Source organism: Anolis carolinensis, chromosome 3 (assembly GCF_035594765.1).
Source record: "Anolis carolinensis isolate JA03-04 chromosome 3, rAnoCar3.1.pri, whole genome shotgun sequence".
NCBI lineage: Eukaryota > Metazoa > Chordata > Lepidosauria > Squamata > Dactyloidae > Anolis > Anolis carolinensis.
This window is the reverse complement of record NC_085843.1, coordinates 224,738,565-224,810,653: the sequence shown is the minus strand read 5'-3', so window position 1 is coordinate 224,810,653 and position 72,089 is coordinate 224,738,565. Positions and strand designations below refer to the sequence as shown.

At 39.5% G+C, this 72,089-nt stretch overlaps 1 long non-coding RNA gene across 1 annotated transcript; it reads right to left on the bottom strand.

The window, feature by feature from the left end:
- Positions 1–36,886: 36,886 nt before the first annotated feature.
- On the bottom strand, positions 36,887–63,403 carry LOC103278243 (uncharacterized). The gene is made up of 3 exons (XR_505905.3): positions 63,191–63,403; positions 56,022–56,073; positions 36,887–37,665 (listed from the first exon to the last, which is right to left on the bottom strand). It is a non-coding gene; the product is annotated as an uncharacterized LOC103278243 (long non-coding RNA).
- Positions 63,404–72,089: the final 8,686 nt, after the last annotated feature.

Sequence of the window (72,089 nt, the reverse complement as noted above, 5' to 3'; positions counted from 1 at the left end):
CAAAGTCCCCCACGACCTTCTGGCAAATAAACTAGTAAAATGTGGGCTAGACAAAACTACGGTTAGGTGGATCTGCAATTGGCTAAGCGAATGAACCCAAAGGGTGCTCACCAATGCGTCATCTTCATCATGGAAAGAAGTGACAAGTGGAGTGCCGCAGGGCTCCGTCCTGGGCCCGGTTCTGTTCAACATCTTTATTAACGACTTAGACGAAGGGTTAGAAGGCACGATCATCAAGTTTGCAGACGACACAAAACTGGGAGGGATAGCCAACACTCCAGAAGACAGGAGCAGAATTCAAAACGATCTTGACAGACTAGAGAGATGGGCCGAAACTAACAAAATGAAGTTCAACAGGGACAAATGCAAGATACTTCATTTCGGCAGAAAAAATGGAAATCAAAGATACAGAATGGGGGAGCCTGGCTTGACAGCAGTGTGTGCGAAAAAGACCTTGGAGTCCTCGTGGACAACAAGTTAAACATGAGCCAACAATGTGATGCAGCAGCTAAAAAAGTCAACGGGATTCTGGCCTGCATCAATAGGGGAATAGCTTCTAGATCCAGGGAAGTCATGCTCCCCCTCTATTCTGCCTTGGTCAGACCACACCTGGAATACTGTGTCCAATTTTGGGCACCGCAGTTGAAGGGAGATGTTGATAAGCTGGAAAGCGTCCAGAGGAGGGCGACTAAAATGATTAAGGGTCTGGAGAACAAGCCCTATGAGGAGCGGCTTAAAGAGCTTGGCATGTTTAGCCTGCAGAAGAGAAGGCTGAGAGGAGACATGATAGCCATGTACAAATACGTGAAGGGAAGTCATAGGGAGGAGGGAGCAAGCTTGTTTTCTGCTGCCCTGCAGACTAGGACACGGAACAATGGCTTCAAACTACAGGAAAGGAGATTCCACCTGAACATCAGGAAGAACTTCCTCACTGTGAGGGCTGTTCGACAGTGGAACTCTCTTCCCCGGACTGTGGTGGAGGCTCCTTCCTTGGAGGCTTTTAAGCAGAGGCTGGATGGCCATCTGTCGGGGGTGCTTTGAATGCGATTTCCTGCTTCTTGGCAGGGGGTTGGACTGGATGGCCCATGAGGTCTCTTCCAACTCTACTATTCTATGATTCTATGATTCTATTCTATGATTCTATGATTCTATGTCCTTAATCAATTACTTTATTGCCTGAAGAGGGAGAAAGCACTTGACTGGTTTTGGCTTGACCTGGGCAACTGTTTTGCATTTACATATCTATGTATGTCAGTGGTTCCCAACATTTTTTTGACCAGGGCCCAATTGACCAGAGCCTAGTTTGACTAGGGCCCACTTTGACCATGGCCCACTTTGACCAGGCTCTACTTGAGGGCCCACTTTGACCAGCACCTGCTTTCACCAGGGACAACTCTCCAATATTATTGCCAAAGGAGTTACAAATCAGTTTTTGGTCAACTTTAGATTCGGTTTGGTTATCTGGGGTGTTGATTCAGAAAATTGCATTGGATAGGCCATATTAGCTCTAGTTTCTGATACAGAACATATTCTATTCAGTAGTCCTCATCTGCTTGCCCACAGAAAACCATATTTAATAATCTAGAGCTGATGTTATCTATCCAATGCAATGGTCAATCCTGCTGAAAGGAGCAGAAATGAAATTAATAAAATAAATAAATAAAGAGGAAGGAGGTTCGCGGACCAGATTTTCATTCTCGCGGCCCACAACTTGGGAACCAAGTAGAGTCTCACTTATCCAACACTCACTTATCCAACGTTCTGGATTAACCAACACATTTTGTAGTCAATGTTTTCAATACATCGTGATATTCTGGTGCTAAATTCGTAAATACAGTAACTAAAACATAACATTACTGCGTATTGAACTACTTTTTCTGTCAAATGTGTTGTATAACATGATGTTTTGGTGCTTAATTTGTAAAATCATAACCTAATTTGATGTTTAATAGGCTTTTCCTTAATCCCTCCTTATTATCTAACATATTTGCTTATCCAACGTTCTGTCGGCCCGTTTATGTTGGATAAGTGAGACTCTACTGTATATCTGTTTTGTATGCCACTGTCTTCAGACCATAAAAGTGATAAATGGTAAGATAATAGTAGAAATTAGAAGTCAGGCCCAGCAAAGAGGGCTTTTCTGAATTACACTGATTTTAGTAACATAAGTGTCCTTTCCTTTGAAAAGCTGACCCAAAGTGCCCTTTTGAAATGATTCTATTTCTAAGAAATTCATGTTGAGAATGACATTGTTTCCTTTTAAGTTATTTTTTGTGAACTTAGTTCACAGTTCCAGTCTGTCCCATCTCATTCCAGGAACTGTGATTTAACATGATGGGAAAAACACTCTTGTGTTTCAGAGCATTCGGTTATCCAAAGATTTTCTTTTACTTTGTCTTTCCACTATTTAGGTAAACTAGATCCTACTGTTCTTTCATATTTCTCCAGCTTGCTGTTTTGTTCCAAGTGTTCCTTTTCCTCACAGTTGGTGTTATTCCTTCAAAATAAAAGTGCAAAAAAAATCATTTTTTTTTAAAAAAAGGCTGTAAATTATGTTACCTGGGGTTTCTGAATCAAGCTAAATGAAGGTGAATGCAACATGATTCTGGGACATGGTCCATGGTTTTTGGAAATGTTGACCCTACATGTTCCCCTATTTAGGTTATTCTACATATGCTCAAAAAAGGAGGTGTTAGCATGGGAAGAGAACAGCATGCCATGACTTATTCTTTTTTTCTCTGTGATTAGCCCATGATTAATTCTCACACGCTAATCAGCTGTCTGACTCCATAGTGTTATTAACGAGAGAGCTAGTACAAAAAGAGCTTTACTCAGCCTTTATTAAGCTTTAGAAAAAATATAGAAACAGATGCCAAATTAGTAAAACTGAGGTTTGGAATTAGGCGATTTTTAGAAATGGATTGATTCCCTGGAGGGTAATAGTTTCTCTCCCTCACTCCCTGTAAAAAAAAAAAATCTCTTCAGAATTTCATCTAGTTGCCTAAATTAATGTGGCATATTTTGAGCTGCTTTTCTTTTCTTAACTTTCTCTATGATTTATTTTTATGTATTTATTTGCCTTATTATTATCCTACTTTTTCCAATATAAGGACTCAATTTACTTTCTCTATTTTCACGTCGCACTTCCCTCTTCTTTGGGGAAAAAAGTTAGGTGCAACTATTATAAGGTGGTGACTGTTTGCCCACTCGCTAGCCTTTCCCTCCTGAACTACAGAGGCTCCTCTTTAGCTTGTAAGCAATGGGCAGACAAGTTCATGCAAGGCAAGGCAATGTCCTGTAGCTGCAGAGGGGACAGGTAAGAGAACTCAGTCTTCTGCCCGGTTGCCCTCTTTCCTTGGTGCTGCAGGGCTTGACTCCACTCCAAGCAGAGCCAAGCCGTATAGCACTAAAAGAACAGTCACATCCTTAATTCAGCCACCCTGGTGAGTGAACTAAGGATGCAACTATGACGTGGGGAAATGTAAACTACCAATTTTGCCTTCCCTCAAAGGGGGTGTGACTATTATGTGATGACAACTATTATGTGATGAAATAATTTAACTTCCAAGAAGGGACTATAATGTATAAGGAAAAAGTATTCTTTATATACACATGATCCAATCTTCAATGCCCCACATTGCCTTACTCATCTGAGTCCCCATCCCATGGGGGGAAGCATTGGCCACCCGACTTTATTCAACATGAGAAGCCAACTGGGTTGCTGCTGTGGCAGCATGAGCCAGTTCACCAATCCTTTGAGGATGGAACCCTGACAGAAGTTGTTCTACATTTTGGGATGTGAGCTGACAGGCTCTGTCATAAAAGGATAGATGAACTGACACATGCCGCCAAAATGTGGTGTGATGAGGTCAATAGGATAGGATAGGATGAGGATTTTTATAGGCAGATTCTCTTTGTGAATAACCATAGAAATGCAAAACTTGTGCTTCAAATGACACATTTTTGGAGGACAAAGGCAAGTGGAAAGATGTTGCATAAAGCCAAGATAAGTATAACTATATGGATGGAGGAGGGAATTTTGGAATATAATGTGATGCAGGCTGGAATACAGAAAAGGGCAGTGATAAACTGGCTGAGTTCTTTTATAGTTGGGTTGCTGTGAGTTTTCTGGGCTGTATGGCCATGTTCCTGGGGCATTCCCTCCTAACGTTTCACCCACATCAATGAAGGGTATCCTCAGAGGTTGTGAGGTCTGTTGGAAAACTAATAGTTGTTTAGAATAGGGGATTTCAATAGCTGTTGGTTGATGGTTATTACATGGAGGCATGACTTGCAATGCCTGCTCAAATTCTGTTTTCTACATAAATTTTAAAGGTACAGGAGCCCTCTCCAGTTTTCACTAAACATTGGATTCTGTTGTGCTTTCAATGACAGCCCCCACCCCACCCCAGCTATATTAATGCTATTTATAACTGGTTTTGAAGAAAGTGGTTTCACTGTGCAGATTATTACAAAGGAATCAGTTTGAGGCTTGGAAAGTGATTACGTAAACCATAGAGCACTGATGCACATTGGGTATTTTCTTTCACATGGTTTTGTGGGAATTTCTTGCCTGGCCGCTGCAGTTTGAAGTTAGTTTTGAACTGTATTAAATTGTTAATGTAAACGGGGCAAGGGATGTTCTAACAGATTTCTAACACCTCCAAACAGTTCCCAAACAGTAGGATGGATATGTACAAGCTATCCTTAGACTTTGTGTCCTTCTGTTGTAGATGAAGGGAGAGATAACGCAAAGAGAGATCCTTTTGAGAGGCCAAAAAGTCCGGTTTACTATTTCAGCTGAGTCCCTGGATGTGGAATCTCTTCCAAAAAGCAAAACCAGAGAGACGATCAAGGAGTTGACTTGCCTTTTATACATTTTCATACAAAGAACATGCTTCTATATACATCTCGTCATTAGTACGTCACTTCACATGCTTACATACATGGACATAAATATGCAAAATCAGCATTTTCCTATCTTAAGTACTCTTAAAAGTGTGTAGCAAGTCACAGACACCACGGCTGGGCTTTAGTACATTAATCATGGCCCCTTGTCAAAAGGGAGGGGGAGAAGTCAGCTCTCCTTCCATTAAGCTGTACTAGGAACCAATTCACACTGGAATGTGTAGATAACTGGCCCCCCTTCTCCCCCCTGTCCTGTCAGCTTGTGCATCCCTAAAATCTAACACAGAGAGTCTGATTTTTCTACATTTCACTGCTTCTAATGTGCATACAATATATGTCTAAAAATCCATATTTTCCAGGTCCTCATCACTTCCAGACATCCTATATCCTTGGATCTGATTTCTGGCTTATCCCAGATTATCTGGCAGTATGGACTCACATAATCCATCTTAAAGCAGAAAACCTGGAATCAGATTATGTCTGGAAGGGCCTGTCTGGAAGGGCCCTTTGTAAATGAGAAGGGTAGCAAAGTGGATATACTTGGCTTTGTGTTGCTTTAACTTAAATTTTTTTTAAAAAAGTTTGTGCTTTGAATTGTTTTAATATGGTTGATACTGAAATGTAATTCTATTTTAATGTTTTGTGTGTTTTTAATTATACTTTAATCACTTCAGTCTGTATATTGCCTTAAATCCCATCATTAGTTAAAAAAGCAGGATATAAATAAAGTTGATGATTTATGAAGATTTGCCTCTGGTGATTTTGCCCTGTGTCCCACCATTGCTTGTTGACATCTTGGGGAAAGTTTGCAAGAGAGCCTGATTTGGCTCAGGATAAACCAAAGAATGTTCTGAGTTCTGGAAAAGCAGCTATTTTTTTGGAGTGCAATAATAAGAAATTGTCCCATCGCTACGTCAGAAATGAAAACTAGCACTTTGAATGATCAATCGGGTGCATCTAAACCAGTGATTCCCAACCTTTGGGCCTTTAGGTGTTTTGGACTTCAATTCCCAGAAATCCCAGCCAGCTTACCAGCTGTTAGGAACTGTGGGAGCTGAAGTCCAGAACATCGGGAGGCCCAAAGGTTGGGAACCACTGATTTAAATTGTAGAATTACTGCAGTTCATTCTTTAACTTCTTTGGCTTAATGCTATTGAATCATGAAAGTTGTAGTTTGGCGAGGCACCAGGTCTATTTGCTAGAGAAGGCTAAACACCTTGAAGGCTAAAAACTCATTCTTATGATTCAATAGCATTGAGCCATAGCAGTTAGGGGTGCATCAAACTATTAATGTGTTGAAGGCTTTCATGGCCAGAATCACTGGGTTGTTGTGAGTTTTCCAGGCTGTATGGCCATATTCCAGAAGCATTCACACCTGACGTTTTGACCACATCTACGGCAGGAATCCTATATAATCGTATATTGGAAACTAAGCAAGGAAGGTTTATATGTCTGTGGAAGGTCCAGTGTGGGAGAAAGAACTCTTGTCTTTTGGAGGCCAGTGTGAATTAATCACCTTGATTAGCATTAATGGCCTTGCAAGCTTCATCCCTGCCTGGGGGAATCCTTTGTTTGGAGTGAAATCAATGCAGTTGTTTTTATAATGGTGAGATATGTTTCTTGTAGCTGTTACAGAGGTTACATGGCTTTAGTTTATTTGACTGCCAGTGCTCAAAACATCTAGGGCTGCTCCAAAATATTCAGAAAAGCATAGAGTAATAGGGTGGTTGGGAATGGGATAGTAGGAGTTCTTGAATGATTGGAAGTTCGGAGACATCACCCATCGCCAATTGGAAGAGGCCCTTGTCACATTCTCCTTTTATTCTGAGTTAGCACTTTACTTTAATGAATCTTAATAGTGTTCTAGCTGTAGTTGATGTTGTCAGTTTGCATGATTTGCCCTACATTTTAAAAATCTCTAAACTTCTTCTGCTTTCTTAAACCTTGACAGCCACTGCTTTTGGACAGATGTTGAAAACTGCAAAATATAAAAGAAGGTTATGTATTCTGTCATCTATGTCACAGCTACTGAAAAGTTTTAGAGCTCTTGCTCCCCGACCCCTTGGTCATCTATGTGTAAACAGAAAACATTGGTCTCATAGTTTGATGACCAGCAATTTCTTGGACCAAACATTGGAAACTTTTGAGATACCTACATTTTTTTTAAAAGCCCCACTGTTTATTTAAAATCAGATCATAATTTACACAACTAAACATGGGTTTAGTTTCTATTTCTGATGCTTATGCAATCACCGCATGTCTCCTATGCATGAAAATTTCATTCACCGGCTGGATGTTCCTGGCAGGTGAGGGACCTTCTCCATGGACAGATATATAGAGAGGAATTTGTTGAAAACCCTTGTAACTGTAATGAATATAATTGGAAGTGTCCTTTCATTGCAGACAAGATATACACAGAGGATGACATGGTTCAGGTCTGATATAGCATGACAAAATTATTTAGCTTACTATGCTTTTTTTACAATCTGTGGATTCAGTTTGTTGAAAGGCTGTGCGGAGGGGAGAGGGAATAGGGCATTGCTCCTTGATCCCATGCTGTCTCCCAGGCATCACTCATGCAACAAAGGGAATGGCAGAGAAGTACCAAATTTCAATTTTAATAGGGAAAACAATAAAGTTCCTGGAAACCAAAGAGAGTTTGGAGGCAGTCAATTTAGGTAATTGCTAGGTGTTTTTGAAACATCCTGTGTGGTATTGTTGTTTCTCTCTGGAACTGGATTGAGTAAGTGCAAACAGATGGCGAGAGGCCCATTTAATTAGAGAAAACAATACAATTATTTCAAATTCATAATGAAACAAGTATCTTTTACCTGGAAAATGAATATTTATTAGGCAAGGATGCAAATTAAAATTAGTAATGGAGGAGAAGCTTGCATTGTTGTTACCATGTCCTTTCATTTGTTTGGGAAGAAAATGTGCCTGGTTTGCAAACTGAAGTGTTGTGAGTCTGTATCATCATTGTATGCACTATGATCCATTAATCAAAACCTGCCTGATTTGCGTTTTGTGGTGACTCCTTTATTATAAGTGTTCCTGGAAAATAGATAGAAAAGGATCTTTATACTGTAAGACCTTATCTCAGGAATTGCGCAAGTCAGCAGTACAACGATTTTGATAGAACCAGCTTAGTGCTAATCATTCCTCACAAAATACTTTCTTTGCTATACCATTCCAGCAGTCAAACTGCTCCATGTGCTATTTGTTAAAATCAATTAAACTGTCAGTAATAAAATGCAATTTACTGTAACATTCAGTTATGGCTTTGTATGTTTAGACCGTTACTTATGTGTTAGAATCCCCAGGAGTCAATACAAAGCTTTCCATCTTTAGATGTAATTTCAGTCATCTGAGTTTTGAGTGGTAGCTTTAGTGCTCCTGACAGCCTGCCTGGACTGAAAGGAGGGTTCTACATATACATATATATTTGTAGTAATGACTGGCCATCAGAAACCAATCAGCACAACTCTAATTTGGTGGTGGTGGTGGTAATCATGTGGCCCTCTAAATCTTGCTAAACTGCACATTCCAACAATCCTAGCCAGCAGTGGTGATGAATGCTGGGAGCTGAAGAGAGAAAATATATAGAAATGAAAGTCTGTTGCACATGTTGCATTTCCAGACATCAACACAGTTAGAACGTTTGTGAATACTATTTGTTTGGTAAGCACATGGCCTACAGAACTATAAAGTAGGGGATGATCCATAAGAATATCTGTGGGTTGTATGTCATTCTGTCCTACTACGTTCTAAAAGTCATGGAACAATCCCAGTAGGAGATTCTGACTATTTGGAGGCTTCCTTGGAGTTCCTGCATAAAAAAAAGATTTTCTAGTGAAGCATCCATCACTGATTTTCCAAATATATTTAGTATTTTTAAATTTTCTTGCACAGATGAAGTAAATTTTGGCTCTGACCATCACATTTAAGGCTTCCTGGCAAAGTCTCAGGCACTTGAAATCTGTCCTACACTGAGAAAGAAAGACAATTACTTGAATGAATTGATGGATGGATAAAGTAACAAATAAACCAACCACCAAGTTGCTTTTCATGAAATGTGAACTTATCCTAGCCGTGATGCAACAGTTTTGTAGGAAAACTTCATTCTGTTTTTCACAATTTTTAACAATTACAAGAACTGGTCAAGTAGAAGCAATGTAACCCTCCAAAGATTTTCATTTAATTTATATTGTTTGCAATATTGTACAGTGTTCCCTCACTTATCACTGGGGTTAGATTCCAGGACCACCCGCAATAAGTGAAAATCCGTGAAGTAGGGACACTATATTTATTTTAATATTTCTACATTATTTTAGTAGTTATACACTATTTTAAGTCTTTATCAACCAATCGTGTGTCGATAAACTGCCCCCTTCTCCTCCCGTTGCTGCTTGGGATCCTTTTCTCTCCCTTTGGCTTCTCCTTCCTCCCTTCCTTAGGCTGTAAATTGTAATTTTTTATGATTTATAATATTCTTTTGGAGTTTATTGAAAAACCGCGAAAGAGTGAATCCGTGAATAGTGAACTGCAAAGTAGTGGGGGAACACAGTACATAGTACTGAAAGCACCACAAGGAGTGTTCAAAGAAGGGATATATACTAAGAAGACACCAAACCCCCTCTTTTCTTGGAAGCCATGAAGGATTAGCCAGAGTAGTACTTGAATGGAAAACTGCTCATAAATACAAACTACCTTTGAGCATTCCTTGAACTAAGAAAACCTTATGGAATTCATAGTCACTATAAGTTAACAGGCAACCTTGAAAGCAGCCTTTGTTTGAGCTGTTTGCAGCTCCCTTTGAACTTAATCCAGACAAGACAGAGGTACTCTTGGTCAGTCAGAAGGCAGATCAAGGAATAGGAATCCAGCCTGTGCTATATGGGGTCACACTCCCCCTGAAGACACAAGTTCATAGTTTGGGAGTCCTCCAGGACCTTGAACCTTGAGGCCTAGTTATCTGCAGTGGTCAGGAGAACCTTTGCACAATTAAAACTTGTGGGCCAAATGAGACTGTTCCTTGAGAAGCCAGATCTGGCTATAGTGGTCTATGCCTTAGTTACATCCCATCTGGATTACTGTAACCCACTCTACGTGGGGCTGCCTCTGAAGAGTGCTCGGAAACTTCAGCTGGTCCAAAGACCTGCAGCCAGATTGCTAATTGGGGCTGGCTACAGGGAGTGGACAACCCCTGTTACAACAGCTCCACTGGCTGCCAGTCTATTTCCGGGCACAATTCAAAGTGCTGATCATGACCTTGAAAGACCTAGATCATTCAGGTTATTTGGCCGACCGCATCCCCTTGTACGAACCTGTCTGGGTCTTGAGATTTTCAGGAGAGGCTGTTGTACCCCAAGGCAGCATGAACACTGGAAACTAGACAGAGACCAATAATCATATAATATTTTTATTAAAGCAAATATAAATTCAGGAATGCATAAGTGGAAAGGATGAGTGGGAAATAGTCCTTTGTGAAAAGGTAGGAATAAGTCCAAAAAGATGAAGAGAAATGTCCAATATAAATGTCCAAAGTCCAAAAACCGAAACACGCTCAAACTGTTGGAATGTTTGAGTGGGGAACAACAAGGAAACAAGACTGAATAACAAGGTCCAAAGTCACTAGGAGGTCGTGGATATCAAGGCAGGAACGAGACGAAGCGAAGATCAAACTTGATTCAGGAACAAGGCAAGGAAGAGGATTTACTCCGGTTCTACTTGGGAGTCACGGCTTGGCTTGGCTGCCAGGAAACAGGAAACGTGGTTGGGTTAAGACCAGGAGCTAGAGTCGGTGAACTGTTCTTAGGTATTTGCTGTGTTGACACGGCAAAGTGTTTGTGGTGCAAGATACTTTTATGGAATGAAGATCAGATCCCAACGAAGGGAAGCCAAACTCCCCAAAGATTCCCAAGGGAATCATCTTATCCACAATCCCCTCGAGATGCCAAGCGGTTACTCCTTCGAAGTCCTTGTTTTTCTGATCTCTGGCGATGCAGAAACTCCCTTAGGTTGAAGGGTACATTCTCTGGGGAACTCTGGACATCAGGTTCAGCCACGGGAGTAACATTCCCAGTATCTCTCCCAATTAAGGAAGCATCTGAACTATCAACAGCCAGCAGCTGTAACTGAAAGGAGCTCTGCAGACTAGGCAAAAGGTCAGAATAAGCTTCATCCTGGTCAAAGTTCATTTCTGAATCAGGTTCAGAACCCAAAGGTGGCTGGGGTATGACAGAGGCCCTTCTCTCGGTCCCACCTCCATTCCAAACTTGATGTTTCACCCACATCTATGGCAGGCATCTTCAGAGGTTGTGTCTGAGGATGCCTGCCATAGATGTGTGCGAAACATCAGGAAAGACTACTTCTGGAACATGGCCATACAGCCCGAAAGACACACAGCAACCCTGTGATTCTGGCCATGAAAGCCTTCGGCAATATATTTAATTCTGTTTTAATATTTTTATATCTTAAATGCTAACGCTTTGAGTCCCCTTCGGGGCATTGTTGTTGTTGTTGTTGTTGTTGTTGTTGTTAACAACAGAATTAACAGAATGAACATCCAACAAATCTAGGTGTTTCATAATGCGTACGAACCAGGTCTCTCCTGTCTTCTGAAGACTTCTTTTTAATAGTATTTCCTCTGAGAAGTCTTTAGGTACCATACTGCTCAAAAAATTAAGAACCACTAACAGTGTGGAAATTTGTCACTTTCTGAGACACATTTTGTCTAGCTACGTTCCCATATTGAAACCTTGTATGAATGAAGGCTCATCAAATGATAGTTCAGGCTGCTGACCTTTCCCACTTGTCGTGGGAAGAGCTTGGAAAGTATGTTTTTAAAAGTAATTTTCTTTCAATGCTCATTATAGTCCTTATAAGCTAATTGTTATTCACTGTGATGTTCTAAAAAGGGAACTTCTCAAATTGCTTGTTGTGTGTCCTGTTACTTCCTCCCTCCCCAAAAGTAAAGGGACTGAAAAAAATAGTGTAAAAATTGAAAAAATAATCCCACTGGAAATTACTAAAATATACTTTAAAAGTAAGAAGAGACTGTTATTTGTTACACAAATAAAGTAATTTCATTCCCTCCGATTGTAATACTCTAGAAATGTGACATAATCGTGCCTTTGTTGCTAAAAAAGGACCTCACTATAGGTGACCACATTATCTGCAACTTGTTATTGCTGAACTCTGGTCATGAGAAACTGAGAACAAAGAAAAAAAATGAGGTCAGCTGGGAAAGAACCCTGAGAAAGTGGCTGTAAAGGGAATCTTGGAAATGTTTCTTTTAATTAGAAAAATAAAATAAATAACACACTTTGCAGAGAAAAAAATCTGTTTGAAACTAGAGGAAGTTTCTATAAAGGTCACATGTCTAAAAAGGCAAAAGGTTAGTGGCTTTTCCAAAGTAAAAGTTGGTTTTAGCCTCTAAGCTGGAGGGAAGTGGGAACAGAAAAAAAAATATCTCTTAACTGTTACATACAGATACTGAAGAGAAAACGCTTGCCACATTCAATTTAGTAGCTGTAAAGGAAATGAAATCGGGGTGATGGTTGTCTGGTCAGACCGGAGGCAAGTTTCTGCAAAAACGATGATCAAGGCTTTGGGCTGGATATAGGTGTCTGTGGAGAGGAAAATTGTAAAAGAATTGGGTAACAGTGGGATTACAGAATCTCACATTTATACCATTAAAGAGATGCCAAGTTAACGAATAAGACAACAGCAATAACTTACATTAATACATATTTTTCTGCAATCCTGGTCAAAGCAAACATCATGTACAAGGATATTCCCTTAGAGTAAAAAATTAAATTTAATGGAGAAGTAGTGATAGGAGAATCTGAATAGGGCAATAGCCTTGTGAATCTGAGAATCAATCTTTTTCTCTTGAGCATTGTCCTGGATCAAATTTATCTCAAGCTGATATTTGTTCCAGAGGGGAAAATGTACATTGATTGTATGAATACTAGAGATCTATTTTCTATGAGCAAATAAAACCTTTGGGGTGGACGTGAGGAGTAGGCACTAAGCAGATATTCAATGTTTGTTATATTTAGCTGTCAGGTCAACTTTGATTTATGGTGATCAGCCGGTGTAACATAACGGTTTGAGTGTTGGACTACAGTTCTGGATACCAGGGTTTGAAAGCTCGTTCAGCCATGAAAATCCACTGGGTGACCCTACGAAAGCTCTAGAAAACCTTGTGATAAGTCCGCCTTCAGGTCACCATGTTTTGGAAATAATTTGAAAATACATAACAATAACAATAAATGGACAAGAGACCTCCAAGAACCTCAGTCTTCAATAGCTCAGTTCAGATCTTGAAATTTTCATGTTTCCTTCTCATGAATATAATTCTGTTTTCTGTATGATATGTAGGCTTGGGCCTGAGTTTGAACTAGAATGATTTGTAGTTTTCGGTGGGCCATTTTATATAATATCCGAAAACAAAATGGGGAGGAAGGAGACAAAAATCCCGGCAAAACGGATTAAGGGAGCCAGATTTTATTGGTTTTGGAGAGGAAGGAGTTAAGTCTGCAATATACCCAAGGCAGGGATCTGCCACGTATTTTCTCTCTCCCCAGAAGAAGCAGCCTCCCATATCTCCTCCTCCTCCTCCTCCTGAGAGGACCCTGGGGACTCGCTTTCCCAGCAGCACTTGCATGAAAAGTTCCTCTCGGAGTATGATGGGAGTTGAAGTTTCTCTCTCTCTGTTTCTCAGCCAATAAAAAGCCTGGTGGTGCTCATGCTCTGATTGGCTGAGAATGGACACAACAAATGACTACAATTCCCAGAACCCTCCCTTGTGGTTTGTTTTATTTTAAAAAATGTTATGATTAAAACTTAAAATAATTCTGAAAAATTAGTAGATTGGTGAATTGTTTTGAAACTTGGCAGGCCTGCAGTTGTAAATGGGGTCTAAAACTGAGGCAGGTTTCATGGCTGAGGATTGAGCCTTTAAAGTTTCCCATTGTGGCCAATAGGCCATATCTTTGCCGAATGAAAACAGCAAAACTTCTTCCCATTTGAGTAACTTCCCGGTAAACAGAATGAGGTGTCAGCTGACAATGGGCCCCAAAACAGCATGCCTTTTGGTTTAATTGCACACCTCTATATGTTCTACGTATAAATTAAACCAAAATAATGATAAAATGTAGCTTTGCCTATATGAAACCATTCTGTTTCTCTATGTTGTGTGCTATAAATGAGATCTTTTTATTGAAAACTCCATGTATGGCAGTCATGGGCAAACACATCTCTCAGATGTATTTAAAAAAATTGGAATACATTGTTTTTGTTTCCCTTTAGGCATGTAAAAACTAATTAAAAGTTGTTGTTTTTTTACTTCTTGATAATATACTAAGAGATCTGCAAGGGTTGATTGCGACAGGCTATGTCATTTAAAGGAAGTTTGAATGTGATTGAGTTAAAATGGACCTTCAGTATTTCCGGAGCTTTCAAAATGTTGTCAGTTGATTAATTAGCAAAGCGCATAGTCTAAGACAACTTGCAGTGCTTGAGGAAACAATGACAGCTAGATCTCATGAGGGACTGTCAATCATGTATAATGTGTAGCAAGGAAATGTTTTGCCAATTCGAGTTAGGTAAAGAAATGCTGGCCAATTTCAGCAGATGCCTGGAAGTTCTTTTTGATGATTGTCTATCCAATCTCTATGTGTGCTAATATTACTGCAAAATGCTTCACGGTTATTAGAAAGTGGTTCTTCAATCCTCAGAGGATTTCATCCTGAAATCCGTAATTACTGTAAAAACAATAATGACAGAGCAGGTTTTTCTTTGCTTTTCCCCTTGTACATTAGGTGCTGTTGCTTCAAAATAATGAAGTTTTAGGAAAAGGATATTAAACTTATGGAAGTGATTTCAGGGGTGTCAATACCACATATCCCTTGGTAGTCTTATTATGTTATTACATTGAAAGAAAAAGACCCTTGAGTTAATTTTCAGTCACTTAGCAAGTGCAATATTGCCACACTGCACTGGCAAATGAGAAAACAGCCCCTTCAATTGATCATTGGCTGAACAAGGTTTGGGCTGAAGTGGTTTCATTGGATTTAAACAGTATTTCAGACATGTCTGAGATTAGAAGGTTCAATTGTATGAAATTTCTTTTGGAAAACTGACAAAATGATAAGTAAAGGTAATGGTTTCCCCCTGACATTAAGTCTAGTCGTGTCCGACTCTGGGGGTTGGTGCTAATCTCCATTTCTAAGCCGAAGAGCCGGTGTTGTCCATAGACACCTCCAATGTCATGTGGCTGGCATGACTGCATGAAGCGCCATTACTTTCCCACTGTAGCGGTACCTATCGATCTACTCATATTTGCATGTTTTTGAACTGCTAGGTTGGCAGAAGCTGGGGCTAAGAGTGGGAGCTCACCCTGCTCTTCAGATTCGAACTTGCGACTTTTCGTTCAGCAAGTTCAGTAGCTCAGTGGTTTAATCTGCTGTGCCACCAGGGGCTCCAAAATGGTAATAAAGTAAATAAATATTAGGTTGGATACAGAGCAGTGTTTAGAAAGATTTTCCAAGAGAAGATAGCTGTCTAGAAACTCCATACTGGAACCAGAAGTAAGGTAATACTTCAGTCATATCTGCGGTTTCACATAGCTGTAGTCTGGCTAGAAGTGGATACTCCATGGATATGGATTGTGTGTGTCATATTGTGTAAGCATTCCATTTACCTTTTATTATGTGTTTAATTTGTTGTTTCCTGCTTGATCCATAGTGAGAACTGGGAAATACTACTACTACTATTACTACGTTACTAATTTTTTTGATTGCAAACATTATTTAAAAGAGTCTGTCTCCCGTCAATATTTGTTGCAGAAATTTCAATTCAAATATCTTATGGAAGCACATATTTTCATTGAATATCCTTACTATTTCTCTACATTCAAAAATATTTGGGCATGTTTAAACTTTGTGGTTTGGGTATTTCAATGCATTTAATATTTTCCCTTGAACAGGAAAAAAGTAGAATTTTTCTAATTCAGCTCCATTATAAGCATATAATCGGCTGTGTTTCTGATATTTTGGTATGATTGCTATTAATTCATAGCCAAAGTTATTGGGGAGGGGGCTGGAAAGGAAGGAACAATGGAGATGGCCATGATCATGTGACCAGTTCATCTTTGTTTCTTTTAGATTTGAATCTTTTAAACTAAGTCATAGGGAGAGGGAGCAAACATGTTTTCTTCTGCCTTGGAGACTAGGATGGGGAACCATGGCTTCAAACTACAGGAAAGGAGTCTCCACATGAACATTAGGAAGAAATTCCTAACTCTGAGAGCTGTTCAGCAATGGAACTCTCTGCTACAGACTGCGGTGGAGGCTCCTTCTTTGGAGGCTTTTAAGCCAAGGCTGGATGGCCATCTGCTGGGGGTGCTTTGAATGTGATTTTCCAGCTTCTCGGCGGGGGTTGGACTGGATGGCCCATGAGGTCTCTTTCAACTCTATGATTCTATGATTCTATGAATACTTCACCTGCTATTTCAAATTTTCTCCTTGATTTTACATGCTGTGTTTACAAGTGATTCTGAGACAGATGTTGTAGATAATGTCTTTTGTCCACCATTAATGTCCCAATACAATTTATCAGAAATTATAGCTTGCTGTCCTTTGAAGCACAGCCCTAACATCACGAATATTGCATTAGAAGAGCAATTGTGCTATTGTATTTCCTCTTTGCCTAATAATTGCATCGAACAATGTAGAATTTTAATTATTCTAATTATCATACATAAAAGGCAAAAACTATAACCCTGACTGGAGCAACATACAAAGAAGGTGAATATATTAATGACATCCTACATCTAAATGGTTATGATTCATATTCACATTCCTAAAAATTATGGACGCTTTATGATAAAGTTTTTGGACGTCAGAAGCCAAAATAAACCTAACTAGATAGATCCATAACTGGAGCACCTCACTTTTACTTAGCATTTTAAACTTTGTTTTTGCATGGAGTACTTAACCAAGGTGGTATATGCTATCCATAAAATATATTCAGTGGCTTGGATGCCTGCTTTAAAGTTTGGACTACATGTTGGATTGGATTCACCATCTTACTAACACTGGATCCACCAACGATTGTTGGTACTTAATCAAAATTAAATCCATCTCTATTTAATTTATCCTGTTCTTTTGTCAGCTGCAGTTTGATTTAGCATGATCCTGACAAACTAATTCTGTGGTTCAATCCCAATTTAAAGTTTGCAAGGCAATATTTTTAATAGAAGAAATGAGCTAATTGCAGAACATATATTTTGGATTGAGAAGAAGAATGCCCGCCATTCTCAGTATTGCAGTTTACTTATAATTTGCTTATGTGAGCATTGTGGCAATCCTCCTTCGTGTCTATATATGGACATCAACTCTGGCTACCTGCGCTTTTGTACTGGCAGCATTTATTACATCGTCAGAGAAATTGAAAGTAACATGTCTAGTTTATAAATGTTTATTGGAAAACATGAAGTTTGATGTGAATGAAGTTAGTATTGAATGGAACAAGAAATTAGATTGTCCTCTACAAATCAACCAACAGAAAAATGCCCTAGCTTCAATATCTAAAATTTGTTTAGACGTAAAATGACATTTGGTTCAACATGAATGGATTTTTAGGTATACAAGACATACCTTTTTAGAAAGAAATTGTATATTTTAACTAAATGTTGGCAAAAATAATGCTGATAAAGCTTCCTTATGGTCTATGACATGGGCATACTTGGTGGTAACTTTGTTCTAATTGTGGGGCTATTGCAACATATTTCATTAGTATTGAATAAATCTTTGTCATTTCCTGATGCACATATAAAATATATTTCTGTGACTTGGACTTTATTGGATAGCCAAGTTGGTTGAATTCTGTGTGCTTTGGCTTATGAGAGTCAATGTAATGTACTAGTTTAAGTGTTGGACTAAGACTCTGGGAAATAAGGATTAAAACACCTGCTTAACCATTGGATAACCTTCAGCAAATCACATATTCAGCTTCAGAGGAAGGCAATGGCTGCCAGTCTCGTGTCCTTGTGATAGGTTTGCCTGAGAGGTACCATACTTTGGAAATGACTTGAAAGCATACAATAACAACAAAAAGCTTAAATCCTAAGGATGAAAAAGTCCTTGCCACAGTGATTATGTATTAATATGTACTTTATAGAAATCATCTTTAAGAAAATGTATTTTTGGATGTACAGTCAGAAAATACTGGTTTGTATGATTCGTTCATATCACTTTTACTGCTTTGCTTTTATATATGTTTTCCACAAAAAACTGCTGTATACTTAGTTGGTGTGCTGTTACAGTCAAAGGGATTTTTGCCTTGGACTGTGACAATAAGATATATATGAAACATAAATGAATTTTATATTTAGATTTGGGTCCCATCTTCAAGATGTCTCATTATGTATTTAGATGCTGGGGTTCCGTAATCTAATATCCCAAAGGTTTCTGATGCCAAGGATTTGAACACAGACATTCAACCTGTACAACGTAAACGCTTCTAAATGGTTTCAGTTGTTCTAAATTGTTGTGCTGCAATATTTAATTATTTAAAAAGTTTCTAGTGTTTTATTGCCTGTACCCCATCTTGAGAGTTTAGGGGAGGAAGTATATAAACATTTTAACAACACACACACACACACACACACAAATCACCAGCTGCAGTAAATCTTACCAATTGAAAGGTTAGCAGTTCTAAGTTGGGGTCGGGGTGAGCATCCAACCTTCAGCCCAGCTAACTGCCCACTTAAAGTGCTGTGAGTAGATAAATTAGGTACCGCTTAAGAGTGGAGGTATTTCATGGCACCATAAAAAGGAAATACCAGAAAATGTCAGCGATCAAAGAAAGGAGGAAGTCTGGGATCAGGCTCTTTGACATGGAGGAAGGAGTGACAGCACCCCTCTGTGGCAGGAATTGAGTACAACCTCCAGGACACCGAAGATGGGAAAATGCCTATATATATACCTCTATCTGTTGTCTGTCCTGTCTGGCATTGAATGTTTGCTGTATATGTGTTCTGTGATCTGCCCTGAGTCCCCTTTAGGGTGAGAAGGGTGGAATATAAATGCTGTAAATAAATAAATAACATAAATAAATATATAGTGCAACTCCATTATCTGTGGACTCGTTCATGCTCTAAAAAGTATTCTCTCCTAGAAGTGTTGATAGGTAGGTATCCTAAGTCTCCAGTGGTATTCTATGGTATGCTTCCAGCCCAAGTATAATCAAAATCTAGTGTTTACTATTATCTGTGGTTTCAGGCATCCATGGCATGTATGCGTATTTTGGAACATATTCCCAATGGATACAAGGGCTGTAATATATTCAGCCTGCCTGCATAGCAAAAGCTCAAGAAGAAAGAAGTGTGCTTTCTTACAAAAGTTTGCTTCTTCAAATTACTGTATATACTTATGTATAAGTTGTTGTCATTATGGATTTTGATATGACCTGTGTACAAGTTGAGAGTTGTTCAGCTGAGATAAGAAAGCAGTAATGCTAACTCAGAGAGCCAGTCACCACTGCTGGCATTTAAAAAAGCCAGAAGCAGTGCCATGGTGCAGAGGGGATCAGTACTTTTAGGTTCTCCTAGCTCTTGCCTTTTGTCACCTTACTCAGATAAGGGGCTGGATCCTTTTTGGGATAAGAAATAAGTAATAAGTTACTGTACTTGTATTGGCCCATGGATAAATCAACCTAGGTTGTCTGGTTTTATTTTTGACTAAAATGGTTTGATTTATTCATGAGTATATAAGGTATTTTTGTACAAATTCATTCTGACTGCATGTATCAAGTCCTATCTTACACCAAGAAACCATGGACTTCATCACACTAGAGCAGGCATGGGCAAACTTCGGCCCTCCAGGTGTTTTGGACTTCAACTACCACAATTACTAACAGCCAATATTGTGAGAGTCCAAAACACCTGGAGGCTGGATGGCCATCTGTTGGAGTTGCATTGATTGTGTTTTTAAAGTATGGCAGAAGGGGGTGGACTAGATGGCCTCTGGGGTTTTTGTTATTTTAGGTTTATGTTAGTTACTATTGTTCTTCATTTTAAATATTGTATTGTTTTTTCTTTCCTTTTTTTGCACTCTGTGAATTAGATCACACAAACACCCTCCATTCATCTGCCAATTGCCCAGCCCATGCCTGATATATCTACATTATATCTAATATATAATATAATATATAATATAAGCATTTCTTGGGGCTCCATGAGAAACTTTTGCTTCAGAAAGGGCTCTGCAGCTGAAAAAAAATGAGAACCCCTATTCTAAAATATAGGCTACAGTTTCACTCTTTTCATAACTGATGCATATCTTGAATTTTTAGATGCAGGGCACTTCATACAATTATCATTTGCTTTCTCTATCTCATCATAAGCCACTGGAGTTTATCAATGTTATGCTATTGCCCAAGTGGGTAGACAGTGAGAAAATGGTACATCTGTATCAACTGCTGCCATTGTATGTAGAAAAAAAGGCAGCTGAAAACATTTTGATTTCAAAACCCTAAAGGTTTGGTTTCCTGCAATTTCTTTCCTGTGATTTGGTTTACTTACAACTCAAACGAAAAGGGACCAGGTTCATTATTGCCTTCTAGAAAACATGGAGAAAAATATTAAAAGGGCTTTACAGTGTAATTATATCTGCTCGTATGCAATTGATTTCTTCTGCCTTGTATATTTTCCTGGCACATCTCTGCTTTCGAGTCTTCAAATTTGCTTGATAACAAAGCAACTCCCTTGGACATAATGGAAATGACTTCTGATTTACTCTGGGATCAGCAACAGGAGTCTAAGGCTCAAATTTTGAAATGACATCTTATGAAAATGAGATCTCAACAGAGGTTTCCTACTGTGCACAGCTGGCGGAAAGGAAAGCCAATATTCTCAGACGTTTGCGTAATGAGCACACAAAAGCCTTTGTGGATTTTTTTGGGTTATAATATGCAAGCTATTTTATAGCACTGATATAAAATGATTCTGAACTGTATCGTATATGTGGGATGAGTAAGCTAATGCCTTCCAGACTTGTTGGGCTACTGTTCCTATCAGTATTGGATGACATGGCCAAAGGTCAAGAATGGTTATAGTATAAAACATGCAGAGAACAGCAGATTGTATGTGTCTAGGTTAAAGTTTCTCAATGGTTTATTTTGATCAAATCACTGGCAGCTCATGGTCTGAACAAGTTGTGTTTTGATCACAGGCTGGGATATGCTCAGCCTCACCTATGTCATTTGTCTTTCTATAGCATTAGCACAGGGAGCTCTGGCATGGACTGGTCCATGAGGTCACGAAGAGTTGGAAATGATTGTGTGAATGAAGAAGAAGAGCATTAGAACCTGATGACTATTTCATTTTTCCATATGGTGACAAATTTACACATTTGTCAGATATGAACAGTGGCATAACTGTGTTTCCACTGTGTGCATACAGAACCATGTACTTTGCAAGGAAACATCAAAGTAGCTCCAATAAGAAAGTATACTTTAAAAATATAATTTACTTATAAATATATAGCTTTAAGTCATCTGGCCGTAGTCTCTGGAGGTTAGCTGGGAAATCCAAGATCTTGGAGGGTCCACCTTGCTTTTTAAAGTTGATTTTCCTGAAAAGGCCCCCACAGTTATTCTGGAGAAGCTACAAGGGATTCATAGCATGGCTAGCTTTGACCTCAATCAAAGCAAAGTTAATAGGAAGATTTGGGTTGAAATTGGAATGGGTACCAAAAAGAAAAACATAACACTCAAAAATTTTATGCTTGCACAAAGTTTGACTCGGAAGAGACACTAGCTGGTAAAAACATGACTGTGCCAGTTAGTGCATCTTTTGCATGTCTGGTTTTTGCAAAACGCATCTACGGATGCGTTGACTACTTGAGTAGAAGGATTTGTATGGCCCGGTTCTGAAACTTCTTCAAATGGCAAGATTGTTGCTTAGACCTGTTGCATGCATACTTTGTTCCAAGATGGAAAATGTGTGGCAATCCAGTTATTGTTGGGCTGCAATTCTTAACCATAGGCAACATAGCTAATGGTGAGGGCTCTTAGTAGTTCACCATCTTTGCCATCTACTAAGTTAACTATCTTAGTAGTTCACCATTGGCCCTGGAGGCACGATGGGTTAAACCCTTGTGCTGGCAGGACTGTTGACTGAAAGGTTGGCAGTTTGAATCTGGGGAGTGGGGTGAGCTCCCGCCTGTCGGCTCCAGTTTCTCATGCGGGGACATGAGAGAAGCCTCCCACAAGATGGTAAAACATCTAGGCATCCCCTAGGCAATGTCCTTGCAGATGGCCAATTCACTAACACCAAAAGCAACTTGATGTTTATCACATCTCTCCTGACATGTAAAAAATCCCATCTTATTTAAAATATAGGCTGAGATCCTTTATAGGGAAACATGTCTCTGGCACATTGCTATGACACATTTCCTGCTGCAACCCTCAAACCATCTATTCGTGTGTCAGCCCTACCAGAATAGCCATTTCTATGTTGGCAGAGAGTGATGAGAGCAGCAGACACATGTCGTCTAGCTATTTTCCTTGGTGCACTACAACATGCATCATCAGGAACCTTCTATGTGTTTTGGAAGGTTCCTGAGAATGACATTATCACATTATGTTCGACTAAAGGAAATACTTGGGTGTATCTCTGCTGTTCCTTCTGTTCTCTCCCAATACAGAGATGGCTATATTAGAAGTGGGGCTTGCATGCGGGAAATATTATCTCTTGGGGTGGATTTTGGTCATGGTGTGATTAAAACAGACCTTCTGAACAATTACAGGGTCAACTATGCCATCACAACTCACTGACAGAATGCCAGCTATAATCTTTATTTTACAGTGGATTGATATTAGAAACCCCTCTCTTTTTGTCTATATGAGCATGCATGTAAGTATAGCCCATGTAGCGAGCAAAGAACTACACAAACAGCTTTATATAGAAAGACTTCCAAATATAGCCACGGTCCTTTTTTAATGGAACCATAGTTTTTTTTTCACCCCCACCCTTAATATCATCAAACACAGTGAGTCTGTCCTAGGGGCAAAATCCTATTACGGACAGACTGTTTATAGCTAGGGAACATATCTAGTTAATCAAAACCATTTTTCAAGAGACAGTACTGAAACCCTTAGAGCTGTCTATTCATGTAGTAAAAGAGTATATCATTTAACTTTAAGATTTATACATCTTATGCTAAGTGGTTTCTCCAATATTTGTGCATATTTTAAAAATACAAAATAATATTATGTAGCTAACCTGCTAATCACTGACTTATGTAGTACACTTTTTGTACTACATATTTATTGAACATTTGTTGTGTTGTCCTGTTAAGTCATTTCTTACCTATAGCAACCCTAAGGTGAACTAGAACATCAGAAAACAGAAGAAATGATGAGATTTAGGGCCTTATGATACCATTCCTTTATGCTTTGTGATTCTGTTTGAAATCTGCTCCAGCAAGTTTTGTGAAGATAGCTGATTGCTGATGGTCTGTGTTGTGCTCTTGCAGCATTTGTACTTTAAGATGTTTTTTTCCCTTTAATAGAATCATAGAATCATAGAGTTGGAAGAGACCTCATGGGCCATCCAGTCCAACCCCCTGCCAAGAAGCAGGAAAATCACTTTTAAAGCACCCCCAACAGATGTCCATCCAGCCTCTGCTTAAAAGCTTCCAAAGAAGGAGCCTCCACCACACTCTGGGGCAGAGAGTTCCACTGCTGAACAGTTCTCACAGTGAGGAAGTTCTTCCTAAAGTTCAGGTAGAATCTCCTTTCCTGTAGTTTGAAGCCATTGTCCCGCATCCTAGTCTCCAGGGCAGCAGAAAACAAGTTTGCTCCCTCCTCCCTATGACTTCTCCCCACATATTTATACATGGCTATCATGTCTCCTCTCAGCCTTCTCTTCTGCAGGCTAAACATGCCCAGCTCTTTAAGACGCTCCTCATAGGGCTTGTTCTCCAGACTCTTGATCATTTTAGTCACCCTCCTCTGGACACCTTCCAGCTTGTCAACATCTCCTTTCAATTGTGGTGCTCAGAGTTGGACACAGTGTGATTCCAGGTGTGGTCTGACCGAGGCAGAATAGAGGGGTAGCATGACTTCCCTGGATCTATACTCCTATTGATGCAGGCCAAAATCCCATTAGTTTCTTTAGCTGCCACATCACATTGTTGGCTCACGTTTAACTTGTTGTCCACTATTGCCATCAATGGTGTCATTGCCCACTCCTTTATCCTGTTTCTCACTTTGTGTTTGGTTCATCCTTTGTTTTTAAAAAAATAAATGTAGCTGTAATAGTGCTACAATGGCACGAGGCTATGACAGTAGGGTGTGCAACAACATAATGATGACACAACAACAACAACAACAACAACAACAACAACAACAAAAACAGAAGTCATAAGGGGGCTTAGAGGGATTTAAACATAACATCTTCCTCATCAGAGCACCAGAATTGATCTGGGGCTTCTCTGCCAGTGATTTCCTTCAAAATCCTCGAGGGAGGGATAACCTGGCCACATTCACACTGTGCACACTAATGGATCATTAATGAAATAAAGCACTATGAGAAATCTGAACCAAGAATGTTTACAGATTTGTTGTGGGAAAATAGGTCATTAACAGATTACTTCCACAGTCAAAAATCCAACTTTTCAATGACTCCCAATGCAACAACGTGAGAGTGTTAATGTTGAGTGATAAGGCTGAAAAGAATAATGCATCACTTTAATAACATGGTGTGATAACATCCTTAGTTGATAAGCCTTTTGTTTGATGGCCTACAATTTATATATCTAATACCAGTGCTGTCTCCTGCTACAGTAGCATTCCCTACTACTGTATTAGCTAAGTCTGTTTATATAGTTCAGGAGATGTTGTACTACCCATGTCAATGTGTACTAGAGATAGGCAGAACCTCAACTATTCAGGACAAAATCTCTCTTACCTTCTGTGCTATTTTGTGCTATATTGTAGGAAAAGAAGATGATTGGCATTATTATTGCTTTGCACAGATGACAACTAGGACTGCCTTTTCTATCCTCATTCCCTATTTCCTAGGCAATTTCAAATATTATATATTTTTTTCTTTGTTGTTGGTTGAACACTGAAAAGAAAATCAAATATCTTCGTTTGTGTTTAATCAGCAGTATCCAACTGGCAAGCATTATATAGGAACATTTTTATATCTCTAGGGTTTCCAACTTTTAAGATCTTAATTTAACTTTTAAGATTATGCAAGCTCCAACTGAGTCATGGAAATAAAGTTTATACAATTTCAGTAAAGGTAAAGGTTTCCCCTGACATTAAGTCTAGTCATGTCCGACTCTGGGGGTTGATGCTCATCTCCATTTCTAAGCCAAGGAGCCGGCGTTGTCATGTGGCCGGCATGACTGCATGGAGCGCCATTATCTTCCCGCCAGAGCAGTTCTTATTCATCTACTCATATTTACATGTTTTGGAACTGCTAGGTTGGCAGAAGCTGGGTCTAACAGTGGGAGCTCACCCCGCTCCCCGGATTTGAACCACCAACCTTTCGGTCAGGATGTTCAGCAGCTCAGTGGTTTAACCCCCGGCATCACCCTTTTATACTCACCGGCAAAAAGCAGAATTGCACTATTTTCTATCTATTGTCATATCTATCTATTTGTCCCCCCTTTCCCTCTTCCCCCTCACTGTCATCTATTTCTGTGAAATAGACTAGATAGAAAATGGATTTTGAGGTTGGTGGAAAAGATGCACACTTCGGATGTTGTAGGGTAAGAACCCTCCAATTGCTGCTGGACTCCCATTTCCAACACACTAGCATGGCCAATTGTCAAGGAAAATGGGAGTATTCATTCAGCACTTTTTGGAGGACCAATAATCCATCAGCTGAGCAAGATGTGGCTCATGCAACAGTTGGCTATCAATGGCCCACACACACTCCAACTTTGATAAGGAGCCCCCGATGGCGCAGTGAGTTAAACTCTTGTGCTGACAGGACTGATGAACTACAGGTTGGGTTGCTGACCTGAAGGTTGCCAGTTTGAATCCAACCCAGGGAGAGTGGGGATGAGCTCCCTCTATCAGCTCCAGCTCCATGAGAGAACATGAGAGAAACCTCCCACAAGAATGGTAAAAACATAAAAAAACAAACAAACATCTGGGCGTCCTCTGGGCAACTTCCTTGCAGATGGCCAATTCTCTCACACCAGAAGTGATTTACAGTTTCTCACATTGCTCCTGACACACAAAAAAATCCCTCCAACTCTGATGTAGAGGAAACTGTTTGGATGGCTTCCAAATCTTGGACCCTTTTTGATAATAAACATCCCACGGTGCTGTGTTTATTTGCCTGTATGTTTTTAAATAAAAATATATTTAAGAAACACCATGAATCTGCAGGACTCAGTGCTCATTTGGCTGTTGAATCTCTTAAGTTGTCCTGGAACACATTGCTGCTTGGGAAAATGTGGCTTGCAAAACAGTGTCATGTTACAGCATCACTTTTAGCTCCGCAGCTGGGAATACTGTGCATAAATAACAGCAATGTTTGTAGTGAACTTATTTCATTTAAAAAAAATTATGAAAATATGCATTGCTTGGCCTATATTCTAGCATATCAACATGGCGTACAATATAGATTAAAATGATTTAATAGGTGATACTTGTTACAGTTCGAAAAGTATCAAACTATCATGTAACAATGTAAAAACCATCTACATATGCAAATTAGACAGAATCATTTGGCACCAAAGGCTCTCAACAGCCATGTTTTAAATTTATGCCACACACCAACATCTCTGCCCCTCAGGTTTCTAAGAGGAGATAATTCCATAAATGTGGTGCTACAGTAGTGAAGACAATTTCTCATGCCCTCACACCATTTATTTCCCCAACTCTTGGAACATAAAGGAGGTTTTCTTCAGATAGTCAAATACCTAGAAAGCTGCTCCTTCAAATCTTGAAGCCTCAAATTATTATAATCTTTAAAAGTAATCACTCTCACTTTGAATTCAGATCAGGAGTGCATTGGCCAGCAGTGCAATTCCTTTAATTCCTGCATTATATGGTTTTTATGTGGCATTCCGTTTGGAAGCCTAGCTGCTACATTTTTTTTACCAGATACAACTTCCAAATTGTCTTCAGATGTAGTCCCATGTCAAGTGTGTTGCAGTAGTCTAATTGAGAGATTACCTGTCCAAGGATCACAATGGCAATATTATCTCTGTCCAGGAAATGACATTGTTAAAAGACAAGTCAAACTTAAGCTACAATGCAACAATATACTTCTGATAAACTTTACTGCATTCTCCAGTGGAATCAGGATCTCTTCCCTCCCCAAACCCTACTGTCTATTAGGTAAAGGTAAAGGTTTTCTCCTGACATTAAGTCTAGTCATGTCATGATCTTCTCACGTTTGCATGTTTTTGAATTTCTAGTTTGGCAGAAGCTGGGGCTGACAGCAGGAGCTCACCCTGCTCCCTGGATTCAAACCGTCGATGTTTTGGTCAGCAAGTTCAGCAGCTAAGCAGTTTAATCTGCTGCACTATTGGGGGCTCCTCTACCATCTATTATAGTTCTGAAAATCGGCTCTGGAGGATTTCTTAACAACGTGGAGTAGGATTTTAAGGCAGCAAGAGGGAAAAGGAATTCTTTGAACAGACATAGACTATTACCATGACTATAGAACACTGAATGGTTCATCCCATCCAGTGTTCAATTCAATAAGTGATTGTGGTACTCTAGAGCAGGCATGGGCAAACTTTGGCCCTTCAGGTGTTTTGGATTTTAACTTCCAGCCAGCAGGCTGTTAGGAATTGTGGGAGTAGAAGTCCAAAACATCTGGAAGGCTGAAGTTTGCCCATGCCTGTTCTTTAGTTTCCAACTGGAAAATTTCCCCACTCTGTTTGTAGACATGGGACATGAACCTGCACAGCCTCATGCTTCTGAAGTATATGTTCTTATGAGTAGCTTGTAGCCAATGATTCGTATAGATTTTACACATGCAGAATGAATAAATTCCTATCAATTATAATCAATGTAAAACAAACTTATCTTAACACTTAATTCCATATCCTACAACATGTCACAAATGAAAACGAAATGTACTTAAGATCATGTTAATATGGAAGAACACACAAGCCAGGAGAGCCTGTAGCAGTTTGCTTTTGGTGGAGCCTACTGGAAAGGACAGATTCATCTCTTCTCCCCACTGATGAGTTATTTGTGTGAGAACTAATTTGCATTACTCAGTTGAAGTAAGTTGAGATTGGAGGGAGAAAGTAAGTTGAGGGTGGAGGGAGAAAGAAGAGAGAAACTGGGATATTTTAAAAGTAGCTGAGAAAATTGGATGACAGAGGATTAATTGAGACTGTATCAGCCAAATGAGGATAGCTGGGATGTGTGTAACTCAGCCATGAAATATATTCTTTTAATGCTATGGTTTGCCAAAAGCCTGTTCGTACATAATAATTTATTTGAAAATGAGCTGTTGTTCCCAAAAGCCATGTTAATGAAAATACTACTCATTGCTCTTTGCAGTCCCTTAGGTTTTCAAGTATTTTGGCTACAGTCACTTTAAAATCTTCGGCCTTTGCCAATTTGACTGCAAGAGGATTAATCTTGCATCTGTCTAATATTATAACAGCCTGGAATTTCTCAGCACCTGGCATTCTTGGGCAGCTGTTAGCACATCAGTAGTACTGAACATTGTCTTATCTTCTCTCCCCAAGATAAATTATATATACCATACATATAGTTCGACAAGCCCAGGACTGTTGGAAAGCTGCCATTTTAATATCTCACAATGTGCTAGAAGAACACAAACGAGGAGTATTGTGAGACGTTATGGCAGAAAGGAAGAGCAATTTTTGGTTACTCTTTGGAATATGATTTTTCCTACAGCAATTTTTCCTACAGCAATTAACCCCTTGTAAGTCTACCAAGAGGCCTTGTTCCCCCTCTCACATTTGGAAGCAGCTTGAGAATTTTATCATTTTTTTTAAAAAACTGGTCTCAAGAGGAGACTTGGATGACAAGAGCTGTTCAACAGTGTAATAAAGTGCCTTGGAATGCGAGTCTTCTTCCTGGAAGGTTTATACACAGAGGTTGGGTGGTCAACTATCAAAAGTGCTTTGGATTGGATTGGATGACTCTTTTGGTCTCTTTCACCTCAAGAATTCTATGAGAGTCTCCAGTGAGTCAGAGCATCAGGATTTTTGTACTGAGTCCTGGAACATATGCAGATACAACAGCTTTCAGATGTGTGACATTCGTGTCTGAAGAAAAAAGACAATAGACCTGGTGGGAAAGTCTAGCATGCTTTCATATGTGGAGTACAGTGTTCCCTCACTTATCACTGGGGTTAGGTTCCAGGACCACCCACAATAAGTAAAAATCCTCAAAGTAGGGGCCCTATATTTATTTTAATATTTATACATTATTTTAGTAGTTATATACTATTTTAAGTCTTTATCAACCAATCATGTGTTGATAAATTGCCTCCTTCTCCTCCTGTTGCCGCTTGGGCTCCTTTTCTCTCTCTTCGGCTTCTCCTTCCTCCCTTCCTTAGGCTGTAAATTGTATTTTTTTATGATTTATAATAGTCTTTTAGAGTTTATTGAAAAACCACGAAACAGCGAATCCGTGAAGTAGTGAGGGAACACTGTATACGTGCACACCAAATAGGCTTCATGTTAGCTTCTAATTAGATCCTCCAGATTGAGGTTTTTCCAGCATGCCAGTGAACTGCTTGTAATGATTAAGACTAAACTGAGGGGGTAAAAGAAACACAGGAAAGTAGAAATGAAGCATGTATAGTTTACTCAGCTAAAAGCAATGAAATTCATAATAAACTTTGATTTTTATTTGTTTGTGATTTAAATGTTTATGGAAATTGGCTAGAGAGCCCGCATATTACTTTATCTTGGTATGCGAAAATGAAGGTTTATGTCCCAGTTGACAGTCGACTGATTTTGTGTTTCTTTGTTTTGTGGTGCTTAAATTGCCTAACTGTATTCTAACTTTCTGCCTAATGGATTTTTTTTGCAGCTTTGTTTGTTTATTCCTCCCATAAGAACAAAAATCGAGTTTTTCTTTCATTTCAGTGGAACAAAATGGGAAATGAAAAGTAATCTCTTACATGCATTGCATTGCAAAATATTCTATGGTACCGTGTTTCCCCGAAAATAAGACAGTGTCTTATATTAATTTTTGTTCCCAAAGATGCTCTAGGTCTTATTTTCAGGAGATGTCTTATTTTTCCATGAAGAAGAATTCACATTTATTGTTGAGCAAAAAAAAAAAAAAGAACATTATATTGTCATCACAAACCAGCATAACCAGACAAGCTGTAAATCCTATCAATAATTTCTTGTTACTACCATTATTTCCATGTACAACACCCTATGGTACATACATTTACCAATCCTGCATGGTCTGGTGTTCTGTTTGGCGGGCAAGCTTCCAAACAAAACCTTTGCTAGGTCTTACTTTTGGGGGAGGCCTTATATTTAGCAATTCAGCAAAACTTCTACTAGGTGTTATTTTCTGGGGATGTCTTATTTTAGGGGAAACAGGGTAATTAAATGGGGACCCTGGAATTGGGAGGAGGGCAGTTCAAGATCCCACCTAAGATTAGGCTACATGGGCAGACTTACCCCAACAAAGTGATCTGGCAAAGCTGTACAACCAATACTCCCATTTATTTATTTATTTACAGTATTTATATTCCGTCCTTCTCATCCTGAAGGGGACTCAGGGTGGATTACAATGCACATATACATGGCAAACATTCAATGCCATTATCAGATATACGACATAAACAGACAGACAAATAAAGACTATTTAACATTTTTCCAGCTTCCGGCTTCATGAGGGTATGCTCGATTCTGGCCACAGGGGGAGCTGCTGCTTCATCATCCACTGTGACACTGGGTCCTTTTGAAGGTAGTACTTCCTCATGTTCTTCACATGCTGTTGGCAGTTTTTTATGATGTCATAAATTAAGTTAAATTAACCTTCCTGCATTAAGAGGTACCTAGAATTTTCTACTTTCAGACACGTCTGCTTTCGAACTGCTTAGGTCAATAGCAAGCTAGGCTATTAATGGTTGGGAACTTTAACCCCGACCCGGGCTTCGAACCAATGACCTCACGGTCAGTGGTGATTTATTGCTGCTGACTACTAACCAGCTGTGCCACGGCCCGGCCCTGTAATTGGGCCTCCTTTGGAATGGCCAACCAGGAATGTACTATCACGTGAGAAGAAATATTAAGACAATGAGGGTTGATGAGTCTGTGCATACTCACTTGGGAGTAAGATGCACTGGAAGGTACTTCTAAATATTCAGTATACTAACAACCTCATCACATGGGGGAGAAGCATGTGCTTGTTTGCCTTCTCCTTTAAGACGGAGCCCACTGGCTTCCATTACACGATTCACTGCAACTTCCAGTGGGGCTCTGGTGGGGCATCTCAAAGGAGAAGGCAAACCAGTGCATGCTGTGGTGGCAGCAACATGGGAGGCTTCCCGCGTTGCCTTAGATCAATGGGGCAAAGCCAGGTGGCATGGGATGGGAACATGTGAGTCAGGTGATATAGCGCAGGGCATAGGGTGATGGGTTCTCAATGCCTCCAGATGTGTATTGCTGGAATCGCCACGATCCGTGGTGATTCCAGTGGCACATGTGAAGAGGTCATAATATTTAAATCTGAAGGTTGGGAAAGCTCATAACTCCACCCATCCCAGTCCTGCCCGCCCATTTGTGGCCCCGCCCACCTCCCCCTCCCAGCCCTGCATCTTGGACTAGGGGAGAGGCTCATCCCCGCCCTCTTGAGCAGGAGCCACGCCCACCCCTCTAAGCCACGCCCCCTTTCCAGGGGACGCTGAGTAATATTTTTTCTGAAACGGGGGCGGCAGGCCAAATAAGTTTGGGAACCACTGGCCTAAACTGATATTTCAAGATGAAAATGGTAGATATATAATTGTTCAGTTCAAATTGAGTGTCAAAATGTGTTTATCGAAAACTTATTAAAATACATCGAAACTGGACAAAATCTGATTTTTACGGGGAACTGGAATGGAGTTTCTTATTCCAGCTAACAACGATTAATATTCAGCAAAATAATTAAGAAAGATCATGAAATCCCACCATGATAACTCTGAAATCAGAGATAATTTAATTCATATGAAGGTTTATTAATATGTGTTTCTGAAGAATGAAATATTATAGCACTGTAAAAAAAAGATTTGAGTAACTTATTGAACTGAATTTACATAAAAACAGACCCAACAGTAGTTTGGGAGACAGGCATAAAATGTGGCTCTAAGCTTTAAAAAAAGAACAAATTTCTTTCTGGAATTATAAAATCTAGAATGGAAACTCAAGAAATGGTTTAACAAAGAGATTCCATACAATATTAAGTTATTGCAAGAGTGGTTTTTACCATTTGTAGTGCAAAAACTGAGTGCCAAACAAGTATAACTTGGGAATAAACCTGGACAGTGGATTTACAACAAACTGAAGCAGGATAGGATTAAGAAATCTATCACAAAGCTTAGGAAGGGAAATCAGTATGCAATGAATAATAAGAACATATTAAAATCTTTTGTGGAATACTTTAGAGGTTTATATGTGAGGGATTATGAGTGAACCTATGACAGCAATAGAGATTGCTGAGACAATCAAAAAGACCAAAGTTGGAAAAGCTCCAGATCTAGATGGACCATGTGCAGTATATTATAAGAAATTCAAAAACAAATTACTTCAACTATTTAAAATGGTATTTGATAGACTAATAGAAAAGGTGAATGCTGGATTCTTGGAGGAATCCCCATATTACAGTCATTCAGAAAGATTATGCAAACAAAACATTAACAAGGAACTGCAGACCTATTTCATTATTAAACAATGACTTTAGGACATTAACCACTATTTTGGCAAACATTGAGTAAGAATATCTCCCAGAATATTAATGAGGATCAAAGTGGGGTGTTTTTTTTTTGCCAAAAAGTCAATTAAGAGGTAATATAAGAACTGTCCTGAATATTACTGAGTATTTGGAACATCAGAATAAGAAAAAAAAGATTGTTTTGGTTTTTCTGGCTGCAGAGAAAGCATTTTACAATATTTCTTGGAGAGAATGAACTTTGGAGAAAATATTATCTGGGCTATAAAAACATTATACTCAAAAAGTCTGGATTTGGTAAATGACAATGCAACAACTCTGGCTGCAATACAAAAGGGAACAAGACAAGGATGTCCCATCTCATTTTTGTTTTTCATTCCAGCCATGGAGACCTTATTGAGTGATCACAGACAAAATGACGGAATTTGTGGAGTGAGGATTTGAAAAAAGGCTGTATAAGTTGAGGGCCTATGGAAATGATCTTTCACTGGATTCAATGAAAATTAAAAGATTAAGCTGTTTGGGGCATGTTCCTACTTTAAAGTGAACTGTGATAAATAAAATCATTGACTTAAAATATGTCTTCAGAAGCGGAAAATGAATCAATGCATTGCTAAGACTATTATTGTATTTTGAAATGATTCCCATTATAAGGGTATTTCTATTATAAGAAATGTAATATTCTTCAAGCAGTGGCAGAAAGAAATCTCTGGATCTGTCTGACAGGATTGCCCCGTCAATTCGCCAAAGAGACTGCCGAACTGGAACATGGGACCTTATCAATGTGATGAGGCCCAAAGACAGTGTTTTGAGATTTTCCAGAATAAAACTGCACCATAAGTCATATTGTCTTGTGCAGTTGAAGGAATGGATTTTGCAAATAGATGACAGTATTTTGGAAATCGAAGGCCATGATCTAGGATTGGAGTGAATATTATAGAAAAAGAACCCAACCATCAGAAAGCAAACAATGTCCCCTATCTCTGCACCCCTGTGGACAATTTTGGAGTATTTTGGATTAGGCGTGCTCAACCTATATAATGTAGAGTAAATGGAAACTGAACATCTGAAGCCTTATGGAGATTTCTTTTGAAGAACTCAGAGATTCAAATAATTTCTTATTTGACTTCACCCAGGTATGGTCAGAATATGAAAGAAAATCCAATATTATGGTTCAATGGAATGCCTTGGACAAAGAAATAGAAGGTACTGATGAATTTCACTAGAACTGCAAGATACAATCTTTTCATCCCCTTATTCCCAGGTAGGTGCACCTTCATCTTTTCCCTCTCTGAAACCTCTGATATTAACTTGTTTCGGTTTTGCCATTACATTGTACTCTCCTGCTGTGAAAACGACTTGACTGAATAATGTAATGCAGACCTGCAGTGGATGGGAATCCGCAGGTTTATCTTTTATCACTAGGCAGGGAAACAGTAAGACAGCAGGGCTTGTAAACTGAAAATCTCCATGTGGTGTCTATCTTTTCTTTAGGAAGGCAGCCCTTTGATCACCTGCCTATTGTATTTGTGCCTTCCTGTTTCTACATTGTGGTTTTGGTATGTGAAAGTTTATCACTGACTTAGTTATAACTTTTGTGTACATAGAAAAGGGGGTTTATTTCCCCAGGAATTAAATCTTGTTCTTTTTACCTGCTTGGAATTCATTTCAGAAAGGTGAATTCAAAATCTGGCGTATGACTTGAGAGAGCTCAAAGTTTTATTTTAAAATGAACTAGCCTTCTTTTGAGGAAGGTGTCTGGTTTGAAAACAAGAATTTAATGGATTTATATCCTGAATGAATGGAGACTGATAAAGTGCATTCCTACAACTGTGCTTAAGTAAAAACATTTTGAGTACTCTTTTATATGAGGATGAATGCTGAGTTGTACAGACATCAGCTCAGCAAGCAACAAAGAAGACAATGGTTTGAGGATGTTTTAGCAAGATGTTAGATGTTTTATTGTTTTCCCTGTATTGCCATGTCTTGCACCTACAAAGCTCATATTCTTGCATATAGGTGCAAAGAGTGACATGAAATCAGTGCATTTTATACAGAGTGAACAAAGAATGTATGCTTTCTTGCTTATTAGACTGTGATCTAATGCTATTATCAACTTTGTATTTACAATCCTGTAGGGTGAATCAATAGGCATATAGTGTCTGTATGGGTCAAGAAAAGTCAGAACTCCATTCTATTCTGCTTTAGTCAGACTTTAACTGGAATACTGTGTCCAGATTTACAAGCTGTAATGATAATAATAATAATAATAATAATAATAATAATAATAATAATAATAATTGTTATTATTATTATTATTATTTTATTTCTTACCCACCTCTCCTCATGGTTCAAGGTGGGTTATAGAACAATTAAAACACATAAAAACTGCAGAAACACCACATATTAAAATGTACCTCTATAAAAGCTACACACCAAAATGTATCTCTATAAAAGACATATTAAAATTCACAAAATAGAGATTAAACACAGGACACACATTTAAAATTCATGCTTAAAGACTGTCTGGGTAGGCCTACCGGAAGAGATAGGTCTTCACATGGTTTTAAAATTTCGATAGCTCATTTAGCTGTCAGAGTTTTTCTGGCAGGTTGTTCCACAGTCTTGGGGCAGCCAGTGAAAAGTTCCTTTGGATGATGGTTGCCAGTCAGGTTCTGGCTGGTTGGAGCAGATAGCTCTCAGTGGACCTTAGTGTGCATCCTTTCTCTCCATCCTATACAATTTCCTCACCTTCCTCTATGAGGACACGTTCCCCTGCCATCACTATACCTCCTTCTGCCCGCACAACTTCTATTGCTGCCCTAGTTTCCAGACACATTGAATTAAAAACAACAATAGGGAACAAACAAACTATCAAGAGCAAAAAAGAAAAAACCTGAAAGACAAATTATAAGATTAATGTCAAGGACAGAATGCCACAAGATAAGATATAACAAAGTTTATTGGAGTTACAGAACCAAAAATGCCCGTAAAAGACAAGGGCTAGGCAAACCTTGGCCTTAAAAGTAAAAAGACACAAGGAAAACGTTCAAAAGATAAACCGGATTAAACCGGAGTTTAATCCGGGTTAAACCAAAAAAGCTTACTTCAGCCCGGAACTAAAACAAACAAAAGCTGGTGAACAAAAGGTTCAAAAGAATACAAAAGCTATGTTTGAGTAACTAAGAGGTTACTCCTCCACACAGCAAGCAATTTCCAGATACAAACGCAGCATTCAAGGGCAGAAGCGGTTAGCGAAGTTCCAATCCGGTCCGAAGGTCGTAAGGCAGGTACAGACGTTTGTAGTTCACCAGGTCCAACGATAATCACAGGAAGGAGAGTCCGAGGCCGTAGTCAGTCAGTCAGTCAGTCCAGAATAAACAGATGGCGTCCGTCAAGAAGACGACGGAGGTCCAAGCTATTAAGATTAAGCACAGGTTGCACAACAAAAGCCCACACAGTTCCTCCCGCCGTCTATGCCCAGTGTCCTTGGTAACTTACGTAGTCAGCAAACGAATCACACCCGTCTTCAGGAATTTCCCACACAGAGCCCAAGCGTTCGTCCAGATTACCTTGCCCAACGCAATTAGCCATTGCTTCCAAACCCCATTTTATGCCAGTTTACAGCTCCTCATCACTATCAGCTGTTACCCTAATTCCAGGCGTTTCCTCATCACTTTCCTCATCAGAACTGAAACACCTTTGACTACGCCCCACAGCATCCCCAGCTGTGGATCCCGTCCCATCCCTCCAGCTTGTCCACGGGTCTAATCCTGAAGGTCCCCAATCGCCTTCCATACTATCATTGCCAGTGGCACCCAAATCCTCCCTCACACGAGTCCATTCCATGTCATCCTCCTCTGAGCCAACCATCTCTTCCTCCATTCTCTCAGTAAAACCCTCAAAGGAATCCTCGTCAGATGGTTCTGCAAAGATATCCCGCAGCCGCTTCCTTTCTCGCTCCTCGAGAGTATCTGACTCCCGAGGAGTCTTACGACCACGTCTCCCAGTATCAGAGCCATAAGGCTCAACCATAACAATTAATATAACAACACTTAACACACAGTCAATGGGTGTATTCCCAGTCAATCAGGCCAATTAGTAAGTAAGTAAGTAACTTTATTTTTCTATCCCCCCACCATCCCCTTGCAGGGACTCGGGGCTGCTAACATGGGACAGAGGCCCGAAAACAGTAAACAAGTACAACAATTAAAAACATATTACAATGAATAAAACACAGTAAAATCGACATTATGCAAACAGTAAATTACATTAACCATAAAAGCCCATTAAAAACATAAAGTGAATAAAAATAAAATGAAATAAAATAAAATGAACCACCAGGTTTTTGGAGGGGCCAAATTGAACTAAAGTACCATAGCATAGCTGTAAAGTGCTTTGGGGCAGAGGACAAAGTGCAACCATTTCTTGACCGTTGGGTAGGGATAGACATCCAATTAGTCCAGCAGCCCCCTAAAAGCAGCTCCAGGGGACTGCTTTGTAGTCAACTAGATAGTTCTTGGTAGCCCTCTCACTGCTACCTAGTCCTTCTCAACACCAGCTGTTGTAACAGTCCCAGAGTGACCAGTATCCACCCAGAGATAATATTCTACAAATACATGTAACAGATTAAAATTGAAGTCCACCCAGGCCTTATGGACTCAGCTTTATAGCTACACTCCCCCTTGGAAGTCCTGAGTCACACCCAACTTTAAAGGGCCTGGGGCTGCAGTCTGCTCACAAGGAGTCCCAAAGCCAGCAACAGAAGAGCTGATTGGAGATGTTCAGGCCTCTTCTCCAGCAGCTACAGCAGACTTCTCAACCCTGTGTCCAGAGAGGAGTAACCAAAATGGTAAAAAATCTAGAAGCCAAGCTCTGTGAATAGCAGCTTATGGTATGTTTAGCTTGGAGAAATTAAGGCTGAGAGGGGACATAATAGCCATGTTTAAATTCCAGTATCTAAAAAAATCAGAATTACTAGTGCACATAACTAGCACTAACCAGATTGAATTACTGAGAAACCGTAGAAACATTTGCTTTATTTTGTATATTCCCTTCAGCCAGATCTCAAATGACTCAATTGGAAGTAAATGGGAATCCCACTGTCAGCGAGGTAGTGAATCTGCTCTGGGTTGTATCCTGAACTTTGAAGGAGCTTCCCAAGGTGCAGAAGCTGTTTTGGAGAGACAGTAAAGCACCTTGAATTAAGTTCATAATAACACCCAAAATGGATCCACTTTTGCTTTAACATCAGAGTCACTGGACTCTGTACAGTGTCCAATAATAGACTTGGAATTATGAGTAACTAATGACGGAACAGCCTTGGACTATGATTTTTGGATGATGTTATTTTAATATTGAATGTAATGCCTTAGATGTTTAATATGTATTAATTTTAAATTTAATTGATTTTAAGTCTCTGTATGTATTTTAAGGCATCTAATGGTTGCCATATGTAAGCCGCCTTGAGTCCCCTTCAGGGTAGAGAAAAGCCTGGGGTAGAAATAAGGTAATTTCTTTGAGATAGAAATAAGATAAATAAATAAATACATAAATAAATAATATTTGAAGGGATGTCACATTGAGGAGGGAACAAGTTTGTTTTCTGCTGCTCTGGTGGGTACGTCATGGAGCAATGTATTCAAATTTCAGGAAAAGAAATCCCACCTATGCATTAGGAAGAACTTCCTAATAGTAAGAGAAGTTCAGCAATGGAATATGCTGCTTAGGAGTGTGGTGGCGTCTCCTTCTTTGAAGGTTTTTAAGCAGAGGCTGGGTGGCCATCTGTCGGGAGTGCCTTATTGTATTTTCCTGCATGGTGGGGGGTTTCACTGCTGTGCTCTTTGTTGTCTCTTCCAACTTTATGATTCTGTAAAATGTGAACTATTAAAATACTTAATAGTGAGTGGCAACATTAAGTGCTCCTTTCCCCCCACTCTATGCCAACTACTCTTTTTAGAAGTAGGGCAGCTTAACACATTTCCTACCCTGTAAAAATGGTACCTTCCTCTTCAATACACAGAAACTGACTGGACTGGCAATTCACCCTGCAGGCTGAGCGCTTGAGGTTACTTCATGATGTGCAGGACCATACAAAGGTTCCTTTGTGATGGTATGGAGACCATATAAATGTTCGTATAATATTCTGTCTTCCCAGACAGATAAGACCATGAGGCTCAGGAGTAACTGGGGGAGAATTGCACCACTGCCCTTTGGCTTCTATCATCTCAGAAAGCTTTATCTCCTTGCATAATGGAAGACAGCAAGTCCTGACAACAAGACATGAACATTAATTCTTGAAACGTTGATGAACTTAAGTATTAGGTGAAAATGATGTTAGGCAGAGCTTGGAAATAATACATTGCAAATATCACATTGTCCAGTGTAGTTTAAGAAATAATGTTAACAGTAATGAATATTTGGTGAGAGCTTAGAATGGATAGTGCAAGGAGTTAATCTTGTCAAGTAATATTCCAAAATTCAGGAATTAGTTGAACCCCTGCATGGAAAGCCTGCAAGTCACATTTTTTGCTTCTCAGAGGAAGACAAAGGGAGAGGCAAATTCCCTTTGAACAACTATGGAGAAGGAAATATCGTGGCAGGTTTGCCCTGGAATCTTCACAAGTCAGAACAACATGAAGCTGTGCAAAAACAGCATCCTAAACTTTGATGTTGTGTTTCACATTGTTTACAGAACAAAAAAAAAAGGAAAAAAAGAAGAATGTGGAACACAGTTTTTTGTTGTTTTTTTTTCGTGTCAGGAGCAACCGGAGTTGCTTCTGGAGTGAGAGAATTGGCCGAACACAGTAACATAAGTAATCACAAGTGTGATGCAAGCTCAGGCACGAACAATCCAGTGCATTATAAACTATGTGGAAATAACTCCAGAATGTTTAATAGCTACTTTCTGTGACATATAGAATCATGATCATGCTGGTAGAAATCTGAACCAGTCACTCCACACAGTTACAGTAGAGTCTCACTTATCCAAGCTAAACGGGCCGGCAGAAGCTTGGATAAGCGAATATCTTGGATAATAAGGAGGGATTAAGGAAAAGCCTATTAAACATCAAATTAGGTTATGATTTTACAAATTAAGCACCAAAACATCATGTTATATAACAAATTTGACAGAAAATGTAGTTCAATACGCAGTAATGTAATGTTCTAATTACTGTACTTCCGAATTGAGCACCAAAATATCACAATATATTGAAAACATTGACTACAAAAATGGCTTGGATAATCCAGAAGCTTGGATAAGTGAGGCTTGGATAAGTGAGACTCTACTGTATATCCTAAAAGTGAATTGTGTGTACACAACTCTGCCACTTTACTGCTTAAACTATGTGAAGTTGGTTTTATTTATTGGTGACATTATTTGTTTAGGAAGGAAACTTGTGGACTGCCTTTGGGGTTTGCCAGCTCCAGAAGAAATGTGCGTGCTCCAATATCTGCCCAGGGAGGCTTACACAGAAATAACGAAAGAGGATAAAACAATAATTAACACCATTGATCAAAATCAGTATGTGAGAAATTTTTAATGCAAAAAACTAAAACCCTGAAATTGAAAAGAGCAAGGACTCTAAAGTAAGACCTATGAAGTTCAGTGAGCATTCTATCCGAGTAGGTGTATATATGTGTACAATTGAGGGCTGTGTTTATAATGCAGGATTATTGCACTTTAATATCATTGAGCTGTTATGCCTCAATGCTATGGAATCATGGGAGTGGAGAAGACAAACCACAGACCACTTATTTCAATGCAGTCTGAGCCCTGCCACATGCACAATGGAGGAGCTGCTTATAACAACTCCAGAGGCACTCCAAGTGGCCAGCTCCTAGTCAAAGGACATTTAGTATAATGCCAAGTTTTTAACTTTGTGTTATTAAATGCATTACAATTGTACTCTCGGTTCACTTCTGATACAATAAATAATATGGGAGTGGTAGTTTCATAAGAACTTTAGTCTTCTGTACCTCACTAAATTACAGATCTCAGGAATTTATAGCCTTGAACCATGAGAATTAAAATAGTGCCAAACAGTATTAATTCTACAGTGAAGATGCACACTAAGATTTGACGCACCTGATAGTGAAGATTTCAAAAGCTCTGACCCCACATGTGATTACTTAGGTAATCTATAAGTTTGTCATATTGAGTGGAGATTCTCAGCTGGAAGTGAGATCCCTGAAAAATTACTGGCAGCTGCAAATTGCACGTTTCACCAAAGGGAACATATGTGAATAGATTCCCTCTTCACATGTTATAAGGAATATGCATAAAGCAATTATTTGAACATCTGCATTTTGACACGGGTTTTAGGCAGCTGTGCAACTGTGCCTGCATGATGTCCCTGAACAGAAGAGAGAATTGCCAATCTATCAGTGCTGTTTGCTAAGTAATTCCACCTGCCATTGACTAATGGAAGAAAGAAAAAGCATTCAATATTATAGAGCCCTGTGCTCAAGAAGCCGCACAAACCAATCTTAAAATTTTTAGTGCTTTTAAAAAGTGGAGTTTGTTGTAGACACCATTAATTGATCACTGTTCTGGTTTTCTAGTGTGTTAAAATAGCTTTCAGACATTTGTAACGGGAAAAATACCGCTGTAGATGTTTCTAAAACATCTCTGGAAAATTAGGGGAGAAATTACATGAAACCAAAGCATAATGTGAAATATCCAAAATAAATTTTGAAGATTAATCCTTATGCAATGAGAAGTGGTCTTTTTGTTTTCCATCTTTTCCTTGTCCAAAAGTTTTTATGTTCTTGTTGCTTCATGTGAACAAAGTGTCTCCTGAATCCCATGCCTTGAATTTAATTGCTAATCCCAGCGAGTCCACAGGATTTATATAAAGTTAATCCATCATTCTGCATTTGAGTCCAGTGGGTATACTAGTAATTGAGTGGCAATCAGATTTAGGCATATGAATTTGTACATTTTTTAGCATTTGTGGAGTCAAATACAAATCTTGTGATCTTTGCCCAGTTCATGAACATTTTGCACATTTGGGTTGAAGCTGACCCAAGAATGCTTATTCAAGAACTCAACTCAGTCCTTTAAAGGACAGAAACAGCAGGGAAGGGTTCATTTTATGGCTGTAATAAGACACAGTCTCAGTAGACAAACATTTCAATCTGGCATTGTAGAGATTAGGAAAGGGACAGGATACAGCCAACCAGTTCAAGCCAGGGTATGGCAGCACGATTCTTAGAGATTCCCCCACCCTGCTTTATGCATATTGGGCTGATGCATGACAACATTTCTCAGCTTAATTTAGGGCTAATATTTCAGTAGAAGAGCTTTGCCCATTGAACTGTGCCAGGTAATTGAGCATGTATAATCTCTTGCAAACAAGCATAGCAAACTGGGACATTGCTCTTTGCCATATGTATTAAATTGATTGTCTGTGAAAAAGACTCACAAGACAAAAAGAGCCATCTCTTTGGCCTTAATGGCATTTTGATGACCATAAATAAGAGCACATTGTTTTGTCTCAGGGCACTTCCAAACAGGACTTAAACCCATGCAGTAACAGGTTTAAGAAACCTGCTTCACGATGGGTTTGAGTCCCTACGTCCTCCCCAAAAATGCAGGCTTTTCCAGTGTGTGTGTGTGATTCCATGCCCTCCAGGTAACCATCAGGAGTGCAGGAGCTCACCCCCTCCCCCCAAAAAAGGTCTTAAAATAAAAGAAAACTTACCGGGTTGCCATGCCGCTCCTCCAGCAGGCCTCCTGGTGCATAGAAATGATGTGCCAGGAGGTGGGGGAGCGATTTTCCTCCTCACCCCCACCTCCTGGCACATCATTTCTATGTGCTATGAGGCCTGCCAGAAGAGCAGCATGGCAACCTGGTAAGCTTTCTTTAATTTAAGGGGTTGGGGGGGTTGGGGACGGGGTTGGGTGCCCTTCTTTGTTCTCCAGGCTCATGGAGCTGAAGAACCGAGATGAGGTCCCCACAGGCCTTATACTCAATTAGACCTGGGTCTTTCAGGAAGGTCTAGGTCTAATGGGGTAGCCAATTAGTTCAGGACAAAGCAGGTAAACCCTGAATTAATTCTCTTTTACTGGAGGCATTGTTTGGATGCATCCAAGTAAAGTCCGACAGAGCCCGCATTTTGGGCCCTGTCTGGAGTAACCTTCAGAGGCACGGGAAAGCTGAGAGCTGGTAGACCTCCATGAAGATAATTCCTTCTCCTGTTGAGCCAATTCTGCTTGGCCACCTTAGCCCTTTCTTCCTGCTAGTTTTATTTTGAGGCCATCAGTTAATCTGCATAAACAGGTATCTGGATACAGTTTTTAAGTACTGCTTGTTCCTTCCTAATGCCACTTTGAAAAAGAAGTAACTTGACTAGGGAGGAGGGGGATCACTGTGTACTGTGTTGAAATGAAAGCAACAGACTGTCAGAATATTGCATGATATATATGGATTTCGGAGCTGGAAAGTGTTCTGGTTGCAAGATGTTTTTTTTTTCTCCTTCAGACAACTTTGTATTAATACATATTTCATTTTCTAAATGAGTATATAAATATCTAGGGCATCAATATGTAACCTTTTACCTTATACTGTGGGGTTATTATTTCCCCAGGATTTTGCAGAAACAAATTAGGAGCTCTCTACTGCATTGGGATGTATATCCGGGTATCTTTTTCTATTCCATCTACCCATCTTCTATTCCTCACACACATTAGGATATACAGTGGGGGGGGGGGGGATATTTAGTCAGATACCAATTGTACAAGTTCTCCCATTTAAAAAGATGAGAGAGTCCTGTAATTGACATCATAGGTAGATCTCAACTATGAGAGACAACATGAGAAAACACATCCAGAAATTCACATTGTCTGATTTTTCATGAATTTATTTGCAAATTATGGTGGAAAATAAGTATTTGGTCACCTACAAACAAGCAAGATTTCTGGGTCTCACAGACCTGTGACTTCTTCTTTAAGAGGCTCCTCTGTCCTCCACTCATTACCTGTAGTAATGGCACCTATTTGTTATCAGTATGAAAGACACCTGTCCACAACCTCAAGCAGTCACACTCCAAACTCCACTATGGTGATGACCAAAGAGCTGTCGAAGGACACCAGAAACAAAATGGTAGCCCTGTACCAGACTGGGAAGACTGAATCTGCAATAGGCAAGCAGCTTGGTTTGAAGAAATCCACTGTGGGAGCAATAATTAGAAAATGGAAGAGATACAAGACCACTGATAATCTCCCTCGATCTGGGGCTCCACGCAAGATCTCACCCCATGGGGTCAAAATGATCACAAGAATGGTGAGCAAAAATCCCAGAACCATATGGGGGGACTTAGTGAATGACCTGCAGAGAGCTGGGACCAACGTAATAAAGGCTACCATCAGTAACACACTACTATGCCGCCAGGGACCCAGATCCCGCAGAGCCAGGTGTGTCCCCCTGCTTAAGCCAGTATATGTCTGGCGCCGACTGAAGTTTGATAGAGAGCATTTGGATGATTCAGAAGAAAATTGGGAGAATGTCATATGGTCAGATGAAAGCAAAGTAGAACTGTTTGGCAGAAACACAACTCGTCGTGTTTGGAGGAGAAAGAATGCTGAGTTGCATCCAAAGAGCACTGTGAAGCATGGGGGTGGCAACATCATGCTTTGGGGCTGTTTCTCTGCAAAGAGACCAGGGTGACTGATCCATATACATGAAAGAATGAATGGGGCCATGTATCGTGAGATTTGGAGTGCAAACCTCCCTCCATCAGCAAGGTCACAGAAAATGAAACGTGGCTGGGTCTTTCAGCATGACAATGACCCCAGGCACAACACCAGGGCAATGGAGTGGCTTTGTAAGAAGCATTTCAAGGTCCTGGAGTGGCCTAGCCAGTCTCTAGACCTCAACCCTATAGAAAACCTTTGGAGGGAGTTGAAAGCCCATGTTGCCCAGTGACAGCCCCAAAACATCACTGCTCTTCAGAAGATCTGCATGGAGGAATGGGCCAACATACCAGCAACAGTGTGTGCCAACCTTGTGAGGACTTACAGAAAATGTTTGACCTCTGTCATTGCCAATAAAGGATATATAACAAAGTATTGAGATTAACTTTGGTTATGGACCAGATACTTATTTTCCACCATAATTTGCAAATAAATTCGTGAAAAATCAGTGTGATTTTCTGGATGTGTTTTCTCATGTTGTCTCTCATAATTGATGTCTACCTATGATGTCAATTACAGGCTTCTCTCATCTTTTTAAGTGGGAGAACTTGTACAATTGGTATCTGACTAAATACCCCCCCCCCCCCCCACTGTATAGAGAATCATAATCCAATACTTAAACCGCATCTATCTGTCTAGTCTAATCTATTCTATCTGAGAGCCAGTGTGACAAATTAGTTTGAGTATTGGACTATGACAATAGAGACCAGAATTTGAATCCCTGTATGGCCATGAAAATCCATTGGGTGACCCTGGGCAAGTTACATGCACTCAGCCCACAAAACACTGTGATAGTTCATGTTAAGATAGCCATAGGTTGGAAACAATTTGAAGGCATACAACAACAACAACAACAACAACAACAACAACAACAACAACAACAACAACAAAGACATATAAGCAAATCTCCCCTCTCATATTGGGTACACTTGGGAAATTAGCAACATGGAATAAATTCCCTATGCCAAATTATTACTGGAAAGAAGGAGTCAAAATGCTTTTTTCCTGCAAAACGTATTCCCCAAATTAAAATAAGTGGTCACAACTTATGTGCCGTCGCGCCTGGGGCTGTAAACTCTTAGTGAAAGAGGCATGGACGTGACATCTTTCCCCAGGGGATTGCTTCTTGCCCTCCTTTAGGGAAACTGGAACTCCCAAGGACCAAAACACTGTAGTTAACTCAAAAACTGGGTTTATTCTTCACAAAGGGGGTAAAAGAAAATATACATTACAGTCTTTGATTGTTTAAGTCCATGAAGCTTGTCCAGATCCCTCTTTCTCTGGCTGTGAATGCCGGAGCAAACTCAGCCTCAGTCCAATGACCTATATCTGAAGACAAGAGTCTTCCTCTGTTGCCAAAGGACTGATGTGAAGGCGCTTGAGACTCCTCAACGTTGTTCAGGTTGGCCCTGAACATGAAGTGTGAGTCCCAAGGGTAAGAACCTCAGAATTGGTGCTGAGAGGTAACTTTTGAAGGGCTTTTTGAGCCAAGCCTCTCTTTCACGTCCATCCGATAGAGAACTTGCTGATGGAATGAAAAGGAGGAAACACAGTCCTACTCCAGGAAGAGGTGGAGCCAAACAGTTTTGCTGAGTGAGCAATATAACAGGTACAAACAACATTGATTGACAGATATAAATAACCAATCCAACTACATTTACAGGGTAAGGGCAAAATCAGGCATGATACAACAATTCAAATCTTGAAACTTATAGTTCCAACATATAGATGGCGCCACTAGCGCCGTCACAACTTATTGTCAAGATTTGCAAAATTACCTGGCATATTAAAATGGTAAATGGCTGAGTCACTCAGGCCTAGTCACATGGTAAAATGCTGTGACACCATAACTAAGCAAGTGGCTAGATGATGGTGATGATGGACAGATGATGGTGATCCATATGAGGTATATAGAGATAGAGAAAGTGTATATTTTGTATAGCTGTAAATATTTTCTGTAACTTTTGAAGATAAAGCCTTCCTGCATTTGGAAATAACAACTGTGTTTAGTGTCTGTGTTGTTTCTGCAGTACAACTCCTACACTGCACAGAAGGGTGCTTGGATCCTGGCAGGATTTCTGCATGGAGAAACTTTCCAGCCCTTTGCTAAGGTCTTAGAAATACCTGACAATATTGTGATCTATGTTGCAAAACTTTACACATACAAATCTATGCAGCAGCTAATATGATACAGAATCCTCTTAGTGAATTGAGAGGAGGTGAATCAGCGCACTAGCAGGAGTGTCCTGATATGCAGGATAGTTCCGCCTCCCTCTTTCCCTCTTTGTAATTTGTAAACCCACCATCCTGCATCATTTCAGTATAAATCTTCTGGTTACTTCAGGCCTAGGTGGGATTTCCTCTCCTTTATTACAGTTGTCTGCCCTACATTGTCATGGAGAACTTGACAATTGGCTAAATATGACCTCATTGGGAGGTATTGGAGGGAGGTGTGAATTTGGTAAGCACCTCTGGGCATGTATCTGATGAAGAATGAAAATCTGTAATTGTTCCTGAGTATCATGCAATCAGGAGGTGGGGAAAGTACTGTCTTTGGGGCTGGTCTCTGTGTTTTTGCTCTCTCCAGGGGACATGTGATTTGAGGATAGACACCGTGTGATCAGCCTTCAAGTTTCATAGCTGTCTTAGGAGCAACTTGAAGTTTTCCTGGGTTCCTTTCTGAGCCTATGGTATTTTGACTCGGGGAAGTTTGTGAAACCTACTCGGTGAAACCTACTGCTCCCACACCAAGGTTACATTTTACTTATAACTAATTTTTTTAAAAATAGGTGACAATTAATAAAATTGTCTTTCTTTTATCCTATATCTTGTGTCTAGTGTCATTATTTCTTCAGTTGGTCGATAATTGTTATTTATAGGGACCACACTTAAAAGAAAACTATATTTGGGAGACTTTCATTAATGCTCTTCTCTCTTGTTATCATTTATCACAGTTAAACCAATACTAATTCTATCCTTTGTCACACTTTTTCTCTTTCACCCTTTTTAGATGGCCCCTCTAAAATATTTCAGATAAAGATAACAGTGTCATTCAGTAATGCCAATGTAATAGATTATGCATGCTTTTTGAGTAATTATATGTCATTATTATGAAAAGAAGTCTTAGTTCACTGTTTGAAAATGGAAATGATGTGTATCAGGATTCTCAGACTTTCTCCCCTCAAGGCTTCTTTGAGAGAGCTGAGAATTTACTTACACTAATGAGTACCATGGTTTTGTTGTCCTCATGTTAGGTACAAAGATTGCTCTGGTCTGGAGGTAAGCCTCATCATTTAAGATAGGATTTTCAGATCCAGAGGACTTTTTATTTCATGTTGTTTTCCCCCATTTTCTAAAAGCTTCTCAGAGTAATTTTGCCCATCTCACTTGCCTTCCACGGTGAACTTGTAACTTTTGCACTCCCAGTTTCTTTCATCCCTCTTTTCTGTGAGAGGCAGTGGATCTGCAGTAACTCAGGGGACCAAATGCAAATGCAAAAGGATTAGTCTAGTGAATGGTCTTCAGCCTACAGGTTGAGAAATGCTGATATGTGTGAAATATACGTTTTGTGCAAAGGGGCTCCCTTCCCCGACTTTCCTGACCTAATGATTTCTGAGTTGTCAAGCAGTTTTCTCAACATGGCACTGTATAACTAAAATGAGCCTCAGGAGAAAGGAAAAACTCTAGGCAGCGAGAAAGTGAGCTAAGGAGCAAGTGCTCTTCCCATGGGCACCTATAATTGACATGGAGGCAGCTGAGCCTGCACAAAAGGAAAAGGCCGTTTGAGCAACTGTGGCTATTCTTTAGAGCTGTAGGAAGGAAAGTTATGGCCAGAAAGCTACTGAAAAAGAATAGCATTGGGAAATACGAAGAAACATTGAGTAATGTTACAGAAATATAAGATCCAGCTTTACTCCAAAAGCCTATCTAGGTCAGCTTTCCATTTCCCATGGTAGCTGCTTTAAATGACTATATAATTTAAAAATTGGACAATAGCATTATTTCACAATTGGTCCTCACGAATGTAATTTAGAGGCATGCTATATTTTATTTTGAAGTAGAATAAAATAATACTGATAGCTTGCTACACAATCATAGAATTAGAGTTGTGTTTTTGAAAGTGTTGCAAAATATTTGCCAGAGCTTTACAAAATTACGTTTTGGACTACAACTCCTTAAACCTTCCAGCCAGCATGGACAGTGGCCATCTTGTTTGAGAGACCTGGGCAACTATAGTTGCAAAAGTAATCTTATGTACGTTCTGATATTTGTAAACTGGTAATGAAAATCCAACTTTCATGGATGATGACTCAATGTCCACCTTCTTCCTTTGGTCAGAATGTTCATTTGCTGTTTGTATAACCCAAAATGAGCAATGTTGAGCCCACACTTAATTTAATCCCATTAATTTAACTCTATTTGGGACTACCAAAAACATCCAAGATATGGTTTCAATGGACAGCTTGTCATTCTAATATAGCATTCTACAGATCTTTTGAACTTTGTAATTGGAAATTGTGGTTTTGCTTCTACTTTTTTTCAAATCCAATTAAGAGGGTGAAAGCACTACATTCATTTTTCAGTCCTAACAACTGGTGATTTTGGGCTTCATGACTCATATTTATGAATCTACATAGGACTGCATCCAACATTGTCCATAGACACTAGAAGTTGTGTTGGCATCGCACTAATTGGAAGTTGTGATATTGCTCTTGGCATACTTCACAGCTACTTTCCAACCAGAACAGTGTTGCATTGGGTCTACTGCTGTTATGTATACTGAAATTGGCAGAGAAGACAGCGTGAAAGGATAACTTGTTTACGTTCCTCTTAAAAGTGTTTCAGCTACTATATAGATAAGTACTGCAATGCAAATCTCTCATTCCAAATCATTGTGGAATCTTCAGAGAAATAACCTTGTTAGTCTGTTTCTGAATAAAAAGAAGGAATCTTTGATACCAGTTAATTCAGCATAATGTGGACTACAGTATACTTATTCAGAAGGAGAGGGTGAAGAGTAGCCTTAGTAGACACATACTTATACAAGTGCAAGAATGTGAACCACATGAACGGTACATAAATAACTTTGTCTTTAAAGTACATGAAGATATACTGGGGACAAAAGGAAGAAAATAAACAGATAATGAATTTTCATGGAGAAGGATATTTATGCGTACATAGCTTTAATGGAAATAATTACATGTGTGTGATACACTAGAAGTTATTGTCCCTGTTTAAGGCTTTGAGGATAGACCTCATTTGTGATAATACCCCAATTCATCTATCTTTCTTTCCAGCCTTCCTTTGTAATGGCTTTGTTCCATAACAGACATCTCTATAGTATCCTTGAAGAATAATGTATTCTGTCACTGGTTTAGTGTATTGCTATTTTTAATGTCAGGTTTTTTTTTGCCATTTGTTCTCTTGCATCAAGAGTACGAGTGATGTGGGTTTTCCAGAAATAATCTGAATGTTATCTGATTTAACGTGTTTAGTTAAATGGCATATTAAACACATTCAAAGCTTTATATGGTCATTTTCGCAGAAACCATTACATGGTGTTTATAATTTTAAAAATGCTCATGAATTCATGAATGTAGTTTCTCTCTCATGGATCCAAATACCGGTAGATGCCGTTTTCATCAAAGGGCTTGATTCTAGACAATTGTTTTGGTGGTTTGTTTTGGGTGTGTAGCAATCATGGAATATTGATATAACATGGTGTGTATATGTACATTGTTTAGTTGTACAGAGGTGTAAAAAAGTGAGACCACAGTGCAGAGTGTTCTAGACTCACGTTGATGTTAGGGTGAACTTTTGTTGGACTTTTGTTGAACCTTTGTTGGAAATTCTGAAGGAAATTGTATCTCTCATGGAGCATTGAGTGCATATGGTTTGAAAAAAGAGTCCATGGATGACCTAGAACATCCATGAATATGTTTTCCTCCTGTGGTTCCACATGAGTGCCCACAGCAGTGCCACTAATCTTAAGATGGATATTATTAACAAACGTGAAGTGATAATGAATGAGTACACACCGGTTGGTGATTGGGTGTTCAGTTGTTCTGTCAGAAGCAATGGCTTCTAACCTGTCTTTGTGTGGGATGTTAATGGAAAATCCCTCTATGTTGGCTAAGATGAAGGCTTTGGACACTTTGAATTTTTCCTCAAAAAATTGTATCTCTCATGTAACTTGGAGCACTGAGTGCATATGGTCTGAAAAATGAATCCATATATTCATATAGTAATGGTGCCAGTTCCTAAGATAATGGGCCTCTAGATATTTACTGGTTTGTGTATTTTGGATACTAGATAGTGATGGAGCTGATTCATAATATAATGGGCCTCTAGGTATTTTACTGGTTTGTGTATTTTGGATACTAGATAGAAGGCATGTGCCCAAGGCTCCTGGCATCTACCTACATGGATTTAGTTGGGCACAACTATTGGAAACATTTTATTTGGTTTTTTATTTCATCTGTAAATAAGGACCTGAAAATGTGGTTTTGGAGCTTTATCACATGAGGCGGACAAACTAGAATTGCAGCTATACCATCAACTTTGGTGATGGTCCCTGTCACATAACACTGTATGTATTCCATGACTGATTTGCTTCTGTTGCATGATTCTCTTATCTCTATCTATCGGTGGCTAAAACTTGTCAATAGCTCTCCCTCCCACTATGTTCTCACTACCTACCATAATGTGATGGGTTCCTTCCATTTCTGTGTCGGAATGCCCGATGGGTGGGCTGGATGCTCCTCTCCCAACTCTACCCTTGATACTCTCCAGGTCATTGCTTTGGATTTCTTTTATTTATATCTTTTCTAAAATTCTAAAAGTGTGCAATAACAACAATAAATGGACTGTAGGGCACATTAGGAAGAGAATGGTGCAGGGAAATGGGGTTGCGAAGGTGTATGAAAGACTGATTGTGGCACCATGGATTTATGAACTAGTACAATTGCACTACTGAAGAGGTGCAATATCGAACATATTTAGTATACATCTATTATCTATACTAATGTGACTGTTACAGCACAGTGTGTTGGTATGATAAAGTCCCTAGCCTGCTGTATAATTTATACATGATGATAATGATATATCATCTATTTTCTCTCTAATTAAGAAAAGGTTTCAACCATAGTCCAAATGGTGACAAGATGAGTTTGCTTCAGGGATGCTGGATAAAACATAAATATAAGTAGTAAGCAAATCTGATCTAATGCTTCATTAAATAATCAGAATGCTGCTGCACCAGATGTCACAATTTAATAATTTCTTATGACATAAGTTGCTGGAAAAACATCACAGTATTTCATGGAGTTGATGGTGCCTTGTTCCCTATAGCTCACAACACTTTTACATTTTTTACACTGACGAAACAGCCTTTATTGATCCTCCAGACAGTCTAAAACTTGTTAATGAGAAGGCCAAGCTAGGTATGAACATAATTAACATGAATGCAATTCATGAATATGGAGCATTTGGTTTATCCTTTTCTAGTTAAACAGAAATATTTAATTACCTCTACCAGAAGGCTCTAAGAGAAGCAGTTCACCTTTTAGAAGGGCTAACTTAGTCACACACACACACACACACCTGTGATAGACCAATGGTCCATTATTTGGCTTTGTATAAGGCAACTTCCTATATTTCTAACTTTCAAAGTGACTCCAATTTATGTTCAATGGCTTTCATAGCCAGAATCACTGGGGTGTTGTGTGGTTTCCAAACTGTATGGCCGTGTTCTAGCAGCATTTTCTCCTGACATTTCTCTTACATCTGTGGCTGGCGTCTTCAGAGGATTTCACTTCCATTGTTTGTCTGAACTAAATCATCTAACTGAATAAATGGGAAGTTGAAAAATTAACACTAACTACTTCATCACACGGGCTTTCTTACCCGTCTTAGGACACTTCCAGCAGAGTTTGGGGACAAAGCCCACTGGATCCTATCAAACGATGCACAGCTACTTCCTGTGGGGCTCCATTTCCGAACTATGCTGGAAGTGTCTTATGATGGAGCAAGGAGAACATGGGAGGCTTCCCGAATTCATGTTGCCAGCAACGGGGTCAGCATGGGGGTAAGCCAGACAGTGACGTTTTCCCCCGTGTGATGGGGAAGGCGTCACTGTGGGTGATGTGCGGTGACGGATTTCCCCCTCTGCCCCATGGATTTGTCTCAATGCTTGGTGAATCCCTCCACTATCAACCATGTATAGGCACTTAATGTGATGAGATCCTTAATGATAAGTTCATTGATGCCATTGTTTTGATTGGGTTGGGATTAACAACTGAATTTAGGCTTTAAGTATTTCCATCAGTCAGCTGTTTGGTAAAATAGTGTGGACTGATGAGTCTAAAATATAAGATTCAGATGGAGCTAAAGCTCTTTAAAGAAAACTTACTGAGTCATTAGTTTTATTCTTTGAGCTTTACTAAGTAGTACAAAACTCCTAATAATGTGCATTGTTCTGTTCTTTAGCTCCTATCATGATACTTATATTACACAAATAAAACTTGTCTTTGTTCATAACACAATTTGTTCCCATTAAGACTAATTCCTTTTAATTATATATTGTTGACATAATAGGATTTATGCTTGCTGTCTGCATATGATCATATGTCTTCCTTTCAGACTGCAAGATACAAACTATTGTCAGCAGCAGCTTTACAGACAAAGGAAAGAAAGATAATTTGGCTCTCCATACTGTTCTATATCATGATGCTTCCATCTTGAACAACATACTTATTTAATGTAAGACAGATATTTCTACCTTCCATGCTAAATCACATTACATTAAAACTTAAATTCTATTTATTTGGACTTCGTCATATGCAATAAAACCAGTGTTTCTACACATTTAGGAAATGACAACCGATGGAGTCTATCACATGATGCAAGCTTGTACAGTGGGTTCAGGTAATTTGCCATTTCTAAAGTGTATATTCCCCCCTGTGCTTCCTATGTTGAATGGCAATTGACTTATTTTTCAATTCCCCATGTAGAGATGTGTAAAAACATCCAATTTACCATGTGATGGGAATTCCCCTTTATGTACTTGTAAACATAATGATGATATCATTATAGAGGAAGGTGCCGAGATGGGCAGTATTGATTCCTTTCTTCCACCATTACTATTTTGGGACCGAGGAGGAAGGAACGGTAATTTATATCTCTTTTTAAACATAAATTAAATGGACTTACCTTTTGAATTGAGCACTATCTATACTTATAAAGAGAAAATGTAATATCCAAAAAATGGGGGAGGAGACAGTGGGAGGAGAAAATGGTCTCCCATATGATGGGGAAGTAAATGGATAATTAGAAAAGCAAGCGGAAATAGGGAAACCATGTGTTGAGATAGGAAAATCAACCACTTAATATTAAAATGGGGCCTTGTGAATCTTAAGGGAACAACAGGAATCCCAAGTGCTTTATTTATCCCATGGGATTTTTTGTGTGTGTGTCAGGAGCAACCGGAGTTGCTTCTGGAGTGAGAGAATTGGCCATCTGCAAGGACATTGCCCAGGGGACGCCCGGATGTTTTGATGTTTTACCATCCTTGTGGGAGGTTTCTCTCATGTCCCCGCATGGAGCTGGAGCTGATAGAGGGAACTCATCCACGCTCTCCCCGGGTGGGATTTGAACCTGGCAGCCTTCAGGTCAGCAACCCAACCTTCAAGTCACAAGGCCATGGGATGAAGTCCTTTGTAGCAGATCTCAGAACTGATTACAAATGAGCTTTTTAATAATTCCTTTTCTCAATAGCTAAGAAGCAGATACATTATTTATTTATCATCTTCTCTTCTAGCTTATACTACTACAATGTTTTAGTTACATTTATAAGTATATTGGTGTATGGTTTCATTTCAGATGGCTGAGGAGCAATATCTCATGGTTCATATGCCATGTCTCATGATGATAAAGTAACTAATTTAGTTATGGTTGAGAACCATATTATTACGGTCTTACCATTTATGTGTTTTAAATGAAATTTTTATCTTGTATTGTTGTTTATATTGATATATTGTATTATTGTTTTATCTTTTTATATTGTGATTTATTGTGTTGCTTATATTTTGTTCTTATGTTGTTTGGGCCAATGCCCCATGTAAGCCGCCCCGAGTCCCCGTGGGGAGATGGTGGCGGGATATAAATAAAGTTTTATTTATTATTTATTTAACCAGGAGAGCAGATCGTTTCTTTTAAGACTTTTCAGATGTAACAGTAATAAATGGCTTTTGAATCTTTGGGTTACTCCTGCAAAAATTGGTTCTAATAAATAATGTTCCAGAAACGTAATTAATGACTAGTGTTCACGGAAAAACATTTGTAAGGGTCTCGAGTACTTATATTATTGAAGCTCAGGCTTGCTCTCTGCCACAGAATGTTCACAATCGTTAGAGAGAATTCTTGGACTAATCATTAGTGTGTTTTGTGCAGTTCGTCAGGGTTTCTTTTGGAATTAGTACAAATTCTTTGACATACAGCATGATCTAGCTGGTTGAGCATTAGACTATGACTCTGGAGACCAGGGTTCAAATCTCAATTTAGCCATAAAAACCATTAGCAGACTTTTAGGGAAATCACACTCTCACAGTCTCAGAGGAGGGCAATAACCTTTCTAAAAAAACTTGATAAGAAAATAACTTTTGAGTTGTCATAAAGTTGACTTGAAGGCTTACAACAACAACAACTTTCAACTCTTCGAGAGAAAATTGTAACTATTAGAGATTTGTTTAGAAACGTAATGTCTAAATGAAACCTACAGTACACCATAGAGTATTGGGTTGCATTCAAAAGGCTTTATAGTTACTGTTATTTTGTGCCTTCAGATCAATTCCTATCCATGGGTACCCTATCACAGGGGTTTCTTGGCAAAATTTATTCGGGGGAGATTTACCATTGTCTTCTTCTCAGTATGCTTCTACACTGCCAAATAATGCAGTGTAGAGTCACATTAGTCTGCGTAAATCCATACAATGCGGCTGCACACCAGTTTAAAGGTCCTGCTTCAGAATTCAAATCTTTCAGTGTTTTGGGGAACTGGGAACAGCTATCCAGGATCCCTATGCAGGATCTTGAATTGTTGCCCCACGGCCATTGTGTGCTCACCAAGTTTAGACAGCCCAGGGAGGTGGGATGGTTGTCCTCCTTGCTCCCAGAAATTATCTCCAAAAAAGACTTACGTGATCTGGTGGCTCTACATTTCCTGGTTCCCTGCTGTTTTTTCATACTGGTTTGGAGCTGCAGTGTAGAACCATCCTAAGACTGAGAGTGTGACTTGTCCAAGGTCACCTAGAATGTTTACATAGTTGAATTGGAATTTGCATCCTGGTCTCCCGAGCCCTAGTTCAACACTCAAAAACATTCTGGAAGGTATTATTGTGATTCTTTATTATCACAAAATAATCATAATAATGCTCCCAGCGAGATACAGGTGTGCTGGGAACATATAATGTCTCAGGTTACTTACCTTGATGGATAGCAACTTGCCCCTTTCATCCCAGATGCAGAGGTTCTTCCAGCTACATATCAGATAAGTAAATAAATACTGTGTTAGTTTAAGCATAATTATCAATAAAATAAATAGTCTGCAGACGATGGCCATCTGGTTAACATATTTCATGTTTGGAACAACTGATAAATTGAACAAGGTAGCCAAGGATCTAGTGGGAAGCTAAAAGCACCAGGGACAAAATAGCTGGTTTATTACAAGGTGTGCTTCTAAGGCGTGTGTGTGAGAGAGCTCTTTATAGTGATTTTCATCTTCAAGTGGAAATAATAAAAAACTACATTCATGTTTGTGACACTTTCAGCAACAACAGGATTGTACATAAAGAAATTAAGCCAAACTCGGGGACTGTCTATAAAAATAAAATGAATGAAGCCATAGATCCTGAGGCTGGAAATAAACATTAATCTTCTCCACGAACCTTGGTAATATCAAGTGACATGTAGTGGATCTTGAATAGGCTCTCTGTCATTTTATAAAGATAGACGCTTTAGTCAAATAACTAAGATTATACATATATACATACTTTGATGGGAGTAAGACTATAATCAAAATCAGTGAGAAGAAGTTCATAAGAATGTTGTGTTAAATATTCAGTAAGGGAATACACAATTCTGAAATATGAGCAATGTGATAAAGGGCTTAATTAAAACTGTAATGCTAAAGGAAGGTAGAAGAGGAGAAGAGAGTGCCATCATCCCAAAGCTCCTGATATGTCAGCTTGCCAGCATAGCAGAAGTGACTGCGAAATGGATGCTTGGCACGTTCTTTCCCTCTTCAGTTTTTTTCTGCCACTCGACAAAATAGGCTACATTTCTTCTCATGCCAGGGGTGCGATCAAGGGATAAGAGGGCTGAAAATATGAGGAATTACAATTGAAAAGGAGTCAATGTGTTTTTTGTTTTCTGCTCGATTGGCACAAAAGTCACAGAAAATGCAATTGCACAAGGGTGGATGATGGATACGAAGGATAGAATGGCAGAAGGAGGAGGATTGAACGTATGGAATTTTACAAACAATTTCACTTCCCACAAACTCCGGCAAAATGTTCCTGGGACAGAGAACAACCAAGACCATTGAATTCTGGATCAGCACTGAAAAACAGCAATTAATATCCTATACACCAAAAGGCATGGACTGGATAGACCCAATAAAGGTATTATTAATAGAAGTTAAACTTTAACTCACAATGCTATATTTACCCCATCCATCCTCACCCCTATGCATTTTTTTTTTGCACAGGCAAGTTTTAAAAAGAAAGTTATTCTTTTGTTTTGTTGCTGTTGGCTCTGAGTCCAAACTGCAAATGAAACTAATCTGCACATGAATCCAAACTGCAATCCTTAATAAGGGACACTGAAAGTTATGAGACTTGTTACATTTGGAACCATGGAAATCTGCAGCAATAAATAAATATGTGTATATTGGTATCATCTCACAAAAATAGCACTTCTCTATATGTCTATGCTGAACTCACCATTTATCTGTCCATTCCTTATGTTCTCCTTGTGCACTGTCTGTACTCTTGGCCTAATCCATGCTATAATTAAGATACGCTATACAAATCCACATAGGACGTTAAGTCCAGTTGTGTCTGACTCTGGGGGTTGGTGCTCATCTCCATTTCTAAGCCAAAGAGCCGCCGTTGTCTGCAGACACCTCCAAGGTCATGTGGCCGGCATGACTACATGGAGCGTCGTTACCTTCCCACCAGAGCTGTACCTCTACTCAGATTTGCATGTTTTTTGAACTGCTAGGTTGGCAGAAGCTGGGGCTAACAGTGGGCGCTCATTCCGCTTCCCGGATTCAAACCTGCAACCTTTTGGTCCGCAAGCTCAGCAGCTCAGCGCTTTAACACACTACACCACTGGGGTCCCTTTTCCTTTTACCTATTTGCAAAGTTACCAAAACTGGGCCACAGTTTTGGATGACTCGATACAATATAGTAGTTCTGCATCTAGAATTACACTATTTACCATCCATCAGACTTCCCACAGAGGAACTGAAGCCCCCCATCAATATTGTGTGTTGGTGTGTCAAAATCATTGAAGTGTTTGACTGTGTCCTCTCTGAGGTCTGCTGCGATTTTGTCAGCTGATGTAATAATTTCCAATCTAGCTGCAGAGACATAGCCAGATATTTCTACAATCCCAGCTATTCTCCACTAGACACAAAATGGTGGCAATGAGCTATGGTAGATCCAGGGAGGATTTTGGTCACTGCAGACAGAGAAAATAATACAAGCCTCCCCATTGACCAACCCCCCCCCCCCAACACATATATGGAGATAAGCTTAAGGTATACTTTTGTCCTGTCTAACAAAGTTGTATTGTTTTCTCTTGTTACTCTCTAATGTGTATTTAATGAATTCTGGATATGACATTTCTTTACTTGATTATTTATATATTTAAGACAAAGGAAATGATACTTGTTCAGGCCTAGGTGGTAGGTCTAAGTGTTTGTAAAATGCACATTATTTTGTATACTATTTATATTGAATGTAGTTGATGCAAGTATAAAAAATAATTTTTTAAAAAAGGTACACTTTTGTGTGCCATTAATAGGATTCTACTGGTGTATGTGTGTGTGTGTGTGTGTGTGTGTGTGTGTGTATCTATCTATCTATCTATCTATCTATCTATCTATCTATCTATCTATCCGTATTTGCCTGTAAAAATACATATGTATAGAATACACATTTATGAAGCCAGTTTTAAGCAGAATTATATATGACAGTTCGACAATATATGTATATGGCACTGATCAACAACACTTGTCTTCAGGGAACTTGTTGGATTTGGTCCATTTTGCATGGAATGGAATGTGAAACAAGCCTTAAGATTTAAGGATGCTACTATTGAAAGTTTTGTTTTGTTGTTGAAATTGACAAAGAGTCATCAGCAACAGCTCATCAGCTTCTCAACCTGTGGGTTTTTGGCCCACAACTTCCAGAAACCCCAGTCAGTTTACCAGCTGTTAGCGTTTCTGGGAGTTGAAGGCCAAAACATCTGGGGATTCACATGTTGAGAACCACTGTGCTAGATCAATATTCTAGAGCAGTGGTTCTCAACCTGGGGTTCCCAGATGGGGGCCTTCAACTCCCAGAAATCCTAACAGCTGGTAAACTGGCTGGGATTTCTGGGAGTTGTAGGTCAAAAACATATGGGGATCCCAAGTTGAGAACCACTGTTCTAGAGGCTATATTTTATGGAGGCAATTTTTTAGCCTCTGGGTTACATCCGAGGTGGCTTCTTTGGTCATTTGCTGATGTAGACTTTTATTTTATGAAGGCATTCCACAAACTGAGCAGTGGGTCTATTATTATGCCTTGAAGCAGCTCTGACATGTGTATGTGCAACAGTAGAGTTTGTGAGCTGCAGAGAACACTACCCACTTAGCAATCTGTGCTTCCATTACTGAATGGTAGCACAAAAGAGGAACAAACTTGAGGAAAAGCTCGCATAGTGACAAACTTGAAATCTCACTGTGGTTTATTTTTGTGTGCATGTGTGTGTGTAAGCGCACATACATTTGTATGAGAAACAAAATAAGGCTTGTGCTCAACATAAGAGAGATGAAGAACTTGGAAAAGAATTCTTCAAACACACCATGTATTTTGGTACATTATACATTTTAAGGAGCTTTTAAAATTTCCCACTTCCTATTCTTCCTGCTCAATTTAGGAAACTATTCCCATATAACAGATTCAGAAAATTGTATTGAATAAACCACATCAGCTCTGTTTTCTGATACAGAACATATGCCATTCAGTAGTCATCTGCTCGCTCACAGAAAATCATATTTAATAATCTAGAGCTGATGTGGTCTATTCAATGCAATTTTCTGAATCAGCACCCCAAATAACGCCAGGAACAGTCCTAAAAATGAAGACAGCAAGGTGCCCCTATTTCCAGGCGCCACATGGAACGGCTCCGCTCAGGGGGAGGGAGGGAGGGAGGAGGAGAAGCAGCAGTCAGGAGACTTATTGTCAGGCCTTTTGTGGATAGTCAGCCTCTCCCCACCCATTATCCCCATTGCCTCACCACTATAAAAAGGGTTTTGCAAGACCAGTTGCTCTCATTGTAACGGTGTAGTAACAGTGAGGCTGTGGACCATATTTTACTTCTTGGGGACCACTAATGGTCCATGGACCACAGGTTGGATACCACTGAAATAAATGAACAGTTGAAACATAGTTACAACACTAATTAAAAACCAAAAACATAAAGAATCCAAACTAAAAGGCAGTGAATAAAATTAACCTGCAGAGTCAAATGCTTATTGGCCATGCTGGTATGGGATTCTTGATATAATAGTACAAAAAGTTACTTGTACAGGTCCTGATATTGAGGCATCTGTGTAAAACTTAAGTACATTCTTTCATTAGCTTTTACCATACAATGTTGGGAGTGACAGAAGGGCCCACAGCTGGGAAGTATCCAATTAAAAATAATGAAGTTATCTTTATTTATTTTGCAATGATGAAGAGGGACCAAGCCTATAGTACAAGCCTATAGATTTAAGCAGCACACTACAATTATAAAGGTAACAAATTGTGAACTGCCACAACCACCTCTGGGTATTCCTTGCCTAATAAAATCCTATGAAATTCAGAGGATTGCTATAAATCAACAGGCAATACACACATACACAGAGTTGTTCCCTAAAACAGTGACTACATAGGGTTTATATGAATCCATCACACATTCATAATTCGACATTATCTTAGTGAATTCTGGCCATTGCTGGATTAGGTCTGTAGTGACCTAATTGAAAAGAACATGTCTAAAGATCTTTTGAGCTCTTGGAAATAGTTTCATAGTTCTTTGAAGCACAGCTTTCCTCTTTGAATGAAGTCATAATGCTACAGTACCATAGGATCAAGGAGACATTCGACCGTGGAGTCTTAAAGTGGCAACATAAAGGCTTTCCTTGTTCTATGAGTGATAATGGAATTCTGCACACACTGTGCCCTTTACCATCCCATTTTAAAAAGGTCATCACCAGCCAATTCAGTTATCTTAACCAGATATTTTGGATACCTATCTTAACTGCTTCAGAACAGAAATCATTTCTAGAGAGGGCAGGAAAGGAAGGCTTCCGGACCAAATGTAGTTAAGGTGAGATTTATAGAGGAAAGCGATTTGGTTGCCTAGAGGACAGGCATTTCGAAGACAAGGACTGTAACTGATTTAGAAAAGAGATAATGAGATATAACAGTAATCATATTGATAGCTTTAGATTCTATTCAGCCCCAAGGTACTGCCTGGATTATGCCACATGCTTATTGGAATTCTGCCAGCCATTAAATGCAGGTGGTTTAAAAGAACAAGGATGTTCTAAATGAGAAGTAATGATGGGAAATGAAGAGACCACACCTGCCAGTGAAATAGCAGGTCATGACATCTCAAATAACAAGATGAAGGAGTCCTGTACAATTCAGAAGCATTTTGAAAGGTGCAGAAGTGGCAGAAGTACATTTGCTGACATGTCTTCTTTGCACCTTTGCAACAATGTAGCCCTGTCTTTGTGTATCTAAAAGTAAGGCTCATTCTGCCTTGGTCAGACCACATCTGGAATACTGTGTCCAATTCTGGGCACTGTAATTGAAGGGAGATATTGACAAGCTGAGGAGGGCGACTAAAATGATTAAGAGTCTGGAGAACAAGCCCTATGAGGAGTGGCTGAAAGAGCTGGGCATGTTTAGCCTGCAGACAGGCATGTAGCCGGTGGGGGGGAGGGCTTGAGGGGCTTCAGCCCCCCCCCCCAAAATTCTCAGAGTGGTCCGCGAGAAGACCTTACATTTATTATTTAAACTGTTGTGTTTATTCATATCATGATTTGATCACCATGCTCAATATATCCCATATGCATGGGGGTATTGGGGTAATGATACAAAAGGTTTGCTAGGGTAGATCCTTCCTCACCCAGACTCAGCCCCCCCCCCCCCGAAGCAAAATCCCAGCACCCCCCGAAGCAAAATCCTGGCTACGGGCCTGCCTGCAAAAGAGAAGGCTGAGAGGAGACATGATGGCCATTTATAAATATGTGAGGGGAAGTCATAGGGAGGAGGGAGCAAGCTTGTTTACTGCTGCCCAGAAGACTAGGACGCAGAACAAAGGCTTCAAAGTACAGGAAAGGAGATTCCACCTGAACATTAAGAAGAACTTTCTCAGTTCTGTTCAGCCCTGTAACTCTCTGCCCCGGAGTGTGATGGAGGCTCCTTCTTTGGAAGCTTTTAAGCAGAGACTGGATGGACATCTGTTGGGGGTGCTTTGAATGCAATTTTCCTGCTTCTTGACAGGGGGTTGGACTGGATTGCCCATGAGGTCTCTTCAAACTCTGTGATTCTATGCTTGTGCTTGATGGCACCTTTTGCTATGAGTCTTCAAGTCACTTCTGGTTTATGGAGACCTGAAGGCAAACCTATCAAGAAATTTTCTTGGCAAAAAAATTCAGAGAGAGATTGCCTTTGCTTTTCTTTGAGGCTAGGATTGTGTGACTTCCCAAATGCTACCCCACAGATTTCCATAGTTGAGTGGGGATTCAGATCCTGGTCTCCAGCTTCATAGTTGAACAATGAAAATACTACAACACATTGAAGCTCTCCATATGCAGCACTTACTTCCAGGTAAATGTGTAGATGATTGCATCCTTAAAGGGAAAGAATTGCCACATAATTTCTTGAGTTTCATCCCTCTTATGTTTTTCTCCAATTATTTCCAGAAACTTTAGTAATTGTATCTTGAGAGAGACATTGTAGGAAAACGAGGTGAGAACTGGCTAAAAGCCACCTCAAGATTTGGTGTGCTAGAGCCAAGTGTAATGGAAGCACTATCCAGCTCAATGCTTGAGGAGCAAGTCAATACATGATTAGCAGTGCAAGACTGGAAATGCTTAGGACAAAAGTAATTTATTACAAGTTATTCTGACCAGCAACACCATCTTTAAAACAGACACAAAAGACCAGAGAAGTAATATAAGGGGAAAAAAAAGAGAGCCGTGAATGAGCAAATTATCCATGGACAATTTTCTTAACAACATCAACAAAAACTAAGTAATTGAACAAAGCTTTGCTTGATTTTCAATGAAGGAAGGAAGTTGTTCAGGGAAATTTATTATCTTCTTACCATTCATTCCACTGCAGACATGTTCCTGCTCCTCAAAGTATTTTTTTTAAAAACTTGCCTTGGCTGTGTGTCTACTGAGAAAGCATATGAATGAGGCACCAGACTTCCATTAGCCTAGAGTGAGATGTTCTCCCATTTGTTATTGCCACTTTTCTAAAGACAGTTAATAGGAGAAGAAAGGATTTAAACTTGAATTTAGCTTTGGATGGATGAAGCAGAAGTGTTTTGGAGGACTGGAATGATACCAGTGCTTTAATTTCTCCAGACCCTGAAACAAAACACACAACCCCAGTTTTTTAAAGAAACACACACAGAGAAGATTAAAATGATCTATCTGCTTGAGTGTTATAGACACTGAAGGACTCTGATTTCCTGTGAGGGATAGATGGATGACCTCCATAGGATCTCTAATCAAGCAGCGCATCACTATCAAGAATTAGGGCATTTATATATGGTAGCTCCTCCAGCAAGAAAAGTCCAAAATAAACAATCTCTCAGAGTAGAAACACTTCATACTTTAAGAATTGTTGCTAACATTATTAAATGTTCTGTCAAACCCCTGGGTACTCCTGTCCAATGGTTCTCAACCTTTTCTTATTCAGGTGGTTTAAGCATCAATTCCTGACCATTAACCATGCTGGCTGAGGATTCTGAGAGTTGAAGTTCAAAATGGCCTTATCTGGCCACAAATTCTAGAGTTATAAAGACTAGTGTCAGCAGGACTTTGTATTGCTTAAGAGCCAAAGAGAGGCAGATAGTCCAGTGGTTTTGTATTTTGGACAACAGATCTGAAGATTGCCAACAACTCTTGGTTCCTTGCCTAGATTTCTGTACTGCTATGGCCATTTCGTTCCTGTCATAAAAAGAGCTGTATTGTTTGTTTCTCTGCCGTAGTTTTCTTACTTACTTTACTTAGGCGATCCCTCGTAGCCCAAGGATGATGGCCCTCCAAGTGTAGTGTCTTGGTGGTAGATGCATAGGTGGCTGTGGAGATATATTTTTGACTTGCATGTTCTTCCGCACTGAAGACATTGGTTTCCAGGTGGAAGGTGGTCCCGGTCAGGGTTGGCTTGATACGCCTTCTTCTTGGCACGTTTCTCCCTTAAGCCCATCTTTAAATCTGTTTTCTTGTCCACCAACATTATGTTTCCTGTTCTTGAGTTGGAAGTATAGCAACTGCTTTGGGAGACAATGATAGGGCAATTGGACAATGTGGCAAATCCAGTGGAGTTGAAGGTGTAGGAGCATCACTTCAATGCTGGTGGTCTTTGCTTCTTCCAGCATGCTGACATTTGTCTGCCTGTCTTCCCAAGAGATTTGCAGGATTTTTTGGAGGCAACACCAAGTTATCTTACACATATTGTATTTAAAGAAAAATGGGGTTTAAAGTAAATGATAAATTAAATGAATTAGGTTGGGCACTTTTTATCTTTCTCAGTGAGGATATAGTGAGATGATAATACATGTGGTGAAGCAGTAAAGCCAAAAGGATCATGTTCTCTAGGAAAAAGTCTGGTCAAGAATGAGGAGTTGTTTGCTTATACCTTAAAGACTGTGGGTCCAAAAGTTTGAGTTTCCAAATCTTAGGGCTCTTCCACACAGTCATATAACCCAGAATATCAAGGCAGATAATTCACAATATCTACTTTAAACTGGATTATCTGAGACCACACTGCCATATAATCCAGTTCAATGTGGATTTTATACAGCTGTGTGGGAGGGACTGTAGAAAACCCAATCAAAACTGGTCCAAAGTCCCCAAATCTAGTTATTACAAATGATTAGGTAATGCTGATTGAATTAGTTCAATGAAAAAGCTAAATTCTGTTTTTAAACATAAATTATCAAAGCTGCTATCTACAGTGTTTCATTTAGAGAAATAATTAACTACGTTGATTAAAAATCAAACAAAGTAGACATAGAAGAGAATGTAATAGGAATGTAGGCAAGGCATCTAGCTTTCAGTGGAAAATATCAGCCTGTATTTTATTTAAAAGTAAAGGTTTCCCTCTGACATTAAGTCTAGTGATGTCCGACTCTGGGGGTTGGTGCTCATCTCCATTTTGAAGCTGAAGTCTACGTTGTCCGTAGATGCCTCCAAGGTCATGTAGATGGCATGACTGAATGGAGCGCCGTTACCTTCCCACTGAAGTGGTACTTATTGATCTACTCACATTTGCATATTTTTAAAGTGCTAGGTTAGCAGAAGCTGGGGCTAACAGCGGAAGCTCACCCCGCTTTCCGGATTCGAACCGCCAGCATTTCGGTCAGCAAGTTCAGCAGCTCAGCAGTTTAATCTGCTTCACCACTAAGGGCTCCAATTTTATTAAACACACAAACCATGTTATACTATATAAAACCAACATAAGCTTTAATATAGTTAACTACAAACCACTTTAACATACTAATACTAAAAGAATTAAAACAAAATAGTAGGGAAAAAACAGGGCTTGGTGTCCAACACACTGAATAATAGTAACATTTGTCCTTTAAACTGTTTCCTACAATATAAACTTTATCTTATTTCTTTTCAAGCTAGATAACATAAGCTTACTTCTAATTAACAATTTTTGCTATTGTTAAACTGCTATAATTGATGGCCTACTCCAATAATCTCGCAAATATGCAACAACCGATTGCCAATTGTGCTTAGATTTCTCTGTTGTGTTGTCCTTAGTCAGGATTGTCAATTTATCTGTTTTCACTTGATAGTACAATGGATTAGAGATTTTTGTTTGGTTTCTCGTTCCAGATATTTTTTTCTTCCCACTAGGCTTCCCCTGACTTCAAAGTAAAACAATTCAATCCTTTTATCATTTAAGCAATATAAACTACTGCTTTCTCTGCTGATCTTCCACACTTTAAATTGGTCTCCTAAAGTCTCTTAGACAATTCCACAGCACTAGTTCTTATACTCATAAAAAGCTTTTAGTAATATTTAGTTCAGAGTGGTCTCATTTTAAAAGTTGATCCAACTCACTTTTTAATTGTGTAAGTTTTAAGTTCTGAAGTTAATTTAAACTATCCGTTGGGGGGCTTCCTTAGACGCAACAATTCTTCATTTCGGGGTTTTTAAGAAACTCTAAGCATTGGTCCCCTCAACTCTTAAGGGAACCAATCTTGTGAGTCCATAGCAACTCCATGGAAGTCCCATAGGTCACTATTTTCAAGGATTACTTACATACTTATAAAACAGATCTAGATTCCAGTGAGTGAATGCATAATATAGGACTTGGATAGAATGAGAAGTTATACCATATTTTCTCTGAAAATAAGACAGTGTCTTATATTATTTTTTCCCCACAAAGACACCCTAGGTCTTATTTTCAGGGGATGACTTATTTTGCTCCCTCCTCCTCTGCCAAGGAAGGAGAGTGCTGTGTGAAGGAGAAGGAGGAAAAGATGCTTGCTGGCCTTTCCCTCCTTGTTGTTCCCTTCCTGGGCGGAGGAGCAAGAGGGAGCTGCCTCCTCTGAGGAAGGAAAGGAGAAGGAGGGAAAAGCGCTCGCCTTCTCTCCTTGTCCTTCCCTTCCTGGGCAGAGGAGCAAGAGGGAGCCCTCGCTGCCAAGGAAGAGAAGGAGAAGCGGTGGGGGAAAGCGCTCACATTACCCTCAAAGGGTTTAATGGCCAGAATCATTGGGTTGTTGTTCACTTTCTGGGCTGTATGGCCATGTTCCAGAAGCATTCTCTCCTGATGTTTCACCCAAATCTATGGCAGGCATTCTCAGAGGTTGTGAGGTATATTGGAAAACTAAGCAAAGAAGGTTTATGTATCTATGGAAGGTCCAGGGGGGAGAAAGAACTCTTGTTTGTTGAGAGGCAGTGGGAATGTTGTAATTAATCACCTTAATTAGCATTAATGGCCTTTCCAGCTTCATGGCCTGGCTTCTTCCTGTCTGGGGGAAACCATTGTTCGGAGGTGTTAGCTGCCCCTGATTGATTCATGTCTGGAATTCAGAGAAGGACAAGAGGGATCCTCTGACCTCTGCAGGAGTCTACCGTATACCATGCAGCTGTGGACAAGTCATAGGGATCACCAAACGCATCATTGCCCAAACACGAATCAAGGAACATGAAAGGCATTGCAGACTAACTCAACCAGAGAAGTCAGCCATAGAAGAGCACTTGATGAACCAACCTGGACACAGTATATTATTTGAGAACACAGAAATGCTGGACCACTCTAACAACCATCATGTTAGACTACACAGAGAAGCCATTGAAATCCACAAGCATGGGGACAATTTCAACAGAAAGGAGGAAACCATGAAAATGAACAAAATCTGGCTACCAGTATTAAAAAACCCCTCTAAAATCAGAACAGTAAATAAAGAACAACACTCTGAAAACAGAGGAATTCCAGACATGAATTAATCAGGGGCAGCTTACACTACCCGACAAAGGACTCCTCCTGTCAGGAAGAAGCCAGACCTTGAAGCTGGCAAGGCCATTAATGCTAATCAAGGTGATTAATTACAACATTCCCACTGCCTCCCAACAGACAAGAGTTCCTTCCCCCCCCCCCCCGAACCCTCCACAGATACATAAACCTTCTTTGCTTAGTTTTCCAATATACCTCACAACCTCTGAGAATGCCTGCCATAGATTTGGGTGAAACTTCAGGAGAGAATGCTTCTGGAACATGGCCATACAGCCTGGAAAATGCACAACAACCCAGTCATAGATTAAGTTGCTTATGAAAATCTAAAGAGTGGCAAATCTGACCTGTGTAAAGAGGGCTGCAGTGAGTCTAAAAAGACTGAATTCTTATTTCTATAACATTTCATAAAGCTGTTATCAATTTTAAAGGCAGCAGTAGATCACTTAGGATTTTGATGATATTAGTAGCAAAGAATTTGATTAGTGTGTGTACAATGTTCCTTATTGTAAAAATACTTGAGTATAGTATTTCATTTTTTCACTGAAGATGTTCGTAAACCTTTGCAAGCACATGATTGGAGACTACGTGGACTAATAACACAGATGAGACCTTATTGTATTGTGGGATGGGGCCTTAAAACATTGTTTTGTTCTGAGTTTAGGTTCCTATCTCCTATATAACATTCGGTTTCAGCTTGGATGAAGTGGCCAAGATTTACAATGCAATCTTATACATATCAACTTAAAAGTAAGACATATTGAATTCAATACAGCCTATTCCCAGAGCTTGATAGAAGACTGTAACCTCTGCAGTCAAGTATTGTTGAGATTGATACGAAAAAGAAATGTCATGGAGATCAGTACCACTGAGTTGATACTTACTCCCACTGAGCAGTCATAGCATACAGATTTTCCATGGTATCTGCTTTAATATTTTAGTTAAATGGTAAAACCACACACGTAAACACAATTGCTGATTATAAATGATTTTTTCAGTTTACAAACCACAAACCGGAGAGGCTATGGGGCGAAGCTGTCTGGAGCATTCTGATCAACATTTCCTCTTTCTGGTGGCATGCGTCTCTCTCTAAGTTTCAAGTGCTTTGCTAAGCTGGGGATGGAGTGTGTGGGCACTGGTAGCCAAAGATATAGCACATGATTCAATCTCATTGGCTAGGGGGGCCTGATCAAAGTGCTTCACACTGGTTGGGTGCTGTACCATTTACGCAACTGCCCGGGAGAGCTCTCAGCAGTTGCTTGCTGAGCACCGTCTCACCCACCCTCTCCCTGTTCAATTCTATGTCAGAAACAGCCTTAGACACAAGTGAAAGCAAATAAAAAAGGCTTTACTTTAACTGAAATAAAGATAATGCAAATAAAAAAACAGAAAGTATAATTTTGATGATATTGCATGGTCTTCAGGGCAAACGTAAAACAGAAGTCTTCATAGCAGACAGTAAATAAAGTTTTTGATGATAACACAGAGATTTTAAGCAAACGGAAAACAGAAGTCTTCACAGTAGATAGCAAATAAAATCTTTGATATACAGGCTTACAAGTTGCAAACAACAGGAGGCTCTAGAGATTCCACGCTAGGCATGGTGCTGGTAACAGACACTCCCTCAAAAGTAAGTCAGTTGCTGCCAGCACTGGCCCCTAACCTTGATGCTGATTTATAGCCCTGAGCTTCCCAGCACAGCTGACCCTAGGACGAGGTCTGATTGTTCAGCATTTTCTCTGCTAGCCTAGCTGATCTCCTTCTGACTTCTTTCTCCCTTCGTCACTCCAGAAAAGTAGGGATCTCTGCCATATCTGTCACCTCTCCTCCTTCCTCTTCTTCCTCACCACTTAACCCCAAATCCCCAAGTGCTGCCTCTTCAACCACCTGTCCTCCTTCTCCCTCAGAATCAGAAGAGCAATCCACAACACTCTCTATAATGGTTTGTTACAGCATTCTATTCATATGTAATATATCTGCTTCCAGTATTGTCACAACCTTTTTGGGGGGAAAGATGGTTGGCATGGGTCCTGATCTGAAATATGGATTAACATACCCCATGGACATTGGTAATAGTAAAGGGGTCTCCTTATGTGTGGGGTGGAGGTAGATCTGTCCCCAATTCAGCTTCAGGTGTTTTTATAGTACCACCTGGTGGCAGAGAAATTATCATTGGGAAACAGACCCATGTGCTTCTTTTCCTGTTATCTCAAGGGTTGGCCAGTGTTTGGATCTGGGATCCATGTTATTGGGCCAAACCCCTTCACAACTATTAAACAATAAAGCTGTAGCCTTTTTGTTCCATATTATGTTTTGTGTGTTTGACTCTTTGCATTATGGAAGGGGGAATCTTCCCAGAGCACACAACTAAGTTTAAGCCCAGCAAGTCACATATCTGGGAGCCTACGCCGTCATCTTCACTTGTATAATTAAAACTGGGCGGGTAAAAGCTTATTGCACAGATGTACATTTTTTTTCACCTCATAGGAGTTCAGTGAGGTTGGTATGATATAAATCTGTTGGGAAGCTGTGACAATATAGTGAAGATGGCACACTTACCTCATGGTGATAGTTAACCAACCATCCCATCCAACTCTCATCTCTGTTTGATAAGGCAGGATTTCTAGAACAGTAGGAGCACTGTAAACCTAACGTAGCTATCAAGGAGTTAATGAAGACATTCAATCAGAATGCATCCACAGGGAAAACAAAATTTCCTATGGCTTTTTGGAGTTGGCTTTGAAAAAAGATTGTGTAAACTTTATATGAGTGGGAAGATGTAGAACATGATGTGTGCCTTGTAATTATTGAACTATGCAAAATAAAGTATGAACCCAATTATCAGTCTGTATGACTATATTATCAAGTTGCTGAGTTCTCTTCGGAAACACTGAAGATGTGACCAACTAACTGTGAAAATGTATAGATTGCCTTATACAACTTTTAATGTTTGTTCATGCAGATGATGATGATGATGATGATGATGATGATGATGATGATGATGATAGTATCCCTTATCTGAAATGTTTGGAACAAGAAGTGTTTTGGATTTTGTATGTGTGTGTGTGTGTGTGTGTGTGTGTGTGTGTGTGTGTGTGTGTGTATATATGTTTTGCATGTAGGATAATTTGGTTCCTTTGCCCTTTCCTGGTTTTTTTTGCTAACTGCAATCAGATAGCAGATCTATTATTCAGGCAGATGCTTTTGCTGGTTGATCAGTAGCATCAGCCAACAGGAAGTTTTTGCTGGGCAGGTTAGCCAGCTTCTTCATTCACACAGTCGTTTCCGACTCTTTGTGACCTCATGGACCAGCCCATATCAGAGCTCCCTGTCGGCCGTCGCCATCCCCAGTTCCTTCAAGGTCAAGCCAGTCACTTCAAGGATACCGTCCATCCATCTTGCCCTTGGTCGGCCTCTCTTCCTTTTTCCTTCCATTTCCCCCAGCATCATGATCTTTTCCAAGACCAATTTTTCTGGCACAATAAATTTTGGTCTATTTCTAAGGCCCTACAGTCAGCACATCTCTGAATAATGACGGAACTTTAGTTTGGAGGCAATTCTTTGAATTGTGGCAAACCTTTCCCTGGTAAGACATATGATTGAAGTCTATGAGAGATGGGCGCAGCCTTAAATTATGGATACATTTCTGACATTTAGATCAGTATTCTATTCATATTTTACAACTTCCCCTAGGTATTCTGTTGACGTCATATATGGAAATTGGCTTTTTTCTTTTCCCTATGAATAATTTAAGCAGGGCCAAGTGCCTTATATATATTTTTGGATGACACACAGCCTCTATGACTTGTTTCTTTTAAAAGGTGTTCTAACAAAGGAATCTATAAAATCTTAGGTTTATCACAGTTGTGAGCTGCTATAGATTACAGCAATGAAGATGTTCATGTTACAGGAAAGTACCCATGGAGGGCTGATTTCTTAGCTTTAGACGTGTTCTTCCCGCTCTGCTCTGTTTGCTTGAGAACATTAGGTACAAATAATAGAGCTTAGCATCTTAAATCTTCACTAATGAATCTCATTCTACACCTTTCAGATTACGAGGCACATGGACTATGGATCATAAAAATGATCCTTCAAGAAGGATAGTGCTCCAATCCTCCCAGTGGTCAGGAAGTACAGTTTGTCATGTGTGTCCCTTGTTCACAAGGGATGCATGATCTCCCAGTTTATTCCAGCAATAACTGTGAGTTCCCGTTAAACTTGTGACATGAATATTACTTGTGTGGAAGTGTTTAGATCTTCAAAGCTGGCTATGATTTCTTCTTTATTGCTCAAATAACAGATAGCTACCTTACAACACGTCCAGTTGGATATAAGTCTGGTTATTTAAGAAAAATATTTATAGCCAATCTATAGTGTGGCTCGGATGTTGACAGAGGTGACTTCCATGTGAATGGGTTGGTTTTTAAAGGAGATATCTATGGTGCTGGATATATTTTGAGAAATAGATATATCCTTTTGAATAGCTCCAAACTAAAAAGCAGAGTGGATTCACTATCCCAATG